Source organism: Camellia sinensis, chromosome 3 (genome assembly GCF_055761805.1).
Source record: "Camellia sinensis isolate YWXY chromosome 3, ASM5576180v1, whole genome shotgun sequence".
NCBI lineage: Eukaryota > Viridiplantae > Streptophyta > Magnoliopsida > Ericales > Theaceae > Camellia > Camellia sinensis.
This window is the reverse complement of record NC_138963.1, coordinates 71584803-71656891: the sequence shown is the minus strand read 5'-3', so window position 1 is coordinate 71656891 and position 72089 is coordinate 71584803. Positions and strand designations below refer to the sequence as shown.

At 45.1% G+C, this 72089-nt stretch overlaps 1 protein-coding gene and 1 long non-coding RNA gene across 2 annotated transcripts; both read right to left on the bottom strand.

Annotated features, from left to right (window-relative positions):
* Positions 1-28366: 28366 nt before the first annotated feature.
* On the bottom strand, positions 28367-29689 carry LOC145821035 (uncharacterized). The gene is made up of 3 exons (XM_082917650.1): positions 29337-29689; positions 29156-29254; positions 28367-28947 (listed from the first exon to the last, which is right to left on the bottom strand). The coding sequence occupies exons 1-3, from the start codon at positions 29625-29627 to the stop codon at positions 28549-28551; spliced, it is 789 nt and encodes a 262-aa protein (XP_082773776.1). The 5' UTR covers positions 29628-29689; the 3' UTR covers positions 28367-28548.
* Positions 29690-29842: 153 nt separating this feature from the next.
* On the bottom strand, positions 29843-30439 carry LOC145821034 (uncharacterized). The gene is made up of 3 exons (XR_014363072.1): positions 30314-30439; positions 30024-30185; positions 29843-29930 (listed from the first exon to the last, which is right to left on the bottom strand). It is a non-coding gene; the product is annotated as an uncharacterized LOC145821034 (long non-coding RNA).
* Positions 30440-72089: the final 41650 nt, after the last annotated feature.

The window sequence follows — 72089 nt, the reverse complement described above, 5'->3', positions numbered from 1 at the left end:
TTAAGACCAAGCATGAGATGACTTAACCAACAAAAATGAGAGTTATATCATGGCAAAATAACCCCAAAAATACATTGAAATGATAGCTCACAAGCTTAGGCATGAAGGCATACGCAATGACTCATGTTTAAGGCATAAAGGACCAACCCTCCAACGCATTGAATAAGTGAAAGATGTGAGTGTATGGCCATGAAACATGCACTAAAATCTCATAATAAATGATGCCAAATCATTCAAATAGGCCAAGCAATGCATGCTAGTGGAGTTGATACACAAAGCTAACAAGCTAGAATGCATTATAGCTATACAAAGCATGGCATGCATGACCAAAACAACACAAATCAGAGCTAGAGCATGCTAAAACATGGGCAAAAGCTTCTTAGAGTTAAGCCAAAATCATGTTAGAATAATGGTTTAAAGCATGATACACATTAGGCTAGTTCATGGAAATGCACAACAAGTGCATGGAGCATGCAAGGGGATATCAAACCAACCCAAAAAAGATCTAAGGCATGGCAAAACAACACCAAAAACCTACTGAAATGGACTCAAAACATGCTAGAAAGACATGCTCAAACATGAGGCATACAAAGCTAGTTTGTGAGGATTACACTACAAGTGTATTAAGCATGCATGAGGTGACAAAACCAAACCAAAATAGTGGTATGCCATGCTGAAATAACCCCAAATACATGCTAAGATATGGCCAACATATGCTTAACAAACATGCTCAAACATGAGGCATTCAAAACAAGCAAATAAGATACAGATGACCCTCTCCTATTTGGGACCTCAAAACCACCTCCCCACCACTAAAAATCCTTTGGATTTCAGTGGTGAGAAGGCCATGCAAAGGCTAAAACAAGAGCCAAAAGGGATGGCTCAAAACAAAGCCTAACAAGGCCTAAGAGGGGGTAGACCACCCCCAACATAAAAGTGACCTTAAACAAATATTTTAAGGACTGAAAAAAGAACTTTTTGCAGTAGGAAGTCAAGCAAAAAAAAAGCATAAAAATAGGTTCAAAAGCTTAAGCAAAGATAAGAGTTTTAGGGGTTAGAAACTCACCCTTGATGAACAGCTTCAAGGCTGCAACTCTAGCAATTTCTTTGAGCTCAAACCAGTCCAAAAACTCCAAAACAAACCTCAAAGTGCCTCAGCAACAAAAGGATGGTGTTTGAGTGTGTGTTTGTGTGTTAAAGTGTGATAAAACTACACTTTTAAAGCACAAAATGAAGAACAAGAGCTAGATAGAGACAAATGTGTATGTATAACTCTCAAGCCCTGAAATCTGAACCTGGAGGAGGGAGGGGGAGGTTCTCTCTTATAGAGAACAAAGAACAAGCTTGTTGGACAAGCTTTTGGCCTAAAGCCATCCCTCCATACACGTGTATGGAGGATGGCTTCTGTGCCTTCCAGCTGGCACAGTTGGCCTAAAAATATCTCCAAAAAGGTGATGAAAAGTAGCCTTTGGCCAGGTACTTGAAGTGGTCGGCCGACCACCACAAGTGGTCTCCCAAGACAAAAAGTGGTTGGCCATCATAAGGTCTATAGCATGAAAGAAAGCTAGTGGTGTGGTGGCCAACCAGAAAAGGTGGTCCAAAGACCAAGAACACCAGTTGGCCGACCAAAAAACTGGTTGGCGGGGAGGAAAGTGGTCTCCAAGGGGAAGAACTGGTCTCCCACCCTTGTACCACCTTCCAAACAAGGAAAACAAGGTTTGTACCAAAAACAAATCAAAAAGGATGCAAGACGAAAGTTCGAGAGGCAAAGCGCGCAGCCGAAAGCCTCAAAAACTAGTCTACCGGCATCAAAAGTGGTCTCCCGGACCACAGTGTCCCACTAGGTAAAGGCAACAAGGCATGGTTCAAAAACCAAGCTAAACGGAGAACGTTAAGCGGTCCCGAGACAAGGCTCAAGGCTGAAAGCTCCGAAAACTAAAAACTGGTCTCCAAACAAGAAAGTGGTCTACAAGACCTCTCCCTCCCTTCGGGGAAGAGAAAATAAGGTTCGGTCCACAAACCGAGCCAAAGCACAAATAGTTCAGAGGCCCAAAGGCAAGGCATTCATCCGAAAACTCCGGAAACTCGAAATGAGCACAACATGCACTATCACCGAGCGCTCAATCGATGACGTCTGAGTCTTAAGGTCAGTCAAAAATGGGGTGTCTACAGTTGCCCCTCTTTGACAGAACTTGGAAGTCAAGAAGTGACGCGAGTGAGTGTCAAAGCCCATAGACGACCCATTTTTGACAAGGCCAAAGACATAGACAAACAGGCAAGATAACAAAGAGATGTGCCCGCAAGTAGGGGCAAGATGCAAATGACATGCACAAAGCCGAACATAACTTATGATCATGCAAAGAAAGCTGTAATTAAGAAAATATGCAAAATAAACACAACAGTTTAAGCAAATGAATACGAACCAAACTACATTACATGCATAAAGGATGTAAGAGAATTATACAATTCTCGTTACGTCTCACGCGGAGTAAATACAATACCGTTTGGTCGCACCAGCCTCAAATGAACCGTACATACAATATCGTGCCTGCAAAAGAAAGAAACTCAACAGGTACAATATAGTTAGAAACACATGTTCCACGTTACATCATGGTATAATTCCAATGCGAGATAAACACGTGCACATATGATGCCGATAGAAACATGCATAGCAATGCAAGTGAAAAGTGCACATTCTGTGTACAATAACAATGCAATTGAAAGTGCATAACAATGCAGGTGGAAGGGGTGCATGACAATGCAACCTAAGTATGCGCATGACAATGCGAGTGGAAGGGTGCATGACAATGCAACCTAGGTGTGCACAACAACGCGGGTGGAGGGGTGCATGACAATGCAACCTAAGTGTGCGCATAACAATGAGGATGGAATGCATAATAATGCAAGAGGAATGTGCAAAACAATGGGAGAAAAATGTGCGTGACAACGCAAATAAAGTGTGCCTGACAGTACGAGAGAAACGTGCATAACAATGTGACGAGTGGTGTGCATAACAATGCAAGAAGTGATGTGCATTACAATGCATTTGAAATGTGCAACTGCAAAAATACGTTCGAAGAAGAATACTGAAAAAGGAGATACAAGTCTTAATGCGAGTAATTCAATCGTAACCTTTGATTTACCTCTCGGAGAGGTCAAAACGTATTCAAAAGGATATACCTTGTTCTTGACGAGTAACTGATGAGCCACGCATCGAAGACTTGAATCGAAATTCCCGTGGGGACGATTTTGAGCTGAAAAGTGTACTTTCCTTGCACTTTCTCAGGAGCCGAGGACTCCAATCATCACCTAAACACACAGGGAGGACAATGGGACCTTGGAGACCACCCTGAAGGAATGGCCGACCACCAAAGTGGTCAGTCGACCAGAAAAACTGGCTGGTCGACCAGTTTACACAATTTCGGGGCAATTTGGTCTTTTCACATGGAGATCTTTAAAAATTCAACTCCAAAACACTTTTCATCACACCTCCAAGGCCGAAATACATTTCTCTTCCTCTCTAGACCCTTTTCTCTCTCTCAGATTTGCACTTTATACGCGTTTTCCAATGCCCCACGTGAAGTTGTTTCACGAAAACTTTTGATTCTCTTCGTTTTGAACCAATTAGAATTTGTTTTCGAAGCTTCTTTCTCCACTTTCACCACTTGAGGTAAGTTTCTCTCAAAGTTTGGCACCTTTTCTCTGGCGTTGACTATTGTTGACTTTTTCTCTTCTCGAGAGTTGACTTTTGTTGACTTTTTGCAATTTTTGCCCATTTTGCTCATTTTTGCATCTTTTTTCAGATGGCCGACGATATTCCATATGGCGGAGGCTCCCCGAGAGTAGAGGACGAGCCCAACGTTATGCCACTGCCTCCGAGGATTCGGCCGTTCGACCTGGAGAGGTACCACCCGCAGGAGCATATCCTACCTCCCAGTACCTTCCATCATTTTACCGATTTCGTGCGACGGGCGCTCGCAGACTTACTGCTACGGGAGTCGGAGTATCATATATCTCATCATGCGCGCGAGGTGCGTACTTCACTTTTGCATTTTTATGCTTTCGCTATGTATCATGTCTGCTCGTTCTGAACACATTTACATACATAATACTTCTGCATGTTTTGAACATAACTTGTACACAACATCCGGTTCATATGGGCACACAGCTCTCAACATAACACTTTTTTCGTTTGGCACACAACACATTTTGGGCACTTAGCTCATTTTGGGCACACAACTCATTTTGGGCACACTACACATTTGGGCACACAACTCATTTGGGACACACAGCTCATTTTGGGCACACAGCTCAAAACACCACACTTTGTTGATTTGGCACACAGATCCCAACACGGTATTTTGTTTACTTGGCACGCAGCTCATAACATAGCACATTATTGACTTGGCACACAGCTTATTCATAACACAATACAGACTTGGCATACAACTCACAACACAACCCTCTTGTTAGTTTCGCACACAGCTCATTTGGGCAGACAGCTCATTTCGGGCACGCAGCTCATTTTGAGCACACAGCTCATTTTGGGCACACAGCTCTTCTCGGGCACACAGCTCATTTCGGGTACGTAGCTCACTTTGGGCACATAGCTCATTTTGGGCACACAGCTCATTTCGAGCACGCAGCTCACTTTAGGCACACAGCCCATTTTGGGCGCACAGCTCATCTCGGGCATGCAGCTCATTTCGGGCACGCGGCTCACTTTGGGCACGCAGCCCATCTCGGGCACACAGCTCATCTCGGGCATGCAGCTCATTTCGGGCACGCATCTCACTTTGGGCACGCAACTCACTTTGGGCACACAGCTCATTTTGGGCACATAGCTCATTTCAGGCAAGCAACTCACTTTGGGCACACGGCTCATTTTGGGCACACAGCTCATTTTGGGCGCACAGCTCATTTTGGGCACACAGCTCATTTCAGGCACGCAGCTCACTTTGGGCACGCAACTCATTTTGGGCACACAGCTCGTTTCGGGCACGCAGCTCATTTCGGGCACGCAGCTCACTTTGGGCACGCAGCTCATTTTGGGCACACAGCTCATGTTAGGCGCACAACTCATTTGGGCACATAGCTCATTTGGGTCACACAGCTCATTTTGGGCACACAACTCAAAACACAACATTTTGTTGATTTGGCACGCAGCTCGCAACACGGTATTTTGTTAACTTGGCACGCAGCTCATAACATAGCACGTTATTAACTTGGCACGCAGCTTATTCATAACACAATGCTGACTTGGCACACAGCTCACAACATAACACTCTTGTTAGTTTGGCACACAGCTCATTTGGGCACGCAACTCATTTTGGGCACGCAGCTCATTTTGGGCACACAGCTCATTTCGGGTACGTAGCTTACTTTGGCCACACAGCCCATTTTGGGTGCACAGCTCATCTCGGGCATGCACCTCATTTCGGGTACGCAGCTCACTTTGGGCACACAACTCATTTGGCCACATAGCTCATTTGGGGCACACAACTCAAAACACAACACTTTGTTGATTTGGCACGCAGCTCGCAACACGGTATTTTGTTTACTTGGAACACAGCTCATAACATAGCACATTATTGACTTGGCACACAGCTTATTCATAACATAATGCTGACTTGGCACACAGCTCACAACATAACACTCTTGTTAGTTTGGGACACAGCTCATTTTGGGCACGCAGCTCATTTCAGGCACGCAGCTCATTTCGGGCACGCAGCTCACTTTGGGCACACAGCTCATTTTGGGCACACAGCTCATTTTGGGCACACAGCTCATTTCGGGCATGCAGCTCACTTTGGGCACGTAGCTCACTTTGGGCACACAGCTCATTTTAGGCACACAGCTCATTTCGGGCACGTAGCTCACTTCGGGCACACAGCTCATTTTGGGCCCACAGCACATTTCGGTCACGCAGCTTAATTCGGGCACGCAGTTCACTTTGGGCACGCAGCTCATTTTGGCACACAGTTCATTTCGGGCATGCAGTTCACTTTGGGCACGTAGCTCATTTTTGGCACACAGCTCATTTTAGGCACGCAGCTCACTTCGGGCGCACAGCTCATTTCGGGCACGCAGTTCACTTTGGGCGCACAGCTCATTTTGGGCACACACCTCATTTTGGGCCCACAGCTCATTTCGGGCATGCAACTCACTTTGGGAACATAGCTCATTTTGGGTACACAACTCATTTCGGCACACAGCTCATTTTGGGCACACAGTTCATTTTGGGCATGCAGTTCACTTTGGGCACACAGCTCATAACATAGCACACTATTTAATCTGAACACGTAGTTCATAACACAGTACTCTGCTCAAATTGAACACAGAGTTCATAACGCGATATTCTGCTCAATCTGAACACACAGTTCATAACGCAGTATTCTGCTCAATCTGAACACACAATTCATAACACAGTATTTCCTCAATCTGAACACACAGTTCATAACGCAGTTTTGCTCAATTTGAACACACAGTTCATAACGCAGTTTTTGCTCAATCTGAACACACAATTTATCACTCAATTTTTGCTCAATCTGAACACATAGTTCATAACGCAGGATTTGCTCAATCTAAACACACAGTTCATAACGCAATATTTTGCTCAATCTGAACAGACAGTTCATAACGCAGGATTTGCTCAATCTGAACACACAGTTCGTAATGCAGTATTTGCTCAATCTGAGCACACAGTTTATAACGCAGGATTTGCTCAATCTGAACACACAGTTCATAACGCAGTTTTTGCTCAATCTGAACACATAGTTCATAACGCAATTTTGCTCAATCTGAACACACAGTTCATAACGCAGTTTTTGCTCAATGTGAACACACAGTTCATAACGCAATTTTGCTCAATCTGAACACAGTTCATAACGCAGGATTTGTTCAATCTGAACACACAGTTCATAACGCAGGTTTTGCTCAATCTGAACACACAGTTCATAATGCAGGTTTGCTCAATCTGAACACACAGTTCATAACGTAGTTTTTGCTTAATCTGAACACACAGTTCATAACACAGTTTTCTTTTAACTTTGCACACAACTCATAACACTGCTCAATCTGAACACACAGTTCATAACACAGCATTCTTTGAATTCTGCACACGGCTTACAACACTGCTCAATCTGAACACACAGTTCATAACACAACATTCTGTTAATTCTGCACACAGCTCACAACACTGCTCAATCTGAACACACAGTTCATAACACAGCATTCTTTTAACTTTGCACACGGCTCATGACACTACTCAATTTGAACACACAGTTCATAACACAGCATTCTTTTAACTTGCACACGGCTCATGACACTGCTCAATCTGAACGCACAGTCTATAACACAGCATTCTTTTTAATTCTGCACACGGCTTACAACACTGCCCAATCTGAACACACAGTTCATAACACAACATTGTTTTAACTTGCACACGGCTCACAACACTGCTCAATCTGAACGCACAGTCCATAACACAACATTCCTTTTAATTCTGCACACGGCTCACAACACTGCTCAATCTGAATGCACAGTCCATAACACATCATTCTTTTAATTTTGAAACTGAATACATCTGTTCATTCTATATGCAGGTATCTTCCCATTTCACACGGGGTTACAGGTCGATCATTGCCAAGGAGTGGTACATAGAGCTCCTAGATGCTGTTCAGCACATTGTTGATGAGGCGGGATTTGGCCCATTTTGTATGGGGTTGTCGCGTCATCCGGCAAGCAGGACCCTTCTTGGCACACTTGTGGAGAGATGGTGGGACACCACCAACTCTTTTCATTTTTTCGTCGCCAGGGACATGACGATGACCCTGTATGACTTCTCCATGCTGACGGGCCTTGACGTGGCAGGTTGGCCGGTCCCATATGATACCAATATGGGTGAGTGGGAGGCGGCTTGGACGTATCTACTCGGAGCCCATCTGTCGATCGACAGATCATCAGGCAGAGTCAGGTACACCTGGTTTGCAGAGCAGTACAGGAGGACTACGCCTGAGACTATTGAGGAGATAAACCAGTATGCCCGGGGGTTTCTGATTTTCTTACTCGAGACCACTCTGTTCTCCGACAGGGGAAACATAATCGAGCTTTATCTTCTCAGTGCTCTGGTAGACCTATCACAGGTCCGGCACTTCGATTGGGGCGGCACTGGCCTCGCTACCCTTTATTGCTACATGAGCGTGACCTTCCGAGAGCGGGGGACCATAGTAGGTGGCTACTGGCGAGCCTGGGAGGTACATTCTGCTCTCTTGATTTACATTTAAGCTTTTCATTATCAGTACACTGCACACGGCACGCATTGCACACATTACTTTCTGTACTCAGCATTCTGCACTCAGTATTCTGCATTTTCTATACATTCTGTATTCACATTCTGCACTCAGTATTCTGCGTTCTCTGTACATTCTGTATTCTGACAGCCACTGTCTCACCTTTCACAGCTGTGGATTTATGCCTACTTCCCGATGCTCACTCCCGAGTTGGAGGTCGAGGCACCACTAGGTGTGCCATATTCACACAGATTCGATGGTCGGTGCCGGTCCAAGCCTCGGGAGACATTGCCATATCTCCGGCAATATTTTGACACCGTGCGAGCGACGGAGGTAAACCAGAACTCTCAGTTCTTCATGCTTTCAGTTTTGATTTATCTTGCATATTTATCATAACTAATTAGTTTATGCATTTGTTATCCGTAGATCACCTGGTAGCCTTGGCTGGTAATGCTCGGTTATTCTCGGTTCCAGTTTGCCGGGGCATAGGGTGCCTCCCGATATAGGGTTTTGTTTGAGGGACCAGCTGGCAAAGCCTGGTTTCTCGGGGATCGCTTCATGCGTCAGACGATGGGCAATCCCGATCAGGAGATCCCCTCACTGCCTCCGCTGGACATGCGTTCTACAGAGAGGCTCACTCCCCGGGAGGTTGACGACCTTATCCAGGGTGCCGACGCAGCTCTTTTCCTGGAGGAGGGGGAGTACGCAACATACCGCCATACGTACTTGATGCCTCCACTGACAGGTGTCCGTACTCCTACGAGGAGGGCTGCTGATATGCCATTATCGAGTCGTGCTCGAGCTGCAGACATCCCTTCCACTAGCAGGGCTAGCACATCGAGGGGTGGGGCTAGAGGGATGCCCTCGACTTGCCAATATGTTGGGTGGCCAGATCTTACGACCGAGCTGACGGGCTGGCAGTATGGGACATCTTACCCGATTCCACTGGAGCCTCCACTGCCGGATCATCGATACGTTAGTGACCTTGACTCACCATCGGTATGCTCCACAGTTTTCATTTATCACTCAGATATTTAGACATTCATTCATTCACTGATGACTTGAACTTGTATCTACAGCCTCCTAGAGAGTATATTAAGGGGTTGCTCGGAGTGGTGGCCTCACTCGAGAGCATGGTCCTGCGGAGGGAGACGCTGCTGTACGCCTCCGACATTCGGGTACTTTTCAATTTCCTTGCATTTATCATACTTCTGATGACATATGGAAACTGAATATTTCACCGCATTGATTCATTGCATGTATAGAGCACATCTGACACATCACATTCACATACTATATCTGTATGCACCCGCTCTATGTATCATTCTCACATCTGCATCTGATATACATACTGGCTGATGCATTCAAATTGTCATTTTCAGGTCCCACCTCTGCAGACTGGGCCATCCAGGCCTTCTCGAGCAGCTAGGAGAGGGGCTCCAGCACGCAGTCGAGGGGGACGTAGAGCACCTGCCGGACATGACGAAGAGTCCAACGAGGATGAGAAGTCAGCACATCCACGGTCAGAGACATCTGCAGGCAGAGATGACGACTCTGATTCCGGTTCTGAGGGCTGAGGTGACGCCGAGGAGGATTCCGAGGACGGTAACTTCGATTCAGATGGTGGCGCCGGCGACGGTGGTGCAGAGGCTGCTCACCCGAAGAGGGTGAAGAGGGCCTCTCGATCTCGAGCTTGATAGCACTCATGCAGATGTTCATGTTTTATTTTTCTTTTTACATGTAGTTGTAGCACATTGTACAGCTTAGGTAGTTTTATTTTCTTAGAAACTTGTACTCTGTTGTAAAATATTGTAAAAAAGAAGCTATGATGGAATGAAAACGGCTTTTTGTTCAAAAAGTGTTGTATTTGTATTCTAAGCATCGGATCGCACCATTTTTTACAAAAATGAGATTGAATGGAAACTGAACATTCATGTGTTGCCAAGTTAGGCAGTGAACCAACACAACAAACTAAACAACTTAACTCGCTAAGAAACAACAAGACCTTAAAAAGTTTGCAACTCGATAAACAACGAGCAACAACTCGACAAACAAAGAGCAACAACTCGATAATCAAAGAGCAACAACTTCATAAGAAAAACTTAACAACTCGATAAGCAAATGCATTTTGGACAAATGAAGCGACGGAACGCATCTGAAACAGAGGTAATCTTAGACCTCGAGCACTCCCAGCACACAGGAAGGCTAGCGACTCTCTTCTGGAGACAAGAAAAAGCTGTAGACCACCTTTTTGCTCATGGCCGACCACCATAGGAGCCTGCCGACCAATTTTTTGGTCTGTAAACCAAAAAAGGTAGCTGGCCGACCAGTTAAACTGGCTGGCAGACCAGAAAAAGTGGTCGGCCGACCACTTTGCCTGGGGACCTCCAGTTTTCTGACGCTTGTCCTCCAAACAGTGCCTTATCCTTCATAAAGGTTCCAGCTTCATGGTTCCCTCTTTTAAACTTAGTTTTGCACCAAAATAGAGGCATTTCTCGTCCAAAATCTCACAAATTGGATCACCAACTTAGATGGCTCGGAAAAGATGAACTTCTGGGGCTTCGGCATAAATGCACTATTCATGTTGAGTCGCACCCCGCTGTATTTTCCATTCCTTCATGCCGCGGCAAGATGTTGGAATTCGGTAACTCACGCCTTTAGCTTTGGCGGACAAGAGATGTGTCCCATTTTTGAAGACTTTCAAGTTTTGATGGAATACGAACGCAACAAAGAAATCGTGCCCCAGTTCCGCTTCGGCCACGTCCAAGCCTTAGGACGGATGTGTGGGCTTACTTTGCATGACGCTCGGTCATTGATTTGTGACGGAGTGCTGGACATTCCAAGTTTGATTCATCGGTTTTCCGATGCCGGTGACCGCGGCGACCATTACTGGCAGGGCTTTCGGCGACATGCGCTTTGCTTGTGCATGCTGTCACATTTCTTGCTTGCCCCAGGCTCTGGAGGGTTTAGTGCTCGTTTGATTGAGGTTGCCGAGGGCCTTGAAAGAGGGCAAAAACAGCATCGCCATGACACTAGCCGAGACATTGATGGGTTTGGACGCTTTCCATCGCTAAGAGATAACTAGATTCGTGGGGAGTCCACTATTACTGTAGGTAATGTTTCCCACCCTATCTCACATATATTTCTCACATCACTCGGCCCTCAGGCTCGATTTTTCTCTCAAAACCCTTCTCTCACTTTTCTCTCCACATACATCTCTCTATTCTTTAATCTCTCATTTTGCATCCCTCCCCATATATGGTTGATGGATAAATTAAGGGTTGTGGACTCATGCCCAGCATATTCAGCTCGCAACTATTTCTTCCAGCGACATCTAGTCGATGCCCCTGATGAGGGATGGTGGTACAAATGGATGCGCAGTTTGACTGCTCTTGACATTGCTTGGCGCTGCCCCTGGGTTAAACTACCGGCGATGAGCCACAACATGACTCGCCAACCTGGGATTCAGTTGATCGGCCTGACACACTTTGTCCTTTATTTCCCGTTTCAAATCCGGCATCAGTTTGGTCATGATCACAAGGGTATTGAAGGTGCATCGACCACATGGAAAGTCCATCGGCCATCCATCGGCCACAAAATAAGCTCATCGGCCAAATATTTAGCCGATCGGCTAACAATTTGGCCGACCAGCCAAAAATGGCAATTTTGGGGCTGTTTTGTCTTTTGGCCACGGGTCTTTAAATATAGGGTTCCACACCTTATATCCTGACTTCCTCTTGGTCGAAAATCACTCATCTTTCTCTCTAGGTGATTTCGCAACCTTAGATCCTTGTTTTTCTTGTGTTTTTGAACCCTTTTCGTTGTTCGATTCGCGAAACCCTTCCCGTTTCACACATTTTAAACCGAACAAAACTCAGTTTTCGGTGTTTCTTTCTTGGTTTCTGTAGACACCCCATTTTTGACCGACCTTATGACTTAGACGTCACCAGTTGAGCGCTTGGCGATGTTGCATAACGTGCTCGTTCAGAAGCTTCAGAGTTGCGGCCGTGAGCCCTGCCTCCGGACTTCCGAACCCTCTTTTGTGCTTTGCCTCGGTTTGCGAACCAGGCTCGGTTTTCTTTGTTTCTTTTCCTAAGGGGAGGGAGAGGTCCCGTAGACCATCTCTCAGTGGCCATGGGCTACATTTGGTGGCCGTAGGCCATTTTGCCCATTTCGGAGTCCGGTTTCCGATTTTTCGGGACCGTTGGCCGTGTGCCTCGGTTCGGGACCGCTTAACCATCTCCGTCTGCTCTAAATTTTGGCATGCATCTTATTTTCTCCCTTTTGAGGGACACTGGGGTCTGAGAAACCCACTTCGTGGCCGAATGCCACTTTCGGTGCTTAACAGCCCATTTTCGGGACCTCGAACTGCGCGTTTTGGCCTCCGAACATTCGTTTTGCAACGGTTTTCGTTCATTTTTGGCAGGTACCTCTGTTTTATCACTGGGAAGGTCACTGAAGGGTGGGAGGCCAGTAATTGTTGCAGCAACCAGTTATATATCCTCCGACGCACTCCGACGCCCGTTTTTCACACTTCCGGGCTAATGTTGAACACCTTGGGCCCATTTTCTTGAACTTTGAACCACATATTTGTGATGTACACACATGGGAGGACCCTAAAAGTTGGTGGCCGGCCACTAATGTTACTTGACCCTTTTGAACCCCTCCTTCCGGGCTAATGTTGAACACCTTGGGCCCATTTTCTTGAACTTTGAATCACATATTTGTGATGTACACACATGGGAGGACCCTAAAAGTTGGTGGCCGGCCAGTAATTCCACCTGACCCTTTTGAACCCCTCTTTCCGAGCTAATGTTGAACACACTTGAGCCACTTTCTTGGACTTTTAACCACAGGGTTGTGTTGAGGACACATGGGACGACACCATCATGTGGTGGCCGGCCACTAAACCAGCTTGACCCTTTTAACCCCTAGCCGGCCGGCTAGGGGATGTGGCCGGCCGGCCACCTGCAACAAAAATACTTGGCCGGCAGTAATCCTCACACTGTTCACTTTACAGCTGTATAGCTTTATCCCCCAGAAAATATCAATATCCGGGGGATATTTTGTGGGGGAAAGTTGGCCTCCTTTTCCCCCACCTTTACACCCCCTTTTTGGTCCATATAACCAGCAGGCAATATCATATTTTGGGGTTGGAAAAAATTGTCTTCAAGCCTCCATACACATATCTCCCTCCATCTTCCTCATTTTCCTAAAAATCCTTAAGTCCTACACCTTGTTTTCTTCATCACCACCAAGCTCTACCACCACCACTCCATTTCAGCAGCAAGGGGAAGAATTCCAGCAGCTTAGAGTCATCAAAATTGGTCCAAGAAGCAACAAAAGACTTGTCTCCAAGGGTGAGTTGCCATTTCCCTTTTTTTTGAGCTTTCTTTGCAATATTTCTTAGCCATCTATGATTTTTGGTTTGAGCTCCGGCCATAACTGAAAGTGGCCTTCTTTTGAGCTCATTTTCATGTCTCATTAAGGGCTCAACCCTGTTTGAGCCCTCCATCTTGCACTTGCTTCATTATCCCTCTAAAATGTCATTTTTTTGCATGATATTTTTAGCTTGTGTGTGATTTGTTTTGGAGCATGTTGTAAACTGATAATAGGCTTATTTTGAGCCCCTCTTAAACATTGAAGAAGGGCTCAACACTGTTTGCGACCTCCATGCTATACTTGCCTTTATACTCCTTTTTTGGTCCCATTTTTACATGCTTTGGCAGCCTATCATGCTTTCGTTTTTGGCCATTTTACAGTTCTGAAAATAGTCTTATTTTGGTCCATTCTTCATGTTTCATTTAGGGCCTTTCATGGTTTGGGACCTCCATATGTCACTTCATGTTATATCTCTCTTTTGGTCCCCATTTTTGCATGCTTTGTTAGCCTATCATGCTTTTGTTTTTGGCCATTTTACAGGCCTAGAAATAGTCTTATTTTGACCTTCTTAACATGTTTCATTAAGGGTCTTTGGCTGTTTGGTGAATATTTTGCATACTTTGTGTTATAGCCACTTTTGAGCCTCATTTTGCATTGCATTTCTAGCATGTTTGTATACTGTTTTGGAGTTTTTACAGTTCTGAAAATAGTCATATTTTTGGTCCCTCTTAAATGTTGTAGAAGGGAATTTTTCAGTTTGGGCTTTTCATATACCACTTGCCTCTTTGGCCACCTTTTGGCCCTTTTTCTTGCATGGGAGTGCAGCCATACCTGTGTTTGTTTTGGGGGTTTTTACAGTTCTGGAAAACATCATATTTTGGGCCCCTCTTCAACTTTGTTGAAGGGCCCTAACCTGTTTGAGGACATCAGCTATGAGTTGCTTCTTAATCCCATGTTTAGGGCCATTTCTTGCATGCTAGTTTTGCCCTATCTTGGTTTGCTGTTTGGCCATGTTTTGTACTAGTAAAATGCTAATTTTGGGGCTGCCTTGCTTCTGTCTTTACATTCCATGTACCAATTTTGCATGTTTGGTATAGCTATAGGCCATTTCGGGTGCCAAAATTCGTGTTTCGGAGAGATTCCGCGCATCGGGTGTGTTTTCGCCTCATTTCGGGGCTGTTTTCCCCACATTTCAGTGCTGAAATCCCGTTAGCATGTTTATATGTCATTTCCACGCCATTGCATTGCGTATACCATCGCCTCGGTTTGCGTGCCCGTGTGCACGCATTTCGAGGCACTTCATTTTCATCCATCGGCCTCATATGTGAGTGTGACTGAGGCTCTCTCATGTTAGTATAAGTCCATGTTGCATTCTATATGTCATTTCCACGCCATTGCATTGCGTATACCATCGCCTTGGTTTGCGTGCTCGTGTGCACGCATTTCGAGGCACTTCATTTTCATCCATCGGCTTCTTATGTGAGTGTGGCTGAGGCTCTCTCATGTTAGTATAAGTCCATATCATATTTTCACGTCATTTGCATTGCGTATGTCATTTTCTCGGTTTGCGTGCCCGTGTGCACGCATTTCGAGGCATCTCATTTTCACAGTATAGTGCATACTAGGTTGTACCTTAGATCGCATTCATGCATTTCCTCGGTTTGCGTGCTCGTGTGCACGCATTTCGAGGCATCTCATTTTCATAGCATTGTGCATGCTAGGCTGTATCTTAGTTGCATTCATGCATATCATGCATATTGCATTGTGTTCGGAATAGGAGTTAGCCCGGGCACGGGAAACGAGGTGCATTTCGTACTCCGAGTGACGGAACATGTCTCAATTCCCAGTCACCGACACTCCGTATCATCCATGATGGAGTTAGGTCTCGTTGTGTTTTCATGTGCATTCATTCTATATTGAGTTGTGCAATTCGACTCCTCGGCCATCATGCCTCGGTATGCGTGATTGGTGGCACGAGGATCGAGGCATGCATATATCTGTGAAAATACATTGCTATGCCCCTTTCCTGCTCTCTGTTGCAGCAAAATAAAGAATCAGCAACTTTTCAGAGTCTGGCACGCTTTCCAAGAATAACCGCTAAACAGAGGCTAATTGGGGCATCCCGGTGGATTTCCGCGCAAGACAACCCGGACATGCATCATCCATCAGAAGCAAGGCAGCCCCTGGCTTGCATGCCAGTTTTACAACTTTCTTAGTTAATTCGTTAATTAATTAGGAATTTGTATATTGTTCGGACTGTAACATTTGGACTGTACTATTCTTTTATTTGGGACTGTATATTTATTTGGACCCTCTGCGCGAGGGCATAACTGTAATAAGTGTGCGTATGTGTGTTGTATGTCTTCCAATCCCACGTCTTTCTCCCTTTTATTTATCCGCTTTTGATGGTTAGATTAGGGCATGTTTAAATTAGCATACAGTATGACAGCATGTTTGCATCATTCATCTGTATTGCATGCACCGGGCTCGGCGCATCATACTAACTGCATTGTATTTTCAATTCCGAATTGAATACATGATAGTTGTAGCATTTCATATGCCATCTTAGAGTAGCCGAGCCTGCTATAGTTGCATTTTTGCATGTGTTGCATTAGACATTTCTGTATAATTAGGATCATGCATGGATTTCTAATTAGCTTTTGTTTTGGCTTGGAGTACTCGGTAAGTTTTATGCTTTAGCATCCTTGCATGCGTGTGAGTGACTGCCATGAATAGCATGCTTACCATGAGGCTATATGCTTATGTGATATAACTGCCTGAATGCCTGTGGGTGAAGGTTGGGTTACTTAAATTGGAATAAATCATTAAAAGTTTCAAGCCTACCTGCGGGTAGCAAACCGTTTTCAAAAAGCGAACATGAAATGTTTTGTTCCAATTCAGGCGACCCAGTCTATACTTGTATGCTGTGCGCATCACATAGTAACCTAGGCTAATAACCGGAATAAGAACTCACAATGTTTTCAAAAATAGATATCATGGTTAGTAGAGGCCGATCTTTGATCGGGCGAGCGGGGGTGCTCACGAAGTGACCTTCCCCAATCGTACCCAAGTTCCCGAGCCGAGGCAACTTTGGTGATGACGGACACGTGGCCTTTTGGCACCGAGTCAGGGTTTCCTAAATTTCCCAAAATAAAACATTTAGGTGGCGACTCTGTATCTGGCAAAGCAGTCCATGTTTGGCACTTCTTTCAAAAATCTATTTTTTTCTCAAAACGATTTGCCGGATTTGGACTCTTTGGTTCAGACTTAGAACCGTGACTACAAATCGAGTCCGAGCTGTAGCGAGGTCCCCCGCGGGCTTGTTACAGTTTCTGGCGACTCTGCTGGGGATTTAGAGAACTTGACTCGAACTCATGATATCTGTTTTTGACTACACTTGTGTGTTTCTTTGCATTGAATTTGCATTGGTGCGCCTAGGACACCGTGTTTGCCATCTGCTATTCCTGAACGGTTTGCCGGAGGCTTGTCTTGTCAAGGCATGACCATAAGGCTGACCGGTTGTGGGCTCTGCCAGGATGGGAACACAAACCCCGGTTTTACCGGGGCACCCTCTTTGACCATTCGACCTAGTGCATATTCGGATCCATAGTGACCATTCCAAACTATGACAGGTTGCTTACCCGTTTATAGGTTGTTTGAAACCGCTCTGTGCGTAGTGAAACCCTAGCTCCTGACAAAATAAGACAAGGAAACCCTACCCCAACATAGGGGTGTTTTGGCTCTCACTTATCCGTTATGTGCTTTAGAGTGCGTCTCTACAGGAATGCATGTATTAGTATATGAGTTTGGGCATCAGGACTACGGGCATCAGTTCAGTATTGTCAGTATCAGGCCTGCGGGCATCAGTTCAGTATATGAGTTTGGGCGTCAGGCCTACGGGTATCAGTTCAGTATTGCCAGTATCAGGCCTGCGGGCATCAGCCAGTATTTGAAAATTAGTTATCTGCGGATATCAGATTCTGTTTTTGGGGGACAGTGATACAGGGATAATAATCAGTGTTTGAGGACAGTGTGTATTCAGCTTATTGACTGTGTGTTGTTATGCTCGGCCGTGTGTCATGCATTTTATTTTAAGCTGTTATGACTGTCCATTTATCTGTTTATTTATTTCCTTTTCGCTTTATTTATCTTTTGCTAGGTCAGTTCTAGCACAATTGCTTCCAACCCAGCAGGCATTCCCCAAGCACTTTGGACACGAGGTCGTCGACTCAATCGATCTGAGGATCTAATTGACGGACAGCCAGTGTTCCATTCTCTACCCCCTGTTACCAGAAGAAAGCAGAAAAAGCGCAGTGTATCTGAACAGAGATCACCAGAACAGTGGTTTCCCCCATCAGTGGACAGTCGGATTGAGATCCCCAATGAGACAGATCTGCCAGTAGTTCAGATAGATCAAAACAGTATGGCAACGCCAACAGGAGTTGAGGAGATGGTGCGCCAAATGCAAGAAACCATGCGGGCCATGCAGCAAGACGCCGTTCGCCGAGATGAACTCGCCAAGCAACAGGCCGAGATTATGACCCAGCAGGCTGAGCTAATTACCCGACTGCAACAGCAGAATGCCGCATCTGCTTCACATCGAGTCCCTCCTCCGGCAGGGGCTCCATTACCTGAGCTGGCACCTACTGTTCAGAACGCCCCACCAAATGCCCAGAATACCCTGCCGAATGTCCAAAACTTACAAGAGGACACGAATCTTCCAACGGGGCCAGCTCCGCCCCCGCTTCCACCATAACTGTCCAAGGTCCATGTACCCAATCGCCCCGACTCTCCCTTCGAGTTCGAGGTTGATCATACAGCTCTGAAATTGAGCAAACTTGAGAAGCTCTTCAAGAAATCCCAAGGGGTCAAGGCTATGCCGGATATCGAAGACGGATATACCGAGGAGGCCGTGACACTCCCCGATAGGTTCAAAATGCCACAAATCGACCGCTTTGACGGGTCCGACGACCCCATGGTCCATCTCCGACTGTTCGCAGACATTTTGCGGCCAATGGGCCTAACACGACCACAGAAGCTTTCACTATTCGGCCGAACCCTGTCAGGTGTGGCCGCCCACTGGTACGCAAAGTTACAAGATGAAGTGAAAAGGAATTGGGATGAAATGGCTGAGGCCTTTGTCGCGCAATATTCGTACAACACTCAGATCGAGATCACAACCCGTGATCTTGAAACGACAAGGCAAGAGCCCAAGGAAACTTTCTCGGACTTTGTGATCCGATGGAGGGAAAAGGCGTCAATGATGACTTTAAGGCCCACTGACAAAGATCAAATCCGGATGATTGTGCGCAATCTCCACCCAAAGTTGATGCAGAGAATGATTGTAGTCCCCTTTCCTACTTTCGCAGATTTACACGAGATGGGGGTGCAAATCGAAGATGCAATGAAACAAGGTCTGTTTGACCACGATAGGGAGCAACCGAGGAGGACTTTCAACCGTAACAACAATGCGGGCCCGAGTGGCGCTGCAAATACAAGAGCCTCGGAAGTCAGTATGGTCACCACCACTCCCCCTCCCCCTCCAAGGCCCATGGCTGCCACACCCTTCTCCGGCGCGTCCGGAAGCAACACACAAACCAACAGATTCCAACCGCGAGGCCAAAGAACCTTTACCCCACTATATATGCCCTTGTCCAAAGCTCTAGGGGTATTGATCAGGAAAAAGCATTTGAAACCCCTAGAGCCAAAGCCATTACCGAATCCACTCCCTCCCTCTCATGACCCAGCAAAGTACTGTGCGTATCACCAACAACACGGTCACGACACCGACCGTTGTTACAGATTGCGTCATGAGATCCAAGATCTTATTGACAAGCAGGTGATCGCGCCTCCTGATAAACCCAATGTCATAACCAACCCTCTCCAACCACATAACCAAGCTCCTCCTCCCAATAGAATCAATTTTATCCAGACTGGGGTCGCATCTTACGATCCTAGCATCTATATTACGCCCACCCACCTACCCAAGCCGGAGGTGCTCCTCCCCGATTGCACTGACTTCTTGTGCATGGTGGACATCTCCAAAACCCAACCAGAACCGATGGTGATGACCGTCGAAGATAGGGCAGGGCAGATTTTGGGAGAGAATGAGATTGTTGAATCTAGGACTGGACAGAGTTTTGCTGGGGGAGCCTATGATCCAAGCGAGTATATCCTATCAACGAGCCGAATTGGGCTAGGTATAGAATTGCCAGAGACAGGAGAGCTGTGCATGATCCGGGGGGATGGATCTGGGCTATGGGCAGATGATCTGACAGCCGTAGAGGAGGACTTTGCCAACCTGTAATTTTTCGATGACCAGGAACCGGGGGATGCGTCAATCAACTGGTTCGATCATGAGGGATCAGCGGAGGCCACTGGATGGCTCGAGGATCAACCAGATGAAGTGGGGGAAGCCCAACCAGAACAGAGCCTGGCAGGGGCAGAGGTATCAGCTGTGGCCGGAATGGCCGGAAGTCAAGTTGTATCGCCGGAGAGCGCCGGTGTTAAGAATTCCGCTCGAGACATAGGCATTATGGATACGGGAATTGTTGAACAAACAGCTGTACTAATGCAACTGGAACAAGAAAAGTTTGAGGAGGCTGAGAGAATTAGGAAAGCTAAAGGCCCTGAGGGGACTGAAAGTGCTGTGTGCACGAAGATAGAGAATGCTGCGAGCATGTGGACAGGGAGTACTGCGAGTGCAACTAAACCGGAGCCAGACAGGTGTCTGTTGGCTGCCAACGGAATGTGGTGGGAAGACGATGACTTATGTCTTGCCCACACGGACGAAGACTGGGGAAATAATCAACCGGATGACACTTGGTACCTCAATGAGGTTGACCATACGACAAGAAGTGGACGGTACTTCAAACCCCCACACCTGGACCAACCCGAGGCATCCGGGAAGGATAGAGAAGCGGAGAAACAGAAGGAGAAGCAGATTGAAGAGGAAGCTGTGCTGAAACAGTTAAAAAAGATACAAGCAGACATCTCCATCTGGGGACTGCTAATGGCATCACGAGTACATAGGGAAGCTGTCCTATCTGCCATGGACAAGTCCAAACTCTCCATAGACACCACGCCTGAACAGCTGGTTGGGTTGGTTTTTCCGGGTGGAGGTTCCCCGGCATTAACCTTTTCGGACAAGGAACTACCGCCTGAGGGCACAAATCATAACAAACCTCTCTATATTTCTGTGGAGTGTAGAGATAAGTGGATACCGGTGGTACTTGTTGATACCGGGTCTGCAATTAATGTCTGCCCGACCAGAACGGCATATGCAATCGGGTTAAAGCCCGTGGACTTCGTCCCAACTACCCAACTGATCAGAGCATACGACAATACCAGCAGAGAAGCGATGGGGACTGTTAAAATTCAAACCAAGGTTGGTCCAGGACAACACAACATCGAATTTCATATCTTGGACGTTCCTGCAACCTTTAACCTACTTTTGGGGCGACCGTGGTTGCACCAGGTCAAAGCAGTCTCTTCCACTCTACATCAGATGCTAAAGTACCCTCACGGGAAAAGGGTAGCGATCGTTTTTGGGAATTCATCAATCCATCCGCCGCCGGAAGTGTCCACACCTGTATTGGAGATCGAGCACGGCACGGAGGATGTGTTTTTATCGGGGTTCACTTTGGCCGAGGCTCAAGTGGTGCAGAATGTCATGGCTGTGAATGAGGGTATGTACGTTAGTACTTAATCTATCTACCTCATGAACAAGCTAAAATATACCCCCGGGATGGGATTAGGGAGAAGCGGCCGGAAGGGCGTCTCAGTGTTGGCCGAAGTGTCACACAACCCTCACGCCTTTGGACTGGGCTATTTGCCCACCAAAGAGGACTGGGTGCGGAAAGGAAAAGAAATGGCCGGAAGAGCCAGGGCAAAGAAGGCTGGGAGGCCATTTGAGTTAATGCATAGGCCCATCTGGGGTACCCTAAATGGACGCTTTGTCCGGGAGGGAGAAGACTTTCCATTCTGCGGCTTCCCAGAACCATGGCTGAACGTGGAGAAGAAGCGCGTGCCTGGTTTCGAAATCTTCTTCGACTTACAATTACCTGGGGATGACGTTGCCGAAGCGCAGACAGACCCACCAACTGAGGTTGAGCAGTGTAGAACAGTGGATCCTGAGAGCACAGAGCTTGAAATGGGGGTAGCACTAGCGTGTCTACTATCAGATCCTCCGATCGGCCAAGAGTGCTTCGGGGATAACTCTTCGGTTTCTATGATTGGAGATGAAATAGCTGCGGGCTTTCCAACGCCGATCTTGGATGCATCTATAGCACCTTCTCTCATCTGGCAATATGAAGAAGGCTTTTTATCTAACAGCTCTGGGTCAGGTAGTGAGCCGGAATCTGATTCCACCGAATCTTGTGTGTCGGAATCAGATTCCAGCTCGACTGAGTCTGAGTCCGGTATTCCTGGGGGTGATAACCCGGATGCCACAGTCCTGTCCAGGTCGTCATTTTCATTTTCTTTTGAGTCTGTTGTAACAGAGGAATCTGACGGCTTGGAAATATTTAATGAGAATGATGTGGATGTGGTTTCTGAGTATTTTTCTGTGCCTTTGATTTATTGCTTAAATCAGGATTTTCAAAATTTTGATGAAAACAACGAGGAAGAAATTCCTCTAGTTTTGCAACGATTAATTGATCAAGAGCAGGAAAGATTTGTTAAACCTTTAATGGATGAAATCACTACTGTGAATGTTGGTACTGAGAAGGACCCGCGGCTGGTCCAGATCGGGTCCACGTTGTCTTCGGAGGAGCGCGAGCGCTTAGTCGCTTTATTAAAAGATTTCAAAGATGTTTTCGCGTGGTCCTACGAAGACATGCCTGGAATCGATCCTGAGATTGTACAGCACCGGATCCCTCTTGATCCCGAGGCCCGCCCTGTCAAACAGAAACTCAGAAGGATTCGCCCGGACTGGGCTCTCAAAATTAAGGAAAAGGTCACCAAGCAAATTGACGCAGGGTTCCTGCTGGTATCTGAATACCCAACTTGGTTGGCCAACATTGTTCCGGTGCCAAAGAAGGACGGCAGAATTCGGGTCTGTGTAGACTTCAGGGATTTGAACAGGGCTAGTCCGAAGGACGACTTTCCCTTGCCACACATTGATGAATTGGTGGATTTCACGGCAGGACACGCCTTGCTTTCGTTTATGGATGGTTTCTCAGGCTATAATCAGATAGTAATGGCACCTGAAGACCGGGAGAAGACTGCGTTCACTACCCTGTGGGGTACATATTGTTATAGAGTGATGCCATTCGGGTTGAAAAATGCTGGAGCTACGTATCAAAGGGCAGCAACTACAATATTGCATGATATGATCCATAAAGAGGTCGAGGTGTATGTGGACGACATGATTGTCAAGTCCAAAGAAAGAGAGGGCCACTACACCGCCTTACAAAAATTCTTTCAAAGGATCAGAGAGTTTCGGCTGCGATTGAATCCCCAGAAGTGCACGTTTGGTGTTACAGCAGGGAAGATGCTAGGGTTTCTGATTACACAAAGGGGCATCGAGGTATACCCTTCCAAAATCAAGGCCATCTTAGAAATGCCACCACCAAGGACTGAAAAGGAGGTGCGAGGCTTTCTGGGTAAAGTGCAATTCATAAGACGGTTTATTTCTAAATTAACCTTGACTTGTGAACCACTTTTTGGTCTCCTGAAGAAAGGAAAGAAATTCCAATGGGACGGCCGATGTCAAGCAGCTTTTGAGCAGATCAAAGAATATCTACAGAACCCACCCGTGTTGTCACCACCAGAGCCGGGGAGACCGTTGATATTGTACCTTTCGGTAACTGAGACTACCATGGGCTGCATGCTCGCGCAGGAGTCAGAAGACAAAGTGGAAAGAGCCATCTACTATTTGAGCAAAAAGATGCTGGATTACGAGACCCGCTATACACCGCTGGAGAAGGCTTGTTTGGCCTTGGTATGGGCTACTAGGAAGCTACGGCACTACCTGTTAGCTCACTCTGTAATGTTGGTTTCGCGTTTGGATCCCATCAAATATCTTTTCGAGAAACCAGCACTTACGTGTAGGCTAGCTCGTTGGCTGCTGTTGCTCTCCGAATTTGATTTGAAGTATGTAACGCGCAAGTCAGTAAAAGGAAGAGCGGTAGCAGAGTTCCTTGCCGACCACCAGGTTGAGGGGGATGAAGCGGTTGAGTACCTATTCCCAGATGAAGCCATTCTGCACGTCGAAGATGAAACTTGGACGATGTACTTTGACGGAGCGTCAAACCAGTACGGGTATGGGATAGGGGTGCTGCTGATAGCGCCTGACGATTCCCGCATCCCTTTAGCATTCAAGCTCCAGTTCAAAGTCTCCAACAATAAAGCAGAGTATGAGGCATGTATTGCTGGCCTGGAAGCAGCCCTAGAACTAGGGGCAAGACGGTTGGACGTCATTGGGGACTCGAACCTTGTTGTGTTTCAAGCAAAAGGAGATTGGAAAGTCAAGGAGGAAAGGATGATAATTTACCACCAAACCTTGGATTTGTTAATTCCTCGGTTTGAGAAGCTAAATTTCACCCACCTCGTAAGAGAGAACAACAGGTTCGCAGATTCACTAGCAACTCTATCTTCTATGATAGACATCCCGTCCGGAGTCCGGATGCGTCCAGTCATTATTGATCAAAAGTTTGCGCCAGCATACGAGTCGATTTCCGCCATAGATGAGGTTCAAGATGGCAACCCCTGGTATTACGACATCTGGAACTTCTTGGAAAAGGAGACATATCCATTAGGGGCAAATGCCAAGGATAAGAGGGCCATCAGAAGAATGGCTGCTCAGTTCATTATCTGCGGAGGTAAGCTGTACAAAAGGGGTCATCTGGGAATGCATAAGCTCTGTGTAGAAGCTGAAGAGTCGAAACGCCTGATGGAAGCCATCCATGGGGGGGAGTGCGGTGCACATATGAGTGGAGTAATGCTGGCTAGAAAGATCCTCAGATAGGGCTACTACTGGTCGACCATATTAGTTTTGTTCGGCGATGCCACAAGTGTCAAATTCATGCAAACCGCATGAACATCCCGCCGTCAAAGCTGTACAACATGACTTCACCATGGCCTTTTTCGGTTTGGGGAATTGATGTGATCGGAGCTGTTACCCCGAAGGGGTCAAACGGGCATGAGTTTATCCTGGTAGCGATAGATTATTTCACAAAGTGGGTCGAGGCCCCATCATACGCGGTGTTGAAGGCGTCGCACGTCGCAAAGTTCATCAGAAACAACATCATCTGTCGCTACGGGGTGCCAAACGAGATAATTTCAGGTAATGGTTCCCACTTCAAGAAAGAAGTGATAGACTTGTTGGAAAAATACAATGTGGCTTTCCATAAGTCATCTACATACCGGCCGCAGACCAACGGCGCGGTTGAGGCCGCCAACAAGAATATCAAGCATATACTGCAGAAGATGGTGGGAACCTACCGGGATTGGCTAGACAAGCTGCCATTTGCTCTGTGGGGCTACAGGACTTCAATCAGAACTTCTACTGGGGCGACTCCATATTCATTGGTCTATGGAATGGAGGCTGTTCTACCCATCGAGATTGAAGTTCCGTCGTTACGAGTATTGGCTGAATGCCAAATAGCCGAAGCAGATTGGCAGCAAAGCAGATTCGAAGAACTCATGCTCTTTGATGAAAGAAGACTGAAAGCACTGTACCATATCCAAGGCTATCAACGCAGAATTGCCCGGGCTTTCAATAAGAAAGTTAAGTCCAGGAATCTGAAAGAAGGAGATTTGGTGCTCAAAGACAACCGAGCTCCCATCCACGACCCAAGGGGCAAGTTCAAACCCAATTGGACTGGTCCTTACATCATCAAAGCTATCTGGTCAGGCGGAGCTGTGGTTCTGATGGATCTAGATGGCTTGGAGTTCTTACAACCAATCAATATGGACAAGTTGAAGAAATACTATCCTTGAGAGGCTCGCTAGGCCGAAAACCCGAAAGGGCGACCTAGGCAAAAGTCAGAGCACAAAAAATTAGAAAATATAAAAACTGAGCTCGCAAGGTTGAAAACCCGCAAAGGGCGGCCTTGGCAAAAGTTAGAGCGCAAAAGGAAAGTGAAAATACTCGAGTGAACCTGGGCCTGAACTACGTAAGGCTTGATTCCCATCTTTGGGATACGTAGGCAACTTCACCTTGAAGTTCAGCCATAAACTTTTCCCCGATCAACTCTGTCCATTTTGATCATCTCAATCATCTTAATCCATCAGCATTTATCGCGATCTCTGGTACAGTGCTGTTCAGACTAGGGGCAACTTTCCGTTGCCGCGACGGTGCAAAGTTACTCAGACTAGGGGCAACTTTCCGTTGCCATGCAGTGCCGCATTGTTCTTCAGACTAGGGGCAACTTTCCAGTTGCAGGGATCTGGGGTTATGCATCTCAGTGACAGATCTTCGGCGTGTCCAGTTCTGATCCACATCGAAAATAGTTTTGAAAAGTTTTAATAAAAGTTGACCTTGTTCAAATTAATCTTTTTACGACTAAGACCATTTTTGGACCAAAGCGGAAAATTTTTAGTACCATAACCTTCAATTTCATTGATTTCAAAATAGAGTTCTCCTGCTCTTGCATACAATCGAGGCTGCTTTTTTTTTAGTACATTCATAAAGAAAACTTGAAAATACTAATAAAGCAATAAATTTGGGGCATAGTTGAATCAAGTATCTCTGCGTCCCCTCCCAGAGCTGGACGAAGCATCTGATGCCAAACTAGGCCCAACCTGTGCCTCCTTGTTGAGCCAATCCAAGCACTCATCGGACAAAGTGCAACTGAAAGTGGAAGCAGGGGCCAGGAGCTCTCTAGTCCTCCATGCTGTGGCATATCGGGCAAGTTGTGCACCCCGGACCGGGAAAGCAGCTGGGTACTCAATCCCCTCCGGTGGGCAGTTCTGATCATGACCGAACTGACGCAGGAACCGGAACGGAAAATAAAATACGCAGTGGGTTAGACCAATTAATTGGATCCCAATCAGCCGGGACATACTATAGCTCATTGCCGGGAGGTTGAGCCAAGGACAACGCCAAGCGATGCGGTCTGCGGACAAATTGCACATCCAGTCAAACCACCACCTTTCGTCAAGAGCATTGACTAGGCCCTGCCGAAAGAAGTAGCCTCGAGCTGAATAGGCCGGGCAAGAGTCCACAACCTGCAACTTATCCATTAACCATACCTAGGGGAGGGATGGAAAATGAGAGAATAAAGAACAGAGAGATATACGATGAGAGAAAACTAAGACAAGGGTTTTGTGAGAAAAAAAACCGAGCCTGAGGGTCGAGTGATGTGAGCAAATATATATGTAAGGCCGGGTGGGAAACATTACCTGCAGCAGCAGTGGACTCCCAGCAAACCTAGTTGCCTCCCGGTGATAGACAGAATCTAAGCCCATCAGTGTCTCGGCCAAGGTCATGGCAATACAGCTCTTTCCTTCTCTCAAGCCTTGGGCAACTTCAATCAGGCGAATGCTAGCTCCGCCGAAGCCCGAGGAAAGCAGATAGTGAGACAACAAACACAAGCAGAGGGCGTGTTGCCGGAAACCCTGCCAATAATGGTTGCTGCGGTCGCCGGCGTCGGAAAAACGATGGATCAAGCCGAGGATGTCTAGTTCCCCACTACAGATTAAAGATCGAGCATCATGCGCCGTGAGCCCACACATCCGCCCTAAAGCCTGGGCATGGCCAAAACGGAGTTGGGGCAAGATCACTTCAGAGTATTCAGACTCCATCAAAACCTGAAAATCTTCGAAAGTGGGACACATCTCTTGGCCGCCAAAGCTAAAAATGTGCGTCACTGGGTTCCAGAACCTTGCCGCGGCATGGAGAAAATGGAGCTGTAGTGGAGTACGGCTCAGCGTGAATAGTGCATTCAAGCCGAAACCCCGGAAGTTCAGCTTTTCCGAACCATCTAGAGAAGAGATCCAAGATGTGAGATTTTCCGCGAGAAACGCCTCCATCTTTGCCTAAAACTAAGATGAAATGAATGTTCCCGAAGTTGAAGCTTTTATAGAGGGAAAAACACTATTCACAGGGACACGTGTCAAAAACTAGGTGGCTGCAGGAACAAGTGGCCGGCCGGCCACCTTTTCTGGCTGGCCGGCCATTTACTTTTTACAAAACTGGCCGACCGGCTCCCTCTCTCCATAAAATTGGCCGGCCGGCTCCCAAAGGTGGCCGGCAATGTTGCAGTGTATCCCCTTGGCCCTGTTTTACCCATCGAGGGAAAGTTTCAAGCATTTCCATGCAACGGGAGAGTCAAAGGCCTTCATTTCCCTCTGTTTCGAATGCGTTCCGGTGCCCAGATCGTCCGAAGTACACTCCGTTGTTGCTGAGTTTTGTTTATCGAGTTGTTGTTTTGATTATCGAGTTGTTGTTTTGCTTATCGAGTTGTTTGTCGAGCGGACGTGTTTCGTGTTTTTGAGTCATTGCGCTCTGTTTAAGCAATCTTTGTTTAAATCTTGTTTATTTGCGTTGTCAACGTTATTGCATTTTGTTTATCGAGTTGTAAACTTGCTAAAGGTTCTGTTATATCTTAGTAAGTTGAGTTGCTTAGTTTGTTGCGTCGGTTCACTACCTGACTTGGTGATTACACAATACGCATTCCCATTCAATTTCATTTTTGTGCGAAATAAAATGATGCGATACGATGCTAAAAGTTTAAAATACAAACACCTTTTCAAAAGCTGTTTCATTCCATCATGCTTTACAACAAACAAAGGTACAAGTTTTACAAAAAATAAAACTGCCTAACAATGTGCAAAGTGCTACAAACTACTAGCAAAAAGAAAAATAAAGCAGGAAACAGCAGCATCAATGTCCTCGGGAGCGGGAATGAGAAGCACTCCTCATCCTCTTCTACGGGACAACCTCTGCACCATCATCATCATCTGGGTCGGAGCTGTCATCCTCAGGATCCCCCTCAGCCTCGCATCTATTCCCCGAACCAAGACCGGAGCCCCCCTCCTCAGCAGATGTCTCTGACTGACGGTCGGTAGCCTCCTCCTCCTCCTCATCATCCTCCTCCTTCTCCTCCTCATCAGGCTCCGCCTCTACAACGTGAGCCCTGCGTCTGCGGATAGGCCCTCCTCGAGCTCCTCGAAAAGGCCTAGATGGCCCGGCTCCTCGGAAAGGCCGGGATGGCCCAGCCCCCTGAAAAGGCCCGGATGACCCAACTCCCAGAAAAGGCCCAGATGGCCCAGCTCCCCAAGGAGGCCCAGGTGGCCTGGCCTGCGGCTGACCGGACCATGAAGGCATCTGAAAATAAAGAGTTCAATTCAAATACATCAGTCCAAATATATACATCAGATGCAGATACAAGCAAAGGCTACGTGAAATGGGTGCATGTAAATACAGTGTACAAGTGGGGTGTGTGTCAGATGTGCTCTACACAAGTAGTCTATCGATGCAGTAGAAATCAGCATGTCATCAGAAGTATGATAAATGCCAGAAAACTGAAAGGTACCTGAATGCCCGCGATAGACAACTGTGCCTCCCTCCGCAGGACCATGCCCTCGAGTGTGGCCACCAGTCCAACCACCTCCTCCATGTACCCTCGCGGTGGCTGCAAAAATGAGCTCATAATCATCAGTGAATAAAAGAATGTCTAAACGTCTGAATAATGAATGAAAAATAGTGGAGCATACCAGCGGTGAGTCAGGATCAATGGCGTATCGATCACTGGGCATCGGAGGCTCTAGCGGGATCGGAGTCGGGGAAATAGCCCCATACTGCCACGCCATCAACTCAGTTGGCATATCTGGCCATCTAGGATGAGGATAAGTCGACGGAATCGGAGGAACCGGTCTACCCCCACCTCTAGATGCACCAGCCCCGCTGGCGAAAGGGGCGTCTGCAGCCCGAGCCCGAGCCTGGCCCGAGGATGACATACCAGCAGGTCTCATCATCGGGGTGCGAGCTCCCGTCAATGGAGGCATCAAATATATGTGACGGTAAGTGGCATAGTCCCCCTCCTTGAGATATAATAAAGCATCGCTACCCAGCATAGCGCCGACTACCTCCGAGAAAGAGAGCCTGTCAGCAATCCGCCTACTGACTGGGGGTGCTGAGGGAGGATCCTGAGAAAGATACCCCCATACCTGACGCAGAAAACGTTCCCCCAGAAACCATGCCCTGCCGACCGGCCCTTCAAGCAGGACCCTATACTGGGAGGTGTCCGACCTTCCGGTATACTGAAGTCGGAGACCATCATCCAGGGGCGCCCAAGGCTGCCATGTGATCTGCGGATGATAAATGCATAAACCAATCAGAAATCGGGAATATACAGAGCAAATCAAAGATGAAAATGAAAGGAACTGAAAGTTCTGAAGTACCTCCGACTGCCGCACAGTGTCAAAATACTGTCGCAAGTAAATGAGGGTCTCTCGGGGTCTCGGCCGGTGCGGGCCCTCGAACACTAGTGAATATGGGGTCATGGGGGGCCCTGCCACCTCCAACTCTGGGGCTAATGCTGGGAAGTATACATAGACCCATAGCTGAGAAAAGCAGTGCAAAATGTAAGTACGAAATGCTGAGAGCAAAATACAGACTGTAAAAGTGCGCTGTGTGTGCAATGTACAAGTAATGAAAAGCAGAAATGCAAATCAAGGGGACAAAAAAGTACCTCCCAGGCTCTCCAGTAGCCGCCAAGTAAATCGCCCCGCCCGCGGGAGGTCGTGCTCATATAAAAATAAAGGGTAGCCAGGCCGGCGCCACCCCAGTCATATCTACTGACCTGTGATAGGTCAACCAGAGCGCTCAGCAGATATAACCCGACTGTGTTCCCTCTATCGGCAAACAAGGTAGTCTCGAAGAGGAACATAAGGAAACCACGGGCGTACTGCTCCGTCTCCTCAGGAGTCTCGGGCACCATCTCCGCCCGCCGGAAGTGGGAAGAGAACCAAGTGTATCGGACTCTCCCAGAAACCCTGTCAACAGGCGGGCGAGCCCCCAATAGATACATCCGAGTGGCCTCCCACTCGCCCATATCCTCATCATAGGGGATGGGCCAACCTCCTATGTCCAAGCCAGTCAACACAGCAAAATCTAGAGGCGTCATGGTCATGTCTCCAGTGGCAGAAAAATGAAAGGAGTTGGTGGTGTCCCACCATCTCTCTACCAAGGCTGCCATCAAAGTCCTCTTGGCAGAACAATGTGACAACCCAATGCAGAAAGCCCCGAATCCTGCCAAGTCTACCAAATCCCGGACAGCCTCCGGGAGCTCAGCATACCAATCCCTCGCGGCAGTAGAGCCATATCCTCGTACACTGCGAGAACCAACCTGCATTCAGAATGAATACACGTGTCAATAATGAAATGAATGGGCTGCGTGCCGATGAAATGAAATGGGCCGCGTGCCAATGAAATGAACTGGGCTGTGTGCCAATGGAATGAAATGGGCTGTGTGCCGATGAAGTGAAATAAGCTGCATGCAAATAAAATGAAGTAGCCGTGTGTTCAGAAGGGAAGTGTACGGGCTGCGTGTTCAGAAAATTTAAAGTTTGGGCTGCGTGTTCAACTTTCAATCAGTGTGGGCTGTGTGTTCACTATTCTAATCTGGGCTGCGTGTTCAGAAAATTTAAAGTTTGGGCTGCGTGTTCAACTTTCAATCAATGTGGGCTGCGTGTTCACTATTCTAATCTGGGCTGCGTGTTCAGAAAATTTAAAGTTTAGGCTGCGTGTTCAACTTTCAATCAGTGTGGGCTGCGTGTTCACTATTCTAATCTGGGCTGCGTGTTCAGAAAATTTAAAGTTTGGGCTGCGTGTTCAACTTTCAATCAGTGTGGGCTGCGTGTTCAGAAAATTTAAAGTTTGGGCTGCGTGTTCAACTTTCAATCAGTGTGGGCTGCGTGTTCACTATTCTAATCTGGGCTGCGTGTTCAGAAAATTTAAAGTTTGGGCTGCGTGTTCAACTTTCAATCAATGTGGGCTGCGTGTTCACTATTCTAATTTGGGCTGCGTGTTCAGAAAATTTAAAGTTTGGGCTGCATGTTCAACTTTCAATCAGTGTGGGCTGCGTGTTCACTATTCTAATCTGGGCTGCGTGTTCAGAAAATTTAAAGTTTGGGCTGCGTGTTCAACTTTCAATCAGTGTGGGCTGCGTGTTCACTATTCTAATCTGGGCTGCGTGTTCAGAAAATTTAAAGTTTGGGCTGCGTGTTCAACTTTCAATCAGTGTGGGCTGTGTGTTCACTATTCTAATCTGGGCTGCGTGTTCAGAAAATTTAAAGTTTGGGCTGCGTGTTCAACTTTCAATCAATGTGGGCTGCGTGTTCACTATTCTAATCTGGGCTGCGTGTTCAGAAAATTTAAAGTTTAGGCTGCGTGTTCAACTTTCAATCAGTGTGGGCTGCGTGTTCACTATTCTAATCTGGGCTGCGTGTTCAGAAAATTTAAAGTTTGGGCTGCGTGTTCAACTTTCAATCAGTGTGGGCTGCGTGTTCAGAAAATTTAAAGTTTGGGCTGCGTGTTCAACTTTCAATCAGTGTGGGCTGCGTGTTCACTATTCTAATCTGGGCTACGTGTTCAGAAAATTTAAAGTTTGGGCTGCGTGTTCAACTTTCAATCAATGTGGGCTGCGTGTTCACTATTCTAATTTGGGCTGCGTGTTCAGAAAATTTAAAGTTTGGGCTGCATGTTCAACTTTCAATCAGTGTGGGCTGCGTGTTCACTATTCTAATCTGGGCTGCGTGTTCAGAAAATTTAAAGTTTGGGCTGCGTGTTCAACTTTCAATCAGTGTGGGCTGCGTGTTCACTATTCTAATCTGGGCTGCGTGTTCAGAAAATTTAAAGTTTGGGCTGCGTGTTCAACTTTCAATCAGTGTGGGCTGCGTGTTCACTATTCTAATCTGGGCTGCGTGTTCAGAAAATTTAAAGTTTAGGCTGCGTGTTCAACTTTCAATCAGTGTGGGCTGCGTGTTCACTATTCTAATCTGGGCTGCGTGTTCAGAAAATTTAAAGTTTGGGCTGCGTGTTCAACTTTCAATCTGTGTGGGCTGCGTATTCACTATTCTAATCTGGGCTGCGTGTTCAGAAAATTTAAAGTTTGGGCTGCGTGTTCAACTTTCAATCAGTGTGGGCTGCGTGTTCACTATTCTAATCTGGGCTGTGTGTTCAGAAAATTTAAAGTGTGGGCCGTGTGTTCGCTTTCGAATTCGGGCTGTGTGTTCGACAAATCAGTGTTTGATCCGTGTGTTCACCTCTTAACTAATGTATACTGTGCATTCGCAATTAATTAACGAGCCGAGTGTTCAGAAATTCGAGTGTTTAAACTACATGTTCAGGATGCAAGCAAAGTACTATGTCATAAGCTAAACTGTGTATTCAAGCATAGCAAAGGTGCGAAATATACGAAAGATGCAGAAAACGAAGTAAATACCTCTCGGGCCTCATGAGAGAGGTGATGCTCTGGCTCTCGGAGAAGCAGATCCCCAGGTGCTCGCTCGTCAAAGCTAGTGAAGTGACGGAAAACGGCACGCGGAAGGACATGTGTTGGCGGATTGTACCTCCCGGGAATAAAAGGTCGGACCCTCAGGGTAAAGTCATGGGATCAAAATCGTCTCCGGCACCTGGAAAGTCTCCGCCGTGGGGAGAATTACCTGCCATTTTCAAAGAATCTGCAAAAGGAGCAAAAATGAGCGAAAATGAGCCAAAATTGGAAAAAGTCAACAAAAGTCAACTCTCGGGAAATGGAAAAAGTCAACAAAAGTCAACTCCCGAGAAAATCTTCCAAATATTGAGACAAACTTACCTCAAGTGGCGAAAATGAGAAAAGAAGCTCCGAAACCGAAATTTAATCGCTTCAAAGTGCTTGAAACTGAATATTTTTGAGAAAACAACTTGCGTGGGGCGTTGGAAAACGCGTATGGAACTCAGATCTGGAGAAGAAAATGTTGTAGGAGGCAAGAGAGAAGAAGATCTCGGCTGCATTATATAGGCTCCAAGTTTTGGGATGAAGGAGCATGGAGAAAGGAGGTGAAAGGACCAAAATGCCCTCGGATTTGGGCATATGGCCGGCCGGCCACCTTTTCTAGCCGGCCAGCCATTTCCTTTTTGGAAAACCGGCCGGCCAGCCATTTACTTTTTGTAAAACCAGCCGGCCACCTCCCCCTTCCCATAAAACTGGCCGGCCATGTCCCTTAAAGGCTCACCTAGCTCCCTGCAAATTTTGAGGAAGATCGGAGTTCCCGAGACCTGAAAAAGTTTAAGAAAAGTACACTTCCGGTCGTGAAATTGCTCTGCCGGAACTTCAGCTTCAAGATCTGACATGTGTCTCATCATCATTCATCAAAATCAAAGTGTATCCTTTTTGAATAAGTTGTAGCCTTTCCGGGAAGCGGATCGGAGGCCGTGATCGAGTCGCCTTCGCCGAAACACGCATTTCCGTACTCGTTATTTCATGACAAACGAGCACCCTGATTTAGGCTCGCTTTGCACTATCGTGCATATAACTTGCATTCTCATGAGCATACTCACATTTTTATGCACATTTCTTGATATTGCCATACCTCTGTGTTTGAGCATTCGTTGTCACTCATGTCTCACTCTTGCATTGCGATGCATTCACTCACCGGCACTGCTTGTGTCAAACTTCCAGAATCACATTGGATATATGTTGGTAGCATATTGTACTTGTTTCAATTTCTCTCTTTTGCAGGCACGATATTGTATGTACGGTTCAATTGAGGCTGGTGCGACCAGACGAATCGTGCAGGTATCGTATCTTCTCCGTGTAAGACATGGCGAGGATTGAATAATTCTCCGTATTCTTAACTGCATGAAATGTAGTTGTTGCTTTGCATTCTTGCTTAAAACTGTTGCATCTATTTGCGAATACTTGCTTCATTACAGCTTGCTGCATTTGCATGATCATTGAGTTATGTTCGGCTTCTTGCATATCGCTTTGCATTTTGCCCCCCCTGCCTGCGGGCCTGCCTGCGGGCACATCTCTGCTTACTTTGTACGTTTGTCTAAGTCTTCGACCTTGTCAAAAATGGGTCGTCTCTGGGCTTTGACATTCACTCCCGTCACTTGTGACTTTTGAGTTCTGTCAAAGAGGGGCAACTGTAGACACCCCATTTTTGACCGACCTTAAGACTTAGACGTCACCAATTGAGCGCTTGGCGATGTTGCATAATGTGCTCGTTCAGAAGCTTCAGAGTTGCGGCCGTGAGCCCTGCCTCCGGACTTCTGAACTCTCTTTTGTGCTTTGCCTCGGTTTGCGAACCAGGCTCGATTTTCTTTGTTTCTTTTCCTGAGGGGAGGGAGAGGTCCCGTAGACCATCTCTCAGTGGCCATGGGCTACATTTGGTGGCCGTAGGCCATTTTGCCCATTTCGGAGTCCGGTTTCTGATTTTTCGGGACCGTTGGCCGTGTGCCTCGGTTCGGGACCGCTTAACCATCTCCGTCTACTCTAAATTTTGGCATGCATCTTATTTTCTCCCTTTTGAGGGACACTGGGGTCTGAGAAACCCACTTCGTGGCCGAATGCCACTTTCGGTGCTTAACAGCCCATTTTCGGGACCTCGAACTGCGCGTTTTGGCCTCCGAACATTCATTTTGCAACGGTTTTCGTTCATTTTTGGCAGGTACCTCTGTTTTATCACTAGGAAGGTCACTGAAGGGTGGGAGGCCAGTAATTGTTGCAGCAACCAGTTATATATCCTCCGACGCCCTCCGACGCCCGTTTTTCACACTTCCGGGCTAATGTTGAACACCTTGGGCCCATTTTCTTGAACTTTGAACCACATATTTGTGATGTACACACATGGGAGGACCCTAAAAGTTGGTGGCCGGCCACTAATGTTACTTGACCCTTTTGAACCCCTCCTTCCGGGCTAATGTTGAACACCTTGGGCCCATTTTCTTGAACTTTGAATCACATATTTGTGATGTACACACATGGGAGGACCCTAAAAGTTGGTGGCCGGCCAGTAATTCCACCTGACCCTTTTGAACCCCTCTTTCCGAGCTAATGTTGAACACCCTTGAGCCACTTTCTTGGACTTTTAACCACAGGGTTGTGTTGAGGACACATGGGAGGACACCATCATGTGGTGGCCGGCCACTAAACCAGCTTGACCCTTTTGACCCCTAGCCGGCCGGCTAGGGGATGTGGCCGGCCGGCCACCTGCAACAAAAATACTTGGCCAGCCGTAATCCTCACACTGTTCACTTTACAGCTGTATAGCTTTATCCCCCAGAAAATATCAATATCCGGGGGATATTTTGTGGGGGAAAGTTGGCCTCCTTTTCCCCCACCTTTACACCCCCTTTTTGGTCCATATAACCAACAGGCAATATCATATTTTGGGGTTGGAAAAAATTGTCTTTAAGCCTCAATACACATATCTCCCTCCATCTTCCTCATTTTCCTAAAAATCCTTAAGTCCTACACCTTGTTTTCTTCATCACCACCAAGCTCTACCACCACCACTCCATTTCAGCATCAAGGGGAAGAATTCCAGCAGCTTAGAGTCATCAAAATTGGTCCAAGAAGCAACAAAAGACTTGTCTCCAAGGGTGAGTTGCCATTTCCCTTTTTTTTGAGCTTTCTTTGCAATATTTCTCAGCCATCTATGCTTTTTGGTTTGAGCTCCAGCCATAACTGAAAGTGGCCTTCTTTTGAGCTCATTTTCATGTCTCATTAAGGGCTCAACCCTGTTTGAGTCCTCCATCTTGCACTTGCTTCATTATCCCTCTAAAATGTCATTTTTTTGCATAATATTTTTAGCTTGTGTGTGATTTGTTTTGGAGCATGTTGTAAACTGATAATAGGCTTATTTTGAGCCCCTCTTCAACATTGAAGAAGGGCTCAACACTGTTTGGGACCTCCATGCTATACTTGCCTTTATACTCCTTTTTTGGTCCCATTTTTACATGCTTTGGCAGCCTATCATGCTTTCGTTTTTGGCCATTTTACAGTTCTGAAAATAGTCTTATTTTGGTCCATTCTTCATGTTTCATTTAGGGCCTTTCATGGTTTGGGACCTCCATATGTCACTTCATGTTATATCTCTCTTTTGGTCCCCATTTTTGCATGCTTTGTTATCCTATCATGCTTTTGTTTTTGGCCATTTTACAGGCCTAGAAATAGTCTTATTTTGACCTTCTTAACATGTTTCATTAAGGGTCTTTGGCTGTTTGGTGAATATTTTGCATACTTTGTGTTATAGCCACTTTTGAGCCTCATTTTGCATTGCATTTCTAGCATGTTTGTATACTGTTTTGGAGTTTTTACAGTTCTGAAAATAGTCATATTTTTGGTTCCTCTTCAATGTTGTAGAAGGGAATTTTTCAGTTTGGGCTTTGCATATACCACTTGCCTCTTTGGCCACCTTTTGGCCCTTTTTCTTGCATGGGAGTGCAGCCATACCTGTGTTTGTTTTGGGGGTTTTTACAGTTCTGGAAAACATCATATTTTGGGCCCCTCTTCAACTTTGTTGAAGGGCCCTAACCTGTTTGAGGACATCAGCTATGAGTTGCTTCTTAATCCCATGTTTAGGGCCATTTCTTGCATGCTAGTTTTGCCCTATCTTGGTTTGCTGTTTGGCCATGTTTTGTACTAGTAAAATGCTAATTTTGGGGCTGCCTTGCTTCTGTCTTTACATTCCATGTACCAATTTTGCATGTTTGGTATAGCTATAGGCCATTTCGGGTGCCAAAATTCGTGTTTCGGAGAGATTCCGCGCATCGGGTGTGTTTTCGCCTCATTTCGGGGCTGTTTTCCCCACATTTCAGTGCTGAAATCCCGTTAGCATGTTTATATGTCATTTCCACGCCATTGCATTGCGTATACCATTGCCTCGGTTTGCGTGCCCGTGTGCACGCATTTCGAGGCACTTCATTTTCATCCATCGGCCTCATATGTGAGTGTGACTGAGGCTCTCTCATGTTAGTATAAGTCCATGTTGCATTCTATATGTCATTTCCACGCCATTGCATTGCGTATACCATCGCCTCGGTTTGCGTGCCCGTGTGCACGCATTTCGAGGCACTTCATTTTCATCCATCGGCTTCTTATGTGAGTGTGGCTGAGGCTCTCTCATGTTAGTATAAGTCCATATCATATTTTCACGTCATTTGCATTGCGTATGTCATTTTCTCGGTTTGCGTGCCCGTGTGCACGCATTTCGAGACATCTCATTTTCACAGTATAGTGCATACTAGGTTGTACCTTAGATCGCATTCATGCATTTCCTCGGTTTGCGTGCTCGTGTGCACGCATTTCGAGGCATCTCATTTTCATAGCATTGTGCATGCTAGGCTGTATCTTAGTTGCATTCATGCATATCATGCATATTGCATTGTGTTCGGAATAGGAGTTAGCCCGGGCACGGGAAACGAGGTGCATTTCGTACTCCGAGTGACGGAACGTGTCTCAATTCCCAGTCACCGACACTCCGTATCATCCATGATGGAGTTAGGTCTCGTTGTGTTTTCATGTGCATTCATTCTATATTGAGTTGTGCAATTCGACTCCTCGGCCATCATGCCTCGGTATGCATGATTGGTGGCACGAGGATCGAGGCATGCATATATCTGTGAAAATACATTGCTATGCCCCTTTCTTGCTCTCTGTTGCAGCAAAATAAAGAATCAGCAACTTTTCAGAGTCTGGCACGCTTTCCAAGAATAACCGCTAAACAGAGGCTAATTGGGGCATCCCGGTGGATTTCCGTGCAAGACAACCCGGACATGCATCATCCATCAGAAGCAAGGCAGCCCCTGGCTTGCATGCCAGTTTTACAACTTTCTTAGTTAATTCGTTAATTAATTAGGAATTTGTATATTGTTCGGACTGTAACATTTGGACTGTACTATTCTTTTATTTGGGACTGTATATTTATTTGGACCCTCTGCGCGAGGGCATAACTGTAATAAGTGTGCGTGTGTGTGTTGTATGTCTTCCAATCCCACGTCTTTCTCCCTTTTATTTATCCGCTTTTGATGGTTAGATTAGGGCACGTTTAAATTAGCATACAGTATGACAGCATGTTTGCATCATTCATCTGTATTGCATGCACCGGGCTCGGCGCATCATACTAACTGCATTGTATTTTCAATTCCGAATTGAATACATGATAGTTGTAGCATTTCATATGCCATCTTAGAGTAGCCGAGCCTGCTATAGTTGCATTTTTGCATGTGTTGCATTAGACATTTCTGTATAATTAGGATCATGCATGGATTTCTAATTAGCTTTTGTTTTGGCTTGGAGTACTCGGTAAGTTTTATGCTTTAGCATCCTTGCATGCGTGTGAGTGACTGCCATGAATAGCATGCTTACCATGAGGCTATATGCTTATGTGATATAACTGCCTGAATGCCTATGGGTGAAGGTTGGGTTACTTAAATTGGAATAAATCATTAAAAGTTTCAAGCCTACCTGCGGGTAGCAAACCGTTTTCAAAAAGCGAACATGAAATGTTTTGTTCCAATTCAGGCGACCCAGTCTATACTTGTATGCTGTGCGCATCACATAGTAACCTAGGCTAATAACCGGAATAAGAACTCACAATGTTTTCAAAAATAGATATCATGGTTAGTAGAGGCCGATCTTTGATCGGGCGAGCGGGGGTGCTCACGAAGTGACCTTCCCCAATCGTACCCAAGTTCCCGAGCCGAGGCAACTTTGGTGATGACGGACACGTGGCCTTTTGGCACCGAGTCAGGGTTTCCTAAATTTCCCAAAATAAAACATTTAGGTGGCGACTCTGTATCTGGCAAAGCAGTCCATGTTTGGCACTTCTTTCAAAAATCTGTTTTTTTCTCAAAACGATTTGCCGGATTTGGACTCTTTGGTTCAGACTTAGAACCGTGACTACAAATTGAGTCCGAGCTGTAACGAGGTCCCCCGCGGGCTTGTTACAGTTTCCACTACTTGGGTTTTGTTTCCCCCCGAGTTTACTTGGTTTTCGTTCTTTTTCCACACTCCGACCTTTTCTCCCATTTTTCATCCTCTCGGGGTTGACTTTTAGGTTGACCTTTTGCATTCTTGCCCATTTTTCACATTCTCGACCATTTTCACGCTCCTTTTGAGATGGCAGACGACATTCCACGTGGTGGGACTCCCCCGGGGATGGACGTGGACCCCGAGGTCGAGCTCCTACCTCTTCGCATCCGGTTGTTCGATCCGGGGACTTACCGGCCGACGATACACGTGTTGCCTCCCGACGGCGTTCGCCACTTCAGGAGCTACACGCGGGGCACGCCACTGGAGCTTTTGCTGCATGAGCCTGAGTCACATCTGTCCTACTGCGCTTCTGAGGTACATTCTTCCTCTGTTTCATTTTCTGCAATGTAGAACATATAACTGCGATAGTCGATTCTGTTCTTTAACTGCATAACTCAGACATACTGATACATCACATGCTGTAGTTGACTGTGACCACACCCACACCCGATATCAGTTTAAATCTGAACATATGCACCCGCACTAGATTTTCATCAATTCTGAGCACACCCAAACACATGCAGACAAATATCTGTTTAAATCTGAACATATGCACCCGCACTGCATTTTCATCAATTCTGAGCGCACCCAAACACATGCACACACACTGCATTTTCAACTGAATAACCCAAACAAACTATTACATCGTATGCTTAGCCTACCCAGTATCTGTGTAAACTCAAACATATACACCTACACTGCATTTTCCCCAATTTTGAAGGCAGTCAAACGCTGTACATCTGACACTGCTTTGCATCTATTTGTTTTTGAACACATGAAGATTCTCATGCCTTTTGGGGGTATGGGAATATCGTCGCTCGAGGATGGTATATGGAGTTACTCAATGCAGTTCGCCATATTGTCGACCAGGCCGGCTTTGGGACCTTCTGTATGGGACTCTTGCGCCTCACTGCAAGTAGGCCCCTTCTTGCTGCTTTGGTGGAGAGGTGGTGGGACACCACCGACTCCTTCCACCTTTCTGCCACCGAGGAGATGACGATGACTCCCTTTGACTTCTCCATGCTCACAGGCATCAGAGTAGGGGATGATCCAATCCCCTTTGATACAGATATGGACGAGTGGGACGCCGCTCAGCTATACTTGCTCGGCACTCAGCCACCTCTTGCCCGGTCAGGGTTTGTGAAGTACTCATGGTTCGAGGATCACTTCTGGATCCAGGCGCCTACTACTCGGGTGGAGGAGGAGCAATATGCTCGTGGCTTCATCATGTTCCTGCTGGGGACCACGCTCTTCGCCGACCGGGCGAACACTGTTGCCCTTTACCTACTGAGCGCATTTGTGGACGTGACGCAGATCTGCGGCTACGAATGGGGTGGTGTGGGCTTGGCCACTCTTTATGGATATATGAGCTCATCCTCCCGCCGCAGCGGGCAGTTGCTTGGAGGCTACTGGCGAACCTGGGAGGTACATGTTCCCTTTTCTGTCTTTTCAATTATGTGTTTTCATTATCTGCACATCACACACACTACGGGCACGCAATCTGCTTTACACTGGTTTTACACTGCACATACTGCACTTTGCTTTATTTGTATACTTCTTTATCTGATAAGCATACTCATATCTGCTCTGTTACATTCTATAGTTGTGGGTGTATGCCTACTTTCCTAGGCTTGCCCCAGTGCGGGATGAGGAGATGCCCCCTATGGTTCCGTTTTCCCACCGCCTTGATGTGAGATGCAAGCGGAGGCCACGGGAGTCCTTCATGTTCTTCCGCCGCTACTTTGACACCATCACCACAGCCGAGGTATGTTAAACATTACAGTTTATTTAAGCTTCGATTTATATTGTACTCTCAATAACAGTAGATAACAAACTGTTTGTTATTTGCAGATCACCTGGCAGCCTTGGGCCCTGTTGCCTGATGCAGTTCGGGAGCGGTATACCGGTGCTCGAGAGACTGCCCGATTCAGGGTCTTGTTAGAGGGACTGGTTTGCCGCGATTGGTACTTTGGGGAGCGCTTCCTGTGGCAGACCTTGGGCGTGCCCGAGTAGACAGTTCCAGCACCTCCTCCTACCTACACGAGGCACACTGAGAGGTACACCTTGGAGGAGATGAGAGACTACACGATTGGCTAGAGCTATAAGCGCTTTAGAGGTGAGGGCAATTACGCCGAGTACATCCAGGCTTATCTTATGCGGCCTCTGACCGGTGCTCATCGAGTCGAGAGAGAGAGGCCAGCAGCACCAGCAGCAGGAGCAAGGGCACCGAGGGCACCTCCAACCCGAGGCAAGAGTGGGTCCTGGAGAGGGTAGGGAGCTGGATGGCCAGAGTTGCCTACGACGATGACATGCCGAGGACAGGGTGGGGAGACTTACCAGATACCCATCGCTCCTCCTTCGGCTGATCATGAGCTTGTCGGAGTCTATGGCTCGACCCCTGTATTTATTACCACACTTTGCATTCTGTACAGCCATTTCATTTCATTTCTCTTGATATTCCGCAGAATACTGATGCTTTTAACCCTTTTGCAGGCTTCCGTCAAGTACACTCGCCAGTCTCTGGAGCTGACTGCCTCTGTGATGGGGATGCTGCAGCGGAGTATCGACCTGTTGACCATCTATGGCATCCCGGTAAGTTCTTTCAACCGCAGTCTCAAACTCTGCATAATCTGTTTCATACATAATCTGATGCATCACACCATCACCACAGCACTTGATACACAGCACTCACAGCACTGATACACTGTACCCCACATACTGCTCACAGCGTTGCTCACGGCATTCATACACTGTACTCATACACTGCATTCTGTACTGATACATTGCTCACAGTATTCATTACACCGTTTTGCGTAGCATGACTGATGCATTTGCCATTTGTCCTTTTCAGGCTCCATTCCAGATTCTGGCCGCGGGAGGTGCTCCAGCTGGGCCATCTGTTCCTGTTCGAGGAGGAGGGGGGCCAGGCGGGAGATGACATTCCATAGCCGGGGCAGACATAGGCATGCTCATACTGAGAGCAGTTTGCGAGAGCCCTCCCCCGATGATTCTGACGAGGAGGCGGCGTCATCCCAGGGCGAGGCTGGAGACGGCTCAGACTCTGACTATGGAGATGGCGGTGGTGACCCTGGACCCTCGTCTAGGAAGAGGACCAGGACGAATTCCCGTGCTCGAGATGACTGATATTGATCCAGACACTTGCTGCTCTTCTTCTTTTTGCTTTGTCCAGACGTTTTGTTGCTTTTCTTTTTTTGTTTTACTTTTCTTTTTACTGGCAGTTTGAGCACATTGTACTGCCGCAGGCATGTTTTATTTTCTCAAAACTATGTACTTTTTGCAAAAGAGACATGATGAAATGAAGTGGCTATTTTTGTTCGAAAAGTGTTGCATTTGTACATTCTATGCATCACATCGCATTACATAATAATGTAAATGAGATTGAACTTTTGTTTGAAAATTAAGCACTTGCATCGTAATAATCAGGTATTGAACCGACTAATGACAAAACAATTCGATAATCAAAACAAAGAACTAGATAAGGTAATCAAGTGTAAATATAACTCGATAAGCAAAGCAAAGACTTAAAGAATGTGAAATACAACTTGATAAGAAAATGTACAACAACTTGATAATCAAAACACAGAAACGCAGGCGTGACTTTGCAAAATCATCACCATAAGGCATTAGAAGTAGTGCCAATCACAAATTCTCAACATGTTCAATACATAAGCAGCTTAGGGGACAAGGAGGAAGGCCATAAACCAAAGGGAAAGCCCACCGGCCATAAGAAATGGCCATCGGCAACCATTTTTAGCCGATCGGCCAAAATGGATGGTCGGTCAGCACTATTTTTGGCTGATCGGCCAAAAATGGCAAGCACCTGTAGAATATTGACACCTGTCTTCCACTCAACACCTTATCTTCTACAAAATCCCCAGCTTCGTGGTTTTTCTCATTTCAACACTAATTTGCACCAAATGGAAGAGTTTCTTGCCCAAAATCTCACAACTTGGATTGCCAACTTGGATGGCTCGGAAAGGCTGAATCTCCGGGGTTTCGGCATAAATGCACTATTCACGCTGGGCCGCACCTCGCTGCGTTTTCCATTCCTCCATGCCGCGGCAAGATTTTGGAATCTGGTAACACACGTCTTTAGTTTTAGCGGTCACGGGATGTGTCCCACTTTTGAGGATTTCCAAGCTTTAATGGAATCCGAGCGTGATGAGGAAACCTTGCCTCAGTTTCGGTTCGACTATGTCCAAGCCTTTGGACAGATGTGCGACCTTATTATGCATGACCCTCGGTCATTGATTCATGATGGAGAGTTGGACATTCCGAGCTTGGTTTGTCAGTTTTCTGATGCTGGTGACCACGGCGACCTTCATTGGTAGGGTTATCGACGACATGCGCTCTGCTTATGTATGCTATCTCATTTCTTACTAGCCCCGGGCTCTGACGGGTTTAGCACTCATTTGATCGAAGTCCCCGAGGGCATGAAAGAGGGCAAAAGCTGCATCGCCATGACATTGGCCGAAACATTGATGGGCTTAGATGCTTTTCATCACCGGGAGACGGGAGTCCACTACTATAGTAGGTAATGTTTCCCACCACATCTCACATATATTGCTCACATTACTCGGCCCTCATGCTCGATTTTTCTCTCAAAACCTTCTGCTCACTTTTTCTCTCAATGTACATCTCTCTATTCTTTATTCTCTCATTTTTTATCCCTCCCCAGGTGTGGTTAATAGACAAGTTGAGAGTTGTGGACTCATGTCCGGCATACTCAGCTCGCAGCTATTTCTGCCGATGACGTCTAGTCGATGCTCTGGATGAAGGATGGTGATACAGCTGGATGTGCAATTTGTCCACGGACCACATTGCTTGGTGCTGCCCTTGGCTTAACCTGCCGGCAATGAGTTACAGCATGACCCGTCAGCCCGGGATTCAATTGATTGGCACGACACACTGTGCCTTCTACTTTTCGTTTCAGTTCCGGCGCCAGTTCGGACATGATCAGATTTGCCCAGAGAAGGGGATAGAGTACCCTGCTGTATTTCTGGTCCGAGACGCGCAGCTAGCTCGGTATGCTGTAGCATGGAGGACGAGAGAGCTTCTGGCCCCCACTCCCACTTTCAGTTGCACTCTTTCTAATGAGTGCATGGATTGGCTTAATAAAGATGCAGAGGTAGTGTAATAACCTGACCCTCATAGCTGTTACTGGTATATTTTTAGTCCCATGTTCTGTGCATTTAAATGTTTATTGTGAAATTTTATGAGGAATTAAGTTTAAGTACATGGGTCTTGTGATTTGGAATCGATATCTGTTTGGTAAGGAAGTTATTTGTCACCATTAGAATGTTTGAATCAGAAATTGAGGGTCCTAGAGGCTTGATAATCCGAAATTGATTTTACATTTGAAATCAGCATAATTTTTAAGTAATAATAGTCACTTCCATAGAAATTTGATTTGGAATAATTAAATCGATTGAATTTTGTCCTCATTCACTTTTATCTATATATACATGGTTCCCTAGGCCTTTGATTTAGAATCAAGAAACCCAAATATCTTGAGAAGGTTAGGAAGAGAATTGGAGAAAGGAGGAGAAGATCTACAAGGAAGAGATTGAAGAATTAAAAGAGAGTGTTAGAGATTGTGAAGCTCAAGGTATGGAGGTTTACTTTGATTAACTTATTTCTTGCATATGGATGAGGAGATTCTTTGTGTATTCACTCAATTAATGCTTGTGTTGGTGTGTGTGTATGTGTTATGGCACCTAAAGAGTTGAATAAGTGTCTTTCATCATGTTATTGTTTATGTAATTTGAACCATGTAAAGAAAATTACACTTCATTTCTCCTTGACATGCTTGAACAAAAAATATATGAACATGGCCATGAAGGTATCTGTTAGGAATCTCATGAATTGAATTATGTTTATGAGCTTTGAATTATGTTTATGAGCTGTAAGGGTTGTAGATCTAGTTTAAAGTTAGATTGGTATGTGTTGTAATCCTATTAACATACGTTTTGAACCTATTTGGAGCCTCATAAACACTTACCAAAAAAAATGGGGTTTTGTATGAATTTTCGGACTGTTTTTGGGCAGAATCGCCGTACGTGCGGGAGTCATGGCCGTACGTGCAGGGAAATGGTGCAATTTTGGGTTTTGAACACTGTCTAAAAAGCACGTGCGGGGCATCACTGCCGCACGTATGGGAGTATTTGCCGCACGTGCGGGGCTCACAGCCGCACATGCAGCCCAAGGTGAAAAAAATGGATTGCTCCATTTGACCTATTTGACCCTCTGGGATGGTTGAAATTAATATTTGCAATTTTTAAAGTGCGTCTTAATTTACTGAAAGTTAACGAATGAAATGTGAATTTAAGAGGAATTTGAACTAATTTGTGAATTTTATGTGTGTAGGGAACACTCTAGGAAGAAGTAGCATCCCGCCACAACACTGTGAGTAATAGTGCAATGGATATGCATTCATCATCGTTAATGTTATCGCTATTAACGTTCTGTTTTCCGTAAGTCACTACATTACATATATATATTGGTTAGGAATTAATGTGAATGTAAACGTGAAAGGAATTTGTGTACATCTGAGTTATTTCTGGGTCGATGGCCGTTCTGTTATTTTTGGGCCGATGGCCATTCTGTTATTTCTGGGCCAATGACCATTCTGTTATTTCTGGGTCTAAGGCTGTTCTGAAAGTAACACAGCATTGGATTAATCTTATGAACTCTGCAGTTACATATGCGTGGTTTGTATTATGATTTAAATTGTACATTGAACTATATAAGTACTATTATTCACTGAGCTCCGCTCACTCCGCATCTTGTCTGTTTCTGTAGGTAATCAACCCAGGAGCCAGTCTTAACTCCTGAGGCTCGTCTATCTTTTGTCAACCTCAATGTGTCCAGGCACTTAGGTGGAGCCGTCATTTTTTTTTGTGAACTTTTGTCAAGTTTTTGTTTAAGATTGAGATGTCTATAATGTTTTGTTATACGCCCAATCTTAGGGCTTGGTCTGTATGTACATATGTATATAACCGATGCTCCGATGCATGTTTCTGTATATTATTTTCCTGTTATGAAGTTTGTGATCCTGACATAGTAGTGATAGCTCAATGGAGATTCTTTTCTATTATTTTTTTTATGTTTAATGCTTCCGTTCAGGCCCTGTATGTTATGTATATCAGGTTAACTGTCCGTTTCTGAATAGGTCATGCCCAAACTTTTAGGGGCGAGTTGGGGGTGTGACAAGTGGTATTAGAGCACGAGTTGTTATCTCACACACGAACCCATTGAGCTTTAACGTGTATAGAAAAGACTTAGGCATTGTGCATGACATCTTGAAAGTACATGAAAGATTGATAGCAACGTTAAATGTATCCCACTAACATTAATGATTATGAACCATGTCTATTGTATATCTTTTGTGTATGTTGTAATTGATTGTCTTGTAGAATATGGTGAGAACAAGGACAGAGGACCCGGAAGATGCTACCTCTGCACGGTTGGATAGAATGGAAAGAATGATTATGGAAATGGCGGAAACCTTACGGCAACAACAACAGCATCAACAACCACACCCGCCACCACCACCGGTACCTCCACCTGTAGTGCAAGATTTCCATGCTGAAGACCGAACCATTATCCTTACCAAGGAGTTTAAAAAGATAAAACCGCCATCATTCAAAGGAGGGATAGAACCAATGAAAGGTAAGGCATGGGTGTTGGGAATAGAAAAGTTATTCGAAGTTTTTCCTTGCACCGAAGCCCAAAAAATGCAACTGGTTGCTTTCACTCTTGAGAACAAGGCACAGAGATGGTGGATGCTTACGAGAACTATACATCCGGGATTAGCATGGGACAGATTCTTGGAGTTATTTTATGATAAGTACTTTCCCCAAAGTATACGAGACAAGAAGGTGACCGAATTTGAGACTCTTTGACAAGGGAACAAGATCGTTGCCGAATATGAAGCTCAATTTGCAGAACTAGCACGGTTTGAACCTCATATGGTGGACACAGATTACAAGAAGACACGTAAATTTGAAGGGGGATTACGGAGTGCTATACTAGACAAGGTCAACATGTTGAAGTTACCCACTTATGTCGATGTGTTGGAGAGGGCTGTTATAGCAGAAGGAAACCTCGCTACTAAGAACTGAATTTCTGAATGGAAAGGGAAAAGGCAGAATACTCAATAGTCAAAGGGCACAACTACTCCGCCAAATAAGAAGCAGAATTCAGGGACCTCCAGCACAACCACTTCTACTCAAGATTCAGCCCCTGTATGTTCAGAATGTGGAAGGAGGCACCGTGGGGTTTGTGACCGACTGTCTGGAGCATGTTTCTGATGTGGCAAAACGGATCATCTAATAATGGATTGTCCTCAAGGAAACCAATAAAATAATAACAAAGCTATTACAAGTTCAGTAGGGTCCAACACCAAGTCGATTGCAAAACCTGCTAACAACAAAGACACTGCGAGGCAAGGCAGGGTATTTGCATTGGTTCTGAGGGATGTGTAGAATGTTGCGACAGTGATGTCAGGTACATTTATGGTTCCCAGTTATTCTGCTCATGTATTGTTTGATTCTGGCTCTACCCATTATTTTGTGTCGATATTATTTGCTCAAAATTTAGGTAAATCTGAGGAACATTTGTCATATATGTTATGTGTGTCTTCACCTTTGGGAGACTCTATGATTTGTGCTTCTGTATATTTTGCTTGTGACCTCCAACTTGAGGATATCCGAGTATATGCCAATCTGTTACCTCTTGACTTGACCTATTTTGACATTATTCTGGGCATGGACTGGTTGAGTGAATATGGTGCAACTATAGACTGTCTGAACAAGCAAATCAGTTTTCATCCTTCGGGACAACCAGAATCTATTTTTTAGGACAGGAAATGACTTATCCACCTTATTTGATTTCTGCAGCAAAGGCTTGTAAATTAATTCAGAAAGGGTGTTAGGGGTATTTATGCAGTATTTTGGAGGGGCAAGTGGTGAATGGGGATATTGACGTGATTCTAGTGGTCTTTGAATTTCCAGATGTTTTTCTAGAAGAATTGCCATGGCAATTGATAGACCGTGAAATTGAGTTTATAATTGAAGTGGCGACGGGAACTCAACCTATTTCTAAGACCCCGTATAGGATGTCACCGGTTAAAATGAAAGAATTAAAGATTCAGTTACAGGAGTTACTTGATAAGGGATTCATCCATCCGAGTGTATCTCCTTGGGGTACGCCAGTGTTGTTTGTGAAAAAGAAGGACGGAACGCTTCAGCTATGTATTGATTATAGGGAACTCAACAAGGTAACAATCAAGAACAAGTACCCCTTACCACAGATCGACGATTTACTTGACCGGTTACAAGGGGCACGGGTCTTTTCTAAAATTGATCTACGGTCCGGATACCATCAATTGAAGGTCAAAGCTGATGATGTGGAGAAGACAACTTTTTGAACCCGGTACGGTCATTATTAATTTCTGGTTATGCCCTTTGGAGTTACTAACGCACTGGTAGCATTAATGGATCTAATGAATCGTGTCTTTAAGCCTTATCTGGACGAGTTTGTGGTAGTCTTTATCGATGATATCCTTATATACTCAAAGAGTGCAGAGGCTCATGAGAATCATCTTCGTATGATCCTTCAAACACTTCGAGAAAAGAAGTTATGTGCAAAACTGAAGAAATGTGAATTCTGGCTACATGAGGTAGCATTTCTGGGGCATGTAATAACAAAGGATAGAGTCTCTATAGATCCACACAAAATTGAGGCAATCGTGAATTGGCCACCTCCTACCAATGTGACCGAAGTACGTAGTTTTATGGGATTAGCCAGTTATTACAGGAGGTTTGTTCAAGATTTTTCCAAAATCGCTGTGCCGCTTACACAATTGACGCGAAAGGGAGTTGCATTTGAATGGTCAGAAGAGCGGGAATTTGCCTTTCAGGATTTGAAAACAAAGTTGACTACAACACCAGTTCTGGCCTTACCATCCGGTACCAAAGGGTTTGTAATCTACAGTGATGCTTCGCATAAAGGGCTTGGTTGTGTACTTATGCAAAATGGAAGAGTTATCGTTTATGCCTCTCGACAGTTGAAACACCATGAGAAGAATTATCCCACACACGATCTTGAGCTAGCAGCAGTAGTTTTTGCTTTGATGATATGGCGGCATTATCTGTATGGCACTACTAGCGAAGTTTATACCGATCACAAAAGTCTCAAGTACCTTTTTACTAAAAAAGAGTTGAATATGCGACAACGGCGCTGGTTAGAACTGATTAAAGCCTATGATTTACAGATTCATTACCATCCTCGTAAAGCCAACACAGTTGCAGATGCGCTTAGTCGAAAAAATATGGGAGATTTGGAAAATCTATTTACGAAGCAAAAGGAGGTCGTGATTGACTTGGATAAAATGGATGTGGATCTTGTAATACGTGGACAGGAGGCCATAATAGCAACGATGATGGCTCAACCAACTTTACTTGAACATATCAAGCTACATCAAATGGAAGATGAAACTCTACGGAAAGTACGTGATGAGTTAGAGACAAAACCAAAACCGGGGTTTAGCTTAGTGGATTCGGTGCTCAAATTTCAAAACAGAGTATGTGTCCCTAATATGTTGGAACTTAAACAGAAATTAATGGAAGAAGCACATGCCTCAAGATTTTCAATACATCCGCGAAGTACTAAAATGTACCGGGATTTAAAAGAGAATTTTTGGTGGCCAAGTATGAAAAAGGAAATTGCAGAGTTCGTTTCTAAATGTCTACAATGTCAGCAAGTAAAAGCAGAGCATCAGAGGCCAGCAGGACTGTTGCAACCCCTTCCAATCCCGGAATGGAAGTGGGAACATTTGACCATGGATTTTATTGTGGGGTTACCACGGACTCCTCATGGTATGAATTCTGTATGGGTCATTGTAGATCGATTAACTAAGTCCACTCACTTCCTACCAGTGAAGACTCAATATAATGTAGATAAACTTGTAGTAATCTATGTGAGTGAAATTGTACGGCTTCATGGTGTTTCGGTCTCAATTGTGTCGGATAGAGATCCCAAGTTTGTTTCAAGATTCTGGCAAAGTCTGCAGGAAGCTATGGGTATAGAACTCAAGTTCAGCATAGCTTTTCACCCTCAGACCGACGGTCAATCCGAGAGAACGATACAAACTCTAGAGGATATGCTCCGAATGTGCGTGCTGGATTTTCAAGAAAGTTGGGAAACCCATTTATCGTTGGTAGAGTTTTCGTACAATAATAGTTACCATTCGAGTATTGAAATGGCAACCTATGAAGCTTTGTATGGAAAACCTTGTCGTTCTCCCGTGTGTTGGACCGAAGTTAGGGATAGATTGTTGCTAGGGCCTGAAATTGTGCAGTTGACAACTGTGAAGGTTAAAATTATCCGAGAAATATTGAAAATGGCTCAAAGCAGACAGAAGTGTTATGCGGATAACCGACGACGGAATTTGGAATTTGAAGTGGATAGTCATGTGTTCGTGAAAGTCACCCCAATGAAAGGACATGCGAGATTCGGGAAAAGGGGCAAGTTAACACCCCAATATGTTGGTCCCTTCCAAATTTTGGAAAGAGTGGGTTCGGTAGCTTACCGAGTTGCCCTTCCGCCAAGTATGAGTCAAGTACATAATGTGTTTCATGTCTCTATGCTTCGAGGATATCTTTCGGATCCGTCCCATATCATTGATTATCACCAAATTGTTCTAGATGATAAGCTGGAGTACGAAGAAAAGCCAATTCGAATTCTGGACCGACAGGTGAAACAGTTACGAAATCGGGAAATTCCAATGGTGAAAGTTGAATGGCAAGAACATTACGGAATCGAAGCTACTTGGGAGAACGAAGAGGAAATGCAACACCAATATCCACATCTGTTTCTACCTTGAGGTACAACAAGTTTGAGGGACCAAACTTATTTAAGGGGGGGAGAGTGTAATAACCCGACCCTCATATCTGTTACTGGTATATTTTTAGTCTCACGTTCTGTGCATTTAAATGTTTATTGTGAAATTTTATGAGGAGTTAAGTTTAAGTACATGGGTTTTGTGATTTGGAATCAATATCTGTTTGGTAAGAAAGTTATCTATCACCATTAGAATGTTTGAATCAGAAATTGAGGGTCCTAGAGGCTTGATAATCCGAAATTGATTTTACATTTGAAATCAGCATAATTTTTAAGTAATAATAGTCACTTCCGTAGAAATTTGATTTGGAATAATTAAATCGATTGAATTTGTCCTCATTCACTTTTATATATATATACATGGTTCCCTAGGCCTTTGACTTAGAATCAAGAAACCCAAATATCCTGAGAAGGTTAGGAAGAGAATTAGGGAAAGAAGGAGAAGACCTACAAGGAAGAGATTGAAGAATTAAAAGAGAGTGTTAGAGATTGTGAAGCTCAAGGTATGGAGGTTTACTTTGATTAACTTCTTTCTTGCATATGGATGAGGAGATTCTTTGTGTATTCATGCAATTAATGCTTGTGTTGGTGTGTGTGTGTTATGGCACCTAAAGAGTTGAATAAGTGTCTTTCATCATGTTATTGTTTATGTAATTTGAACCATGTAAAGAAAATTACACTTCATTTCTCCTTGACATGCTTGAACAAAAATATATGAACATGGCAATGAAGGTATATGTTAGCAATCTCATGAATTTAATTATGTTTATGAGCTTTGAATTATGTTAATGAGCTGTAAGGGTTGTAGATCTAGTTTAAAGTTAGATTGGTATGAGTTGTAATCCTATTAACATACGTTTCGTACCTATTTGGAGCCTCATAAACACTTACCAAAAAAAATGAGATTTTGTATGAATTTTTGGACTGTTTTTAGGTAGAATCGCCGCACGTGCGGGAGTCATGGCCGCACGTGCAGGGAAATGGTGTAATTTTGGGTTTTGAACACTGTCTAAAAAGCACGTGCGGGAGTATTTGCCGCACGTGCGGGGCTCACAGCCACACGTGTGGCCCAAGGTGAAAAAAATGGATTGCTCCATTTGACCTGTTTGACCCTCTGGTACGGTTGAAATTTATATTTGCAATTTTTAAAGTGCGTCTTAATTTACTGAAAGTTAACGAATGAAATGTGAATTTAAGAGGAATTTGAACTAATTTGTGAATTCTATGTGTGTAGGTCACACTCCGGAAGGAAGTAGCGTCCCGCCACAACACTGTGAGTAATAGTGCAATGGTTATGCATTCATTATCGTTAATGCTTATCGCTATTAACATTCTGTTTTCCGTAAGTCACTACATTACATATATATATTGGTTAGGAATTAATGTGAATGTAAACGTGAAAGGAATTTATGCACATCAGAGTTATTTCTTGGCCGATGGCCGTTTTGTTATTTTTGGGCCGATGGCCATTCTGTTATTTTTGGGCCGATGGCCGTTCTGTTATTTTTGGGCCGATGGCCGTTCTGTTATATCTGGGCCTAAGGCCGTTCTGAAAGTAACACGGCATTGGATTAATCTTCTGAACTCTGCAGTTACATATGCGTGGTTTGTATTATGATTTAAATTGTACATTGAACTATATAAGTACTATTATTCACTGAGCCTCGCTCACTCCGCATCTTGTTTGTTTCTGTAGGTAATTAACTCGGGAGCCAGTCTTAACTCCTGAGGCTCGTCTATCTTTTGTCAACCTCAATGTGTCCAGGCACTTAGGTGGAGCCGTCCTTTTTTTGTGATTTTTTGTCAAGCTTTTGTTTAAGATTGAGATGTCTATAATGTTTTATTATATGCCCAATCTTAGGGCTGGGTCTGTATATACGTATGTATATAACCGATGCTCCGATGCATGTTTCTGTATATTATTTTCCTGTTATGAAGTTTGTGATCCTGGCATAGTAGTGATAGCTCAATGGATATTCTTTTATGTTATTTTTTTTTATGTCTAATGCTTCCATTCAGGCCCTGTATGTTATGTATATCAGGTTAACTGTTCGTTTCTGAATAGGTCATGCCCAAACTTTTAGGGGCGAGTTGGGGGCTTGAGAGGTAGGGCACACTTTGGCACCAGAGGCTTCGACCGGTTCTGGGAGGGGACGCAGGAACACTTGACTATGCCCCAGATTTATTTTCTTTTAATAAGAACTTTCAAGTTTTTTTTATGAATGTAATGAAAAGCAACTTCAATTTTGTATTAAAGAGCAGGAGAACTCTGTATTGAAATCAATAAAATTGAAGGTTATGGTACTGAAAATTTACCGATTGGTCCAAAAAATGGTTTAAGTTGTAAAAAAAAGATTAATTTGAGCAAAATCAACTTTTATTAAAAGTTTTCAAAACCATTTTCGATATGGATCAGAACTAGAAACGCCTGAGATCTGTCACAGAGATGTACAACCCCGGACTCCAGCAACTGGAAAGTTGTCCCTAGTCTGAATAGCACTGTACCGGAGATCACAACCGAACTCTTGAATGCAAAATAGACAAAGATGACCAAGGTGATCAAATGAACAAAGTTGATCGGGGAAGTGATTATGGCTGGGCTTCAGGATGAAGTTGCTTACGTATCCCAAACATGGGAATCAAGCCTTGCGTAGTTCGGCTCAGGTTCACTCGTGTATTAACCCTCACCTTTTAGGCTCTAACTTTTTCCAAGGCCGCCCTTTGCTGGTTTTCAACATTGCGAGCTCAGTTTTTATAATTTCAAATTTTCCGTGCTCTAACTTTTGCCTAGGTCGCCCTTTTGGGTTTTCGGCCTAGCGAGCCTATCAGGGAAAATATTTCTTCAACTTGTCCATGTTGATCGGTTGGGAGAACTCTAGGCCATTTAGGTCCATCAGAACGACAACTCCACCCGACCAGATAGACTTGATGATGGAAGGACCAGTCCAATTGGGTCTGAACTTGCCCCTAGGGTCGTGGATGGGAGCTCGATTGTCTTTGAGCACCAAATCTCCTTCTTTCAAATTCCTGGACTTAACCTTCTTGTTGAAAGCCCTGGCAATTCGTCGTTGATAACCTTGAACATGGTACAGTGCTTTCAGCCTTCTCTCATCAAAGAGCATGAGTTCCTCGAATCTGCTCTGCTGCCAATCTGCCTCAACTATCTGACACTCAGCCAGTACTCGTAATGACGGAACTTCAATTTCGATTGGTAGAACGGCCTCCATCCCATAAACCAATGAATATGGAGTCGCTCCAGTAGAAGTTCTAATTGACGTCTGGTAGCCCCACAGAGCAAATGACAGCTTATCTGGCCAGTCCCGGTAAGTTTCCACCATCTTCTGTAAAATGCGCTTGATGTTCTTGTTGGCGGCCTCAACAGCTCCGTTGGTTTGCGGCCGATAAGTAGATGACTTGTGAAAAACCACATTGTATTTTTCCAACAAGTCGATCACTTCCTTTTTGAAGTGGGAACCATTATCTGAAATGATCTCGTTCGGGACCCCATAGTGATAGATGATGTTGTTCCTGATGAATTTCGCAACATGCGATGCCTTCAACACTGCATAAGATTGGGCCTCAACCCACTTTGTGAAATAGTCTAACGCGACCAAAATGAACTCATGCCCATTGGACCCCTTTGGAGTGACAACCCCGAGAAAAATAGGTACTCAACTGCTTTATCCCCTTCAACTGGGTGATTGGCTAGGAACTCCGCTACCGCTCTCCCCTTCACTGACTTGCGCGTCACATACTTCAGATCGAATTCGGAAAGCAGAAGCAACCAACGAGCTAGCCTACCCGTAGGTGCCGGTTTCTAGAAGAGATATTTGATGGGATCTAATCTTGAAACCAACATTACAGAGTGAGCTAATAGGTAGTGCCGCAGCTTCCTGGTAGCCCATACCAAGGCTAAGCAAGCCTTTTCCCACTGAGTGTAACAGGTCTCATAATCCAACATCTTTTTGCTCAGGTAGTGGTAGCTCTCTCCACTTTGTCCTCAGACTCCTATGCAAGCATGCAGCCCATTGTAGTTTCAGTCACTGAAAGGTACAAAATCAACGGTTTCCTTGGCTCAGGCGGTGACAACACGGGTGGGTTCTGTAAATATTGCTTGATATGTTCAAAAGCAGCTTGGCATCAGTCGTCCCATTAGAATTTCACTCCTTTCTTCAGGAGACCAAAGAGTACTTCACAAGTCAAGGTTAATTTTGCAATAAACTGTCTTATGAATTGCACTTTACCCAGAAAGACTCGCACCTCCTTTTCGGTCCTTGGTGGTGGCATTTCTAAGATGGCCTTGATTTTGGAAGGGTCGACTTCGATACCTCTCTGTGTAATCAAGAACCCCGGCATTTTCCTTGCTGTAACACCAAACGTACACTTCTGAGGATTCAGCCGCAACTGAAATTCTCTGATCCTTTGGAAGAACTTTTGCAAGGCGGTGTAGTGGCCCTCTTCTTCCTTAGACTTGACAATCATGTCATCCACGTACACCTCAAGCTCTTTGTGGATCATGTTGTGCAATATTGTGGTCGTAACACGTTGATATGTAGCCCCAGCATTTTTCAGTCCAAATAGCATCACCCTATAACAATAGGTCCCCCACAGGGTGGTAAAAGTAGTCTTCTCCCGGTCTTCGGGTGCCATCACAGTCTGATTGTAGCCTGAAAAGCCATCCATGAATGAAAGCAAAGCGTGCCCAGCAGTGAAGTCCACTAATTCGTCGATATGTGGCAGAGGAAAGTCGTCCTTCGGACTGACTTTATTCAAATCCCTGAAATCCACACACATCCGAATCTTACCGTCCTTCTTCGGCACTGGAACTATGTTGGCCAACCAAGTTGGGTATTCAGATACCAGCAGGAACCCTACGTCGATTTGCTTGGTGACCTCTTCTTTGATCTTGATAGCCCAGTCTGGGCGGATCCTTCTGAGCTTCTGTTTAACAGGTCGGGCCTCGGGGTCAAGAGGGATCCGGTGCTGTACAATCTCAGGATCAATTCCAGGCATGTCTTCGTAGGACCACGCGAAAACATCTTTGAAATCTTTTAATAAAGCGACTAAGAGCTCGCGCTCCTCCGAAGACAACGTGGACCTGATCTGGACCAGCTGTGGGTCCTTCTCAGTACCACATTAATTTGGGTGATTTCATCAACCAACGGTTTTACAAACCTCTCCTGCTCCTGATCTAGCAAATATTTCAAAATCGGAGGAATTTCTTCCTCGTCGTTTTCATCGAAGTTTTGAAAGTCTGAATTAATGCAATAAATCAAAGGCACAGAAAAATACTCAAATGCCACAACCATTCCATTCTCATTAATCACTTTCAAGTTGCCTGATTCCTCTGTTACAACAAACTCAAAGGAAAAAGAAAAAGACGACCTAGACAGGACTGTGGCATCCAGGTTGTCACCCCTAGGAATACCGGACTCAGACTCAGACGAACTGGAACCTGATTCCGACCCTATAGATTTGGTAGTATCAAATTCCGGCTCACTACCTGACCTGCTGCTGCTCGATAAGAATCCCTCATCGTACTACCAGACGAGGGAGGGCGCGATGGACGCATCCAAAATGTTTGCAGATGGGCTTCCAGCCGCTTCATTCCCAATCATAGACATTGAGAGATCATCCCCCAAGCACTTATGTACGATCAGAGGATCTGATAGTAGACAAGCCAGTGCTACCCCCATTTCAATCTCGGTGCTCTCGGAATCCACTTCCTTACACTGCTCAACCTCAGCTGATGGGTCTGTCTGCTCCTCGGCAACATCATCTCCAGACAATTGTAAGTCGAAGAAGATCTCAAAACCCGGCAGGCGCCTCTTCTCGGCATTCAGCCATGGCTCTGGGAAGCCGCAGAATGGAAAATCCTCCCCCTCCCGGACAAACTGTCCGTTCAGAGTGCCTTGGATAGGCCGATGCATCAGCTCAAAATGTTTCCCGGTCTGCTTGGCTCTGGCTCTCCCAGCCATTTCTTTGTCCTTTCTTACCCAATCCTCTTTGGTGGGCAGATAACCCAAACCAAAGATATGCGGGTTGTGTGGCACTTCAGCCGACATTGCAATGCCCTTCCGGCCACTTTTTCCTAATCCCATCCCAGGGATATGCTGGAGCTTGTTCATGAGGTACATTGACTGTGTGCTGACATACAACCTCTCATCAACAGCCAAGACATTCTATACGACTCGGGCCTCAGCTAGGGTAAATCCTGATAGGAACACATCCTCCGCGGCATGCTCGATTTCCAAAACCGATGTAGACGCCTCTAGCGGCGGATGGATTGATGAATTCCCAAAAACTATAGCCACACCCTTCCCGTGGGGGTATTTCAACATCTGATGCAGGGTGGAAGAAACCGCCTTTATCTGGTGCAGCCACGGCTGCCCCAAGAGTAGATTAAAGGTTGCGGGAACATCCAAGACAAGAAAGTCAATCTCGTGATGTCTTGGACAAGCCTTGGTTTGAATCTGCACAGTCCCCATTACTTCTCTGCTAGTATTGTCATAAGCCCTTATCACCTGGGCAGTTGGCACAAAGTTCGCGGGCTTCAACCCGATTGCATATGCCATCCTCGACGGGCACACGTTAATGGCGGATCCCGTGTCGACAAGAACTACCGGTACCCACTTGTCTCTACACTCCACAGAGATGTAGAGCAGTTTGTTATGGTTTGCGCCCTCAGGCGGCAGTTCCCTATCAGAAAAGGTCAACGTTGGGGAAGCTCCTCCCAGAAAAACCAATCCTACCAGCTGCTCAGGCGTGGTATCTATTGAAAGTTTGGCCTTGTCCATAGCAGAAAGGATAACTTGTCTATGTACTCTTGAAGCCATAAGCAGTCCCCAGATGGAGGTATCTACCTGTATCTTCTTCAGTTGTTTCAGCACAGCCTCCTCTTCGAGCAATTTATCCTTCTACTTGTCTGCCTCCCTATCCTTTTCGGACGCTTCTGGTTGATCTAAGTGTAGGGGTTTAAAATACCGCCCACTCCTAGTCATGTGATCAACTTCGCCAATGTACCAGGTATCATCTGGCTGGTTACTCCCCCAGTCCTCATCTGTGTGGGCAAGACATAAAGCATCATCTTCCCATCACATGCCATCGGCAGTCGACAGACATCGGTCCGGCTCCGTTACAACTATTCTTGTGCCCACAGCACCTTCCGTTCCTATGCCCGCAGCACGTTCTGTTCCAGTGCACACAGCACGTTCTGTCCCCGCAGGGGCCTTGGCCTTTCTGGCCCTCTCAGAATCCTTGATCATTTTCCACTCAGACTGCTTCAGCGCAGCTTGCTATTCAACATCTCCTATATTCAAATTGCCTGGATCCCGAGTGAAATTCTTAACACCGGCGCTCTCCGGTGATGCATCCAGATTCCCGGCCCTTCCAGCCACAATTGATGTCCCCATCCTTGACTGACCCTGTTCTGGCTGAGGTTGTTCGACAACATCCGGTTGGTCGTCAAGCCACCCAGTAGACTCCGCTGCCCTATCCAAATCAAACCAGTTGACTGTCATGTCTCCCGGATCTTTCTCGTTGAAAAACTGAAGGTTAGCAATGTCTTCCTCTAGTTCTGCCAAGTTATCCAGCCCCTGATTAAGTCCATCCTCCCGCACTACACAAATCTCTACCTTCACTAGCAATTCCACATTCGGCCTAGCCTGGCCTGCTGATGTAATGTAACTGCTCGGGTTGTACATGAAGCTTGCAGACCTCTCAAGCTCTGTATTTGCATTCCCATCTGCCTCCGCAGTCGACCCACTTCTATCTTCGATAGCTACCACCACCGTTTCAGGTTGGGTTTGGGAGATGTCCAACGCACACAAGTCAGTGTTGTCAGGAATGAACACCTCCGGCTTGGATAGGTGAGAAGGGGTGATATATATACTAGGGTCGTATGACACAACCCCTGTTTGGATCAAATTGATGCGCTTGGGAGGTGGAGCTTGGTTATGTGGTGGGAGAGGGTTGGTTGTGACATTCGGTTTCTCCAGAGGCACGATCACCCTATTGTCCACGAGATCCTGAATCTCGTGACGCAATCTATAGCACTGGTTGGTGTCATGACCATACTGTTGGTGAAACGCGTAGTATTTAGCTGGGTTGTGGGAGGGGGGAAGTTTTTTTTGGCAATGGTCGCGGCTCTAGGGGCTTTAAGTGTCCTTTCTTGATCAAAACCCCCAAAGTCTTGGACAAAGGCATGTATAGTGGGGTAAAGGTTCTTTGGCCCCTAGGTGGAAACTTGGTTGTATGTGAACTACTTCTGGACGCACCGGCGGTGAATGGTGTAGCTGAAAGGGTTCTTGGGGTGGTGGTGGTGGTGACCATACTCACATCTAAAGCTCTGGCAGCTGCAGCACTGCTTGTGCCTGCATTCGTACTGCGGTTGAATGCCCTCCTGGGCTGTTCTCTCTCATGATCAATGAGGCCTTGCTTCATAGCGTCCTCGATCTGCACCCCTATCTCATGTAAATCTGCAAAGGTAGGGAGGGGGAGAATAATCATCTTCTGCATAAACTTGGGCGGGAGGTTGCGCACAACCATCCGAATTTGATCTTTGTCGACAGGCCTGATGGTCATCATTGAGGCCTTGGCCCTCCATCGGGTCACGAAATCGGAGAAGCTCTCCTTCGGCTCTTGCCTAGTTGTCTCGAGATCACGAGTTGTGACCTCGATCTGAGTATTATAGGAGTATTGAGCCATAAAGGCCTCGGCCATCTCATCCCAGTTCCTTTTAACAGAGTCTTCCAATTTTGCATACCAAATAGCCGCTACACCTGACAGGGTCCAGCCAAACAGAGAACGTTTCTGCAATCTAGAGAGGCCCATCGGCCTTAGTATGTCCGAGAACAGCCGCAAATGAACCATAAGATCTCCAGACCCGTCGAAACGGTCTATGTGCAGCATTTTAAATCGGGCCGGCAGCGTCACGGCCGAGTCGGTGCATCTGTTCTCAATATTCGAAATAGACTTCACACCCCGGGATTTCTTGAATAGCTTTTCAAGCTTGCTCACTTTTAACGTTGTGGGGTCCACCTCGAACTCAAAGGGAGAATCCGGTAGGTTGGTAAGTGTTTTGGATAGCTAGGGTATTGAAATACTGGGCCATGACAGAACGTCCATATCTTCTTAGACATTTGGTATCTCCCCGGGTATTGGAACTCTTGGCGGGGGAGGAACTTGGTGTGAAGTTGATGCTCCGGTTTGCTGCTGTAACCTGGCGATTAACTCTGCCTGTTGGGCCATGACCTCGGCCTGTTGTTTGGCAAATTCTGCTTGACGGGCAGCGTCCGGTTGCATGGTCCTCATACTTTCCTGGAGCTGACGCATCATGTCCTCTATTCCTGTCATGTTATGCTGATCTAGCTGAATAACTGGTACATCTATCCCTGCAATGGAAATTGAGACCTCAGCCTGACTGTTCACTAGTAGGGTAGACCACTGATCTGACTACTGCTGTACCGATACACTGCGTCCTCTTGACCTCCATCTGGTAACCGGGGGTAAAGAAAGGAACATTGCTTGTCCGTCTATCAGATCCCTAGATCGATTAAGTCTACGACTTCTAACCCAGAGTGCTCGGGGGATATCTAACTGATCGGATGCAATGGTGCTAAACTACCTTGCAAAAAGATAAATAAAGCAATAATAAGGAAACAATGAACAGAAAAACAGACAGCACAACAACTTAAATAAAGACAACACACAGTTGGCAAACACAAGTTGAATGAATCGTTCGCAACCACTGATCACTATTCCCAAAATCACTAGCCCCAAATCTGAATCTGATACCCGTAGATATAACTAATTCTCAAAGTGCTGATGCTGATGCCCGCAGGCCTGATACCCAAACTTGTAGACTGATACGTGCATACCCTGTAGAGGCCAACTCTAAAAGCACATAACAAGCAAGTGAGAGCCAAAACACCCCTATGTTGGGGTAGGGTTTCCCTATTCTATTGTCAGGAGCTAGGGTTTCACTACACACACAGCGGTTTTCAAACAACCTACAATCGGGTAAGTAACTTGTCCTAGTTTGGAATAGCCACTATGGATTCCGATATGCACTAGGTCAAATGGTCAAAAAGGGTGCCTCAATGAAAACCGAGGTTTGTGTTCCCGTCGTGGCAGAGCTCGCAACTGGTCAGCCTTATGGCATGCTTCTCAAAGCATGCCTCCGGCAAACCATTCAGGAATAGCATACAGCAAACACGGTGTCCTAAACGCACCAATGCACATGCAATGCAAAGAAACGCATAAGTGTAGTCAAAACAAGATATCATGAGTTTGAGTCAAGTTCTCTAAAGCCCCAGCAAAGTCCCCGGAAACTGTAGACTCGCCCCGAAGGGGGCTTTATGCCATGCTATAGTTCGGACTCAAATGTCATAGTTCTTAATCTGATCTCATAGTGTGCAATGTGAGATTGATAAATCATCAAAGAGTCCAAATCTGGCAAATCATTTTGGAAAACTGATTTTTGTAAAGAAGTGCCAAACATGGACTGCTTTGCCAGATACAGAGTCGCCACCTAAATATTTTATTTTGGGGAATTTAGGAAACCCTAACTCATGCCTAAGGCCACGTGTCTGTCATCACCAAAGTTACCTCGGCTCAGGAACTTGGCTACGAGAGGGGAAGGTCATGCAATGAGCACCCCCACTCGCCTGATCGAAGATCGGCCTTTATTAACATGATATCTTATTTTTTAAAAAACACATGCGTTCTTATTTCGGCTATTAGCCTAGAATTACTATGTGATGTGCACAACACACAAGTATAGACTAGATCGCCTAAATTGGAACGAAACATCTCATGTTTGTTTGTTTGAAAATGCTTTGAAGGTGCTACTCGCAAGTAGGCTAAGACGTGAGTTTTGCCACCCTCGAGTGGGCTTAGAAATCATGATTTTGCTACAATCAAGTGGGCTTAAAACTCGCATTTCAATGAATTGTTCCAATTCAAGTAATCTAACCTTCACCCACAGGCATTTAGGCAGTTATATCATATAAGCAGTTAGCCTCATGGAAAGCATGCTGTCATGTTAACACTCACACTCATACAAGATGCTAAAGCATAAAAGCTTACCTAGTACTCTGAGCCAAAACAATAACTAGTTAGTAATCAATGCATGATCCTAGCTATGCTAAGATGCCTAATGCAACACATGCAAAATACAACTAGAAATAGGCTCGACTGTCTAAAAAAATGGCATGTGAAATGCGACAACTCGATACACGTATTCAAGTTGGAATTGAAATACTATGCGGTTAGTATGATGCGCCGAGCTCGGTGCTTGTAATACAGATGAATGATGCAAACATACGAGCATAAGGATGCTAATTGAAACATGATCTAAAACTAACCATTGAAAGCAGGTAAGTAAAAGGGAGAAAGACGTGGGGTTGGAAGGCATTCACACACTCACGCACACTTATTACAAAATTCGCCCTCTCGACGGAGGGTCCGAATAAATAGTACAAATCAACTAATTAATTAACTACCCTAGCTAATTAATTATTACATAACTCTTAACTAATTTAAAAAAATTAACTAAGCTAAAAAACAGACTAAGTATGAAAACTAAAGAAGCTGCCACAGCTCCACCTCGGAATGATTGAATGATGCATGCTCGATCGCCTCGCTCGGAAACCCGTTGCCATGCCACTTGCTGCCTCTGTTTGCATTGTTTTGCACTTCTGAAAACTGCATAAGTCCCAAGGATGCTTCCGAACCACTCCCTGAGCACTGTGGGATGTCACCGGCCAAAATATAGGTATATCGGCCATGTGGGATTAGTCATCGACCATTTGTGAGGATATCGGCCAACAATGTTTAGCCGATCAGCGCTGAAGATGGCCGACCAGCCATATCTTCCTGCAAAATGCTGTTTTGCTGTAGTCGAGGGCAAATAGAGCATGGCAATGCAATTTCAAGGCAATGTGTGCACAAACACCCTCCCTATCATGTCATGAGCTCAAGGGAGTGTAGTGCTCGACCCTCGGGCCATCAATCACGCATGCCGATGGATGATGGCCAAACGAGCCAAGTGTGCGATTCAATATGGAATGAATGCACAAAAACACATGAATGCCTAGAACTCTATCATGTTGGATCAAGAGTGTCGGCGACCGAGGATTGAGGCACGTTTCATCACTTCAAGTATGAACGTCCCTCAGTCCCCGTGTTTGGTTTGACACCCCAAACCAAACATAATGCAATGTATGCAACAATGGAAAAGCTATATAATGCATCATAAGCATGCCAAATACAATATGACTCAAACATGTACACAAGGCTAAAGTAACAAGCATGCCAAATGCAATGCGACCTAAACAAGCATGTGACAAAATGCGAGCTAGCAAGCATGCAAAATGCACCATAATCCTACGAACATGCATGGCATGCAAAGATGGACAAACATGCAATCATGATGTAGAGTAGCAACTTTGAACAACATGGCAAATGGACTTAAACTAAAGACGGACAGACCTCAGCCATGCCCAAAATCAGTGGCCAAAATGCCAGAAATGATGGAAATGAAGCATGAAAAAGATATGGCAAACATACATGTCAATTGGCCCAAGGACTAAAGCTTAAAGATGCAACTCTTAAGCACACGTAAAGAGTGACAAGCAAGGATGTATGACAATACTACATGCTCTGAAATAATGTGAGGAGTGATGCCAAATCAACCAATCAAAGCAAGTATGACATGCAAGAAAGCTCAAAGCTTAAGGCTAGCCAAGGAGCTTGTACTATGGCCACATGAAACAAGCTCCAAAGAGCCAAGGACAACCAAAACAATCCTAGATCATGCTAAAGGGAGTCTAAAACATGCAAGGGCCAAAGCTAAAACAAGCCAAAATGAAGGGCCGAAGGCAAGATGCAAGTAAGGCCAACAAAGGGGATTACACTACACCCATTATAACCAAACATGGCATGCCTTAACCAATGAAAAACAGAGATATGGCCTGTCAAAATAGGCCTAAAAACCCACTTAGATGGCATCCCGAAGAACTAATCATGGAGGCATGCACAATGGTCCATTCATGAGGCATAAAACAACAACTCTTCAAATCTTTGAAAGGATGGCCAATGCAAGTATATGAGCATGAAACATGGACTGAAATAACATATTAGATTATGTCAAATCATGAAAAAGGGTCCAAGTAGTGCATGTTAATGACTTGGACCCTCAAAGCTAACAAGCTAGAATGTGTGGCAGCTATACGAAGTAATACATGCATGATCAAAACAACATGAAACAGAGCTTTAACATGCTGAAATATGAACAAAAGCTCCTTTGGGTTGATTCAAAATCACGCTAAAACCATAGCTTAAAACACAAAGCATGTTAAGGCAATAGAGAGGATTACAAGGCAAGTATATGGTGCATGCAAGAAGCCATTAAACCAACCTAGAACAGAGATATATCATGACCAAATATCACCAAATACTTGCTGAAGTGAAGCCAAAACATGCTAAGAAAACATGCTACCATTACAAGCCATTAACACAAGCAAATGAGACACAAGGAGAGAGGGGTCTCCCTTTCCTATACAAGACACTAAAACCACCTTTCCACCATTGAAAATCCTCTGGATTTTAGTGGTAGAAAGGTCATGCAAAGGCAAGAACAAAGGCCAAAAGAGATGGCTCAAAACAACGCAAAACAAGGCCTAAGAGGGAGGAGACAACCCCCAACCAAAACGTGACCTTAAACAATCATCTAAAGCATACAAAATCAGAACTTTTTTTGGTTTATAGTCAAGCTTAAAACTATATGCAAATAGGTCTAAAAGCTTAAGCCAAAATGGGGAAACAAAAGGTTAGTTGCTCACCCTTGAAGAACACCTTCAAGAACACAAATCCAGCCACTCCCTTGGATCAAAACCAGTCCAAGAACTCTGAAACCAACTTCCTAGTGCCTCAGCAACCAAAGGAAGGTGTTTTACTAGGTGCTATTGTGCAAAAGTATGAACAAAATACACTTTAGGTCACAAACACACACACAAATATATATATATATATATAGAGAGAGAGATATAGAGGTAGAGGGATATATGAACTCTATATCTATTTTGCTGAACCTCTGGAAAGGGAGGGGAGGCTCCCCTCTTATAAGAAATCAAGTTCAAATCTTCTTAGAGAAGCTAAGCTTTGGTTCAAATCCCTCCATACACATGTGTGAAGGGGAGGGTCTGTGCTCACCAGCTGGCACAGCTGGCATGCACAATGCCTGAAAAAGGCAAAGAAAAGGCCTCAGCCAGAAAATATGGCCGATCGACCAAAATAATGGCCGGCCGACCAACAAAAGTGCTAACTGGCCAACACTTTTGGCTGATGGAAAGAAAACAAATCCGATGGCTTCAAGCCTTGGCCGGTGGGTTGAGGGGATGGCAAACAAACCACACTCTTCCCTCAGAAGCAAAACCACAAGTCCTTGGTCCACAACCAAGCACAAAACAGACAAGTTGAGAGATCCTAAGGCAAGGCGCACACCCGAGACCTTCAGGAACTCAAAACGAACACGAGTGTGGATGATCATCGAGTTCAAACGAGGACATCCAAGTCTTGAGAACGGTCAAAAATGGGGTGTCTACACCTGTCTTAGCTTGGAATGGTCACTACAGTTTCCAATATGCACTAGGTCGAATGGTCAAAAGGGGTGTCCCGGTAAAAACCAGAGTTTGTGTTCCCGTCGTGGCAGAGCCCGCAATCGGTCAACCTTATGGCACGCTTCTGAAAGCAAGCCTCCGACAAACCGTTCAGGAATAGCATATGGCAAACACGGTGTCCTAAGCGCACCAATGCAAATGCAATGCAAAGAGACACATAAGTGTAGTAAAAACAAGATATCGTGAGTTCGAGTTAAGTTCTCTAAGTCCCCAGTAGAGTCGCCAGAAACTGTAGATCGGCCCAGGAACTCCGCGGCTCCGCGCTGCGACAACGCGGATTCGTTTCGTTCTTTAGGCTACTACAAGTTCGGACTCGTGTCACGGTTCTGAATCTAATCTCACAAAGTGAAATGCGAGACCGATAAATCACCAAAGAGTCCAGATCCGACAAATCGTTTCGAAAAATTGATTTTAATAAAGAAGTGCCAAGCATGGACTGCTTTGCCAGATACAGAGTCGCCACCTAAATATTTTATTTTGGGGGGTTTAGGAAACCCTGACTCGTGCCTAAGGCCACGTGTCCGTCATCACCAAAGTTGCCTCGGCTCAGGAACTTGGGTACGAGAGAGAAAGGTCATACAATGAGCACCCCTGCTCGCCCGATCAAAAGATCGGCCTTTACTAAGCATGATATTTTTTTTTTTTTTGAAAACAAATGTGTTCTTATTCCTTTTATTAACCTAGAATTACTATGTTATGCGCACATTATACAAGTATAGACTAGATCGCCTAAGTTGGAACAAAACATTGTATATTCATTTGTGAAAATGATTTTGAAGTTTGCTACTCGCAAGTAGGCTAAGACGAGGAGTTCGATGAATTGTTCCAATTCAAGCAATCCAACCATCACCCACAGGCATTCAGGTAGTTAAACACTTAAGCATTTCGCCTCATGGCAAGCATGCTTTCATGGAAACATTAACACACATGCAGTATGCTAAAGCGTAAACACTCACAGTGTACTCCGAGCCAAAACAGAGAACTAGTTAGAAATCATGCATGATCCTAGTTCATGCTAAGATGGCTAATGCAACACATACAAAAATGCAACTAAGATAGGCTCAGCTATTCTAAGATGGCATATGAAATGCAACTTGATAACATGTATTCAAATAGGAATTGAAATACAATGCAGTTAGTATGGTGCCCCGAGCCCGGTGCATGCAATACAGATGAATGAATGCACACATGCGAAGCATAAGGATGCTAATCAAAATATGCCCTAAAACTAACATCGTAAGCAGTTAAGTAAAAGGGAGAAAGAAATGGGGGTTAGAAGACATGCATCACACATACGCACGCCTATTACAACAGTTGGCCCTCTCGACGGAGAGTCCGAATAAGAAGTTAACTAGCTAATCTAAGCTAATTAAACTAATTATTACATCACAAAATTGATTAACGAGCTACAACTAATTATTACAACACAAATCAAATGGCTAAGCACATTAGCTAATTAAGTACAAAACCAAAGCATAAACTAGCTACGCAAATTAGCTAAGTAAAGCAGCAAAACATGAGCCTCAAAGGGAGAAGAGTGTATGCATGCTTGGTTGCCTCATTCGAAAATACGTCGCGATGCCCCAACTTGCCTCTGTTTGCAATTGACCTCAGAACATTGTACAAAGCTCCACAAAGCTTCCACTCCACCATGGGAACCTGTAGGAGCATGGCCGACTAGTTGTTGATATGGGAGACCACCTGCCGACCACTTTTCTTTGCTACATACCAGAAAAAGTGGTCGACCAGCTAGTTTTTCTAGCTGGCCGGCCAGTTTTTGTTGCACTTTCCAGTTTGCTGCAACAGAGAGCAAGAAAGGGCATGACAATGTATTTGCAAGATATGTGTGCACAACCACCCTCCCTATCATTTCATGAGCTCAAGGGAGTGTAATTCTTGACCCTCGGGACACCAATCACGCATCTCGATGCATGATGGCCAAGAAGCCAAATTGCACAATTCAATATGAAATGAATGCATGCATAAACACATAAAGCCTAGAAATCTATCATGTATGATCAAGAGCGTCAGTGACTGAGAATTGAGGCACGTTTCATCACTTCAAGTATGAAATGTCCCTCGTTTCTCGTGCTCAGATTAACACTTATTCCCAACACAATGCAAGCAACAACATGCAAATATGCAATGCAACTCACGAATGCAAACATGTATTGTAACTCAAGCATGCAAAACACATTGTAAGGCATGCATACACAATGCAATGCAACAACCTGGCATACTCAATGCAATGTGACATGGCATACACAATGCAAGGTAATAGCATGGCATACTCAATGCAATATAACATAAGCATGCAAACAACATGATGTAATGTAACAACATTCACATAACATGCTCGATGGACTTAAACCAAAATGGACAGACCTCAGTCATGCCCAAATCAGTGGCCATAATGATGAAACTAAGGCATGACGTACAAAGTAAATGCATGAACAATGCAAAGGCCCATTGACCGGACATAAGAGCACAACTCTCAAGAGTGCTCAAAGAGTGACAAATGTAGAAGTGTAGCAACACTAAGTGCATTGAAATAAAGTAGGAAATGATGCCAAATCATTCAAACAATACAAGTATAGCATGCAAAGGTCCTTAAAGCATGAAGCTGGTAGAGAGGACTACAAAGGGGGCATGTAATACATGGCACAAGTGTATGAACCAGCCACAAACAGAGCTCAAATAGGTCTAAACAAAGACCAAAACATGCTGAGATAAGGGCTCAAGGACCTAGGCAAGATGACATACATGCTAGGCCACAAACAAGGTAACAAGGCACAACTCTTAAACCACAATTAGAGAGTGATGTGCATGAGGATATGACAATGCTACATGCTCTGAAATCAAGTATTAAATGATGCCAAATCATCAAAATAGCTTAAAGATAGCATGCAAGAGGCATCAAAACACAAGGCTAGTATGGCCAATTACACTACAGCTATGCAACGCATGAAGCATATGGTCAAGGCAAACCAAAACAGTCATAAAACATGTCAAAATGAGTCTAAAACATGCATGGAAGGAAGCCAAAACAAGCTAGCATGAGGGGCATAAGGCATGATGCATACAAGGCAAACAAGGTGGATTACACTATACCTATTAAGACCAAGCATGAGATGACTTAAACAACAAAAATTAGAGTTATATCATGGCAAAATAATCCCAAAAATACATTGAAATGATAGCTCCCAAGCTTAGGCATGAAGGCATATGCAATGACTCATGTTTAAGGCATAAAGGACTAACCCTCCAACGCATTGAATAAGTGAAAGATGTGAGTGTATGGCCATGAAACATGCACTGAAATCTCATAATAAATGATGCCAAATCATTCAAATAGGCCAAGCAATTCATACTAGTGGAGTTGATACACAAAGCTAACAAGCTAGAATGCATTATAGCTATACAAAGCATGGCATGCATGACCAAAACAACACAAATCAGAGCTAGAGAATGCTAAAACATGGACAAAAGCTTCTTAGAATTAAGCCAAAATCATGTTAGAGTGATGGTCTAAAGCATGATACACATTAGGCTAGTTCATGGAAATGCAGTACAAGTGCATGGAGCATGCAAGGGGCTATCAAAACAACCCAAAATAGATCTAAGGCATGGAAAAACAACACCAAAAACCTACTGAAATGGACTCAAAACATGCTAGAAAGGCATGCTCAAACATGAGGCATACAAAGCTAGTTTGTGAGGATTACGCTACAAGTATATTAAGCATGCATGAGGTGATAAAACCAAACCAAAAAAGTGGTTTGCCATGCTGAAATAACCCCAAATACATGCTAAGATATGGCCAACATAAGCTTAACAAATATGCTCAAACATGAGGCATTCAAAGCAAGCAAATAAGATACAAGGAGAGGGGATGATCCTCTCCTATTTGGGACCTCAAAACCACCTCCCCACCATTGAAAATCCTATGGATTTCAGTGGTGAGAAGGCCATGCAAAGGCTAAAACAAGAACCAAAAGGGATGGCTCAAAACAAGGCCAAACAAGGCCTAAGAGGGGGTATACCACCCCATATAAAAGTGACCTTAAACAAACATTTTAAGGACTAAAAAATAGAACTTTTTTCAGTAGGAAGTCAAGCCAAAAAAAGCGTGAAAATAGGTTCAAAAGCTTAAGCAAAGATAAGGGTTTTAAAGGTTAGAAACTCACCTTTGATGAACACCTTCAAGGCTGCAACTCCAGCAACTTCTTTGAGCTCAAACCAGTCCAAAAACACCAAATCAAACCTCAAAGTGCCTCAGCAACAAAAGGATGGTGTTTGAGTGTATGTTTGTGTGTTAAAGTGTGATAAAACTACACTTTTGAAGCACAAAATGAAGAACAAGAGCAAGATAGAGACAAATGTGTATATATAACTCTCAAGCCCTAAAATCTGAACCTGGAGGAGGGAGGGGGAGGTTCTCTCTTATAGAGTACAAAGAACAAGCTTGTTGGACAAGCTTTTAGCCTAAAGCCATCCCTCCATACACGTGTATGGAGGATGGCTTCTGTGCCTTCCAACTGGCACAGCTGGCCTAAAAATGTCTCCAAAAAGGTGATGAAAAGCAGCCGACCACTTGAAGTGGTCAGCCAGCTACTTGAAGTGGTCGGCCATGGGGGGAGAAGGTCTACAACATGAAAGAAAGCTAGTGGTGTGGTGGCCAACCAGAAAAGGTGGTCCAAAGACCAAGAACACTAGTTGGCCAACCAAAAAACTGGCTAGCGAGGAGGAAAGTGGTCTCCAAGGGGAAGAACTAGTCTCCCACCCTTGTACCACCTTCCAAACAAGGAAAACAAGGTATGTACCAAAAACAAACAAAAAAAGATGCAAGACGAAAGTTCAGGAGGCAAAGCGCGCAGCCGAAAGCCTCGAAAACTAGTCTACCGGCATCAAAAGTGGTCTACGACCGTAAAAGTGGTCTCCCGAACCACAGTGTCCCTCTAGGTAGAGGCAACAAGGCATGGTTCAAAAACCAAGCCAAACGGATAACGTTAAGCGGTCCCGAGACAAGGCGCGCGACCGAAAGCTCCGAAAATCAGAAATCGGTCTCCAAACGAGAAAAATGGTCTATGACCACGAAAAATGGTCTACGACCACAAAAGGGTGGTCTACAAGACCTCTCCCTCCCTTCGGGGAAGAGAAAACAAGGTTCGGTCCACAAACTGAGCCAAAGCACAAAGAGTTTAGAGGCCCGGAGGCAAGACATTTAGTCGAAAACTCCAGAAACTCGTAACGAGAACAACATGCACTATCACCGAGCGCTCAATCGATGACGTCTGAGTCTTAAGGTCGGTCACAAATTGGGTGTCTACAGTAATTGAAAAACACTGCGAAAGGTAACTCAACGAAACCGGAGCAACCAATCATGCAATTCAAAACAACCAGAGTGTATGAGCATGCATGCATAATCCAACGCACATGCATTAATTAAAGGGATGATAGTAATCCCAAGAGAGTTTTGAAATGGTTAGAGACAACTTTCGAAAGCTAAACCATATCAAAATCATCATGGGCGTGAGCTCACCTAAACCCAGGGGAAAGCGTTCAACGAATGGCTCTAACCGGACAGAGAGAAAGGTTGGGTGCATGCCTCTTGTTCAATTGATGACCTGATCAGATGCACTGAAAATTGCCCCTAGTGTCCAGTCATTGGCCACCGGTTGGGTTCATGCATCTTGTTCAAATGATGACCTGATCAGATGTACTGAAAATTGCCATTGGTGTTCAGTCATAGGCCACTGTTTTCACCATTATACAGACATATGTAATGGGGATTATCAGATCTTGGAATAGTTGCTAACCAATCAGACTCATGCTTCTTT

Coding starts and splice junctions, on each gene's coding strand:
- LOC145821035 (XM_082917650.1), bottom strand. CDS start 29,627: ATGCCTCCATTGACGGGAGCTCGCACCCCGATGATGAGACCTGCTGGT. Junction 29,255..29,336: donor TTGATCCTGACTCACCGCTG/GTATGCTCCACT, acceptor TCATTTTTGCAG/CCACCGCGAGGGTACATGGA. Junction 28,948..29,155: donor TGTCTATCGCGGGCATTCAG/GTACCTTTCAGT, acceptor CTTTATTTTCAG/ATGCCTTCATGGTCCGGTCA.